The 70,090-nt window shown below is 47.9% G+C and overlaps 2 protein-coding genes across 4 annotated transcripts; both read left to right on the forward strand.

Annotated features, from left to right (window-relative positions):
* The first annotated feature begins 2,760 nt into the window (after window positions 1-2,760).
* On the forward strand, window positions 2,761-26,594 carry LOC127556808 (zinc finger protein 345-like). Of its 2 annotated transcripts, none has more exons than XM_051990254.1 (6): window positions 2,761-3,431; window positions 5,153-5,249; window positions 7,018-7,112; window positions 15,567-15,693; window positions 16,301-16,387; window positions 22,424-26,594. In XM_051990254.1, the coding sequence occupies exons 2-6, from the start codon at window positions 5,216-5,218 to the stop codon at window positions 24,160-24,162; spliced, it is 2,082 nt and encodes a 693-aa protein (XP_051846214.1). In that variant the 5' UTR covers window positions 2,761-3,431; window positions 5,153-5,215; the 3' UTR covers window positions 24,163-26,594. The 2 variants fall into 2 exon arrangements, with proteins under 2 accessions (XP_051846214.1, XP_051846213.1); XM_051990253.1 differs by lacking the exon at window positions 2,761-3,431 and adding an exon at window positions 3,443-3,812.
* Window positions 26,595-33,260: 6,666 nt separating this feature from the next.
* LOC127556802 (zinc finger protein 665-like) lies at window positions 33,261-49,730 on the forward strand. Of its 2 annotated transcripts, none has more exons than XM_051990243.1 (5): window positions 33,261-33,443; window positions 36,375-36,447; window positions 38,347-38,473; window positions 38,729-38,821; window positions 46,960-49,730. In XM_051990243.1, exons 2-5 carry the CDS (start codon window positions 36,415-36,417, stop codon window positions 49,188-49,190), a joined length of 2,484 nt encoding a protein of 827 aa, XP_051846203.1. In that variant the 5' UTR covers window positions 33,261-33,443; window positions 36,375-36,414; the 3' UTR covers window positions 49,191-49,730. The 2 variants fall into 2 exon arrangements, with proteins under 2 accessions (XP_051846203.1, XP_051846204.1); XM_051990244.1 differs by lacking the exon at window positions 33,261-33,443 and adding an exon at window positions 33,634-33,713.
* Window positions 49,731-70,090: the final 20,360 nt, after the last annotated feature.

Raw genomic sequence — 70,090 nt, forward strand, 5'->3', positions numbered from 1 at the left:
CTGTTTCTGTCTTTCTCTTTCCTTTCCTTGTCGCTATTTTTGTGTCTGTCTTACTCTGTTTCTATCTCTCTGGGTGTATTTCTTTCTGTCTCTCTGGATGTGTCTGTCTGTCCATATCCCTCTCTGTCCATCTCTCTCCTCTCCCCCCTCCTTTCTGTCTCAGTCTCTCTGGATGTGTCTGTCTGTCCGTATCCCTCTCTGTCCATCTCTCTCCTCTCCCCCTTCCTTTCTGTCTCTCAGTCTCTCTGGACGTGTCTGTCTGTCCGTATCCCTCTCTGTCCATCTCTCTCCTCTCCCCCTTCCTTTCTGTCTCTCAGTCTCTCTGGACGTGTCTGTCTGTCCGTATCCCTCTCTGTCCATCTCTCTCCTCTCCCCCTTCCTTTCTGTCTCTCAGTCTCTCTGGACGTGTCTGTCTGTCCGTATCCCTCTCTGTCCATCTCTCTCCTCTCCCCCCTCCTTTCTGTCTTAGTCTCTCTGGATGTGTCTGTCTGTCCGTATCCCTCTCTGTCCATCTCTCTCCTCTCCCCCTTCCTTTCTGTCTCTCAGTGTCTCTGGATGTGTCTGTCCGTCCGTATCCCTCTCTGTCCATCTCTCTCCTCTCCCCCCTTCCTTTCTGTCTCTCAGTCTCTCTGGATGTGTCTGTCCGTCCGTATCCCTCTCTGTCCATCTCTCTCCTCTCCCCCTTCCTTTCTGTCTCTCAGTCTCTCTGGATGTGTCTGTCCGTCCGTATCCCTCTCTGTCCATCTCTCTCCTCTCCCCCTTCCTTTCTGTCTCTCAGTCTCTCTGGATGTGTCTGTCCGTCCGTATCCCTCTCTGTCCATCTCCTCTCCCCCTTCCTTTCTGTCTCAGTCTCTCTGGATGTGTCTGTCCGTCCGTATCCCTCTCTGTCCATCTCCTCTCCCCCTTCCTTTCTGTCTCAGTCTCTCTGGATGTGTCTGTCCGTCCGTATCCCTCTCTGTCCATCTCTCTCCTCTCCCCCTTCCTTTCTGTCTCTCAGTCTCTCTGGATGTGTCTGTCCGTCCGTATCCCTCTCTGTCCATCTCTCTCCTCTCCCCCTTCCTTTCTGTTTCTCAGTCTCTCTGGATGTGTCTGTCCGTCCGTATCCCTCTCTGTCCATCTCTCTCCTCTCCCCCTTCCTTTCTGTCTCTCAGTCTCTCTGGATGTGTCTGTCCGTCCGTATCCCTCTCTGTCCATCTCTCTCCTCTTTCCTTTCTGTTTCTTTCTCTCTCACTCTTTTCTCTCATCTCCTTCTCGGTAGCTGTCCATTCACTTTCAGCAGGTTCAGGGCTCTCCCCTTTCCTTAAAAAACCCCTTCTCCATCCCCTGGGATCCCCTCACACCATGGTGCTCTAGCTCCCCGCCAAACCCTGGACGGAGATGTCCACGTGGTAGCCCTGCTCCCTCCTCTCCCTCAGCATCCTTTGCTATGCAGTTGGCGACTTCATCACCCCCCTCCCCAGTGCTCCTTTCTCGGTGCCCTCCCCCCTTATGCCCCTCTCGAGGTCCTCCCCCTTCCAGCACCCTCCACCTCCAGAGTTGGCTTCTCCTCCATATTAACTGCCCCTCCCCAGATGCCCAAGGCAGTGGCTCAGTTTCCTTCCTCCAGGAGCCTCATTTGTCGAACCAATCAGCTTCAATTCCGTGTAAATGGCCTCCAGATTTCCCGCAGAGAGTCTGGGTCTCCCGTGACGACCTCCCTGACGCTTCCCTCCTGCAGCATCTCAGCCTCCACAAGTTCTCCCTGCCCCCCCACCCTCCCACCGAGAACTCATTGGTGAGCTCTTTCTCCATGTCCGTAGCCAGTGTCCCTTCTGTCATTCTTCCACGCTCTGCCCCTTAGTCAACGCTGGGGCGACCCCCACTCCTCCCTCTCCTTTGCCCACGCAATCTCACCGTAGCTCCCTCAGCCCCTCTTCCCTCCGCTGGGGCCCCAGTTGCCCGGTTGGTCTGGGAGCCTCAGCGCTTCTCCCTGGGAGGGATCTGGCCAAAGGGACTTCCCTCAGCACAAATCTAAGCCCCCACTCGAGAAACCCCATTCGTAATGCAGCCCGGTGGCGATAGCGGGAGCTGTGGAAGGCTCAGAGATCTTCCAGTGCCGCCCGCCGTGAGCGAACTGAGGGCGCAGACTGAGCTTGCAGTGCACTTAGACCCCCGGGTTTTCTTCAGCCCCTGCTGTGCGCGGGAAGCTCCAGCCCGAACTGGGGGGGTGAGACCCGAGGCGGGAACAGAAAGGGATTTCAGAATAAAATAGAACTTCCGGCTTTTATACCAGCTTGACTGTCCCTGGGCCTCCCGTTGTGCGGTGACCCACTTTCGGAAAGGCCACAGGCCTCTTTGCCCACTTAGGACTAACAGATGCGGCCGGCCCGGGGCAGAGCGAGCCGGGCTGAGCAATTCCCCGCAGCTAGGGGGAGCCGGACCCCGACAGCCCGTCTCTGGCGCTGTAAGGAAAGCGCACTTGCGGGTGCAGAGCAGACTCTGGGAAAGAGACGCCCACGTGGAGTCCTACCCCCCGGGCTCCAACAATAAGGGACCTTTTCCCCCTCCCTTTTCTCCCCACCCCCCACCCCCCACCCCCGAGCTCCAACGATAAGGGACCTTCTCCCCCTCCCTTTTCTCCCCCCCCACCCCCCACCCCCAAGCTCCAACGATAAGGGACCTTCTCCCTCTCCCTCTTCCCCCCCCCCCCCCCCGGCTTGATTCCAGAACCCACGGAAACGACAATCCGCCTTTTTAACCAGGACGTGTGAAGCGGCTCGGCCCCGGAGCCTGGCGGCTGCCTGCCTCAGTTTCCCCATTTGTCAAAAGTGGGCCCCTGGGGCTCCTCCTTCCCAAGGCGCTCCTGGAAGGGAGGGGAGGAGTCCGTTTTTCGCAGCGTGCGAGGGAAGAAGTGCCCGCAGCCCAATTTCCTTTGAATTCTGAGAGTGACAGGCAGCCCGACCGTGAGCAGGCCGGAGCCGGGGTCGCCTCGCGCCCGCGCTGACAGTTCGGGCTGGAGCTTCCCGCGCGCTGGCGCGGCAGGAGGGTCTGAGGGCACTGCGAGCTCAGTTAGCGGCCCTGGAGGCCGAGTCCCGGAGCCCCAGTGCCGCGCGATGGGCCGCACTAGAAGCCTTCGGAGCCTTCCACAGCACCATCTAGTCCTGGGGCATCTGGCAGGGGGAGAATGGAGGAAAGGGAACGCTCCATGTGCGCAGGCGCGGCCGAGATCGGCACAGCCCCGGGCCTGTGAACTTGAACGGTGAGACCTGCTGGGAGTTGTAGTTTGACACCCTCCGCGCGCAAGCGCAGTGCGCCCCCGGGCTGGGCGTTCTGGCCTTTGTCCGCGGGGCTGCGGAAGGTGAAGCCGGACCCGGAGCACGCGTGGGCGTGGGAGCGGGGGCAGGTGCAGATGAGGCTCCTTCGAGTGCGGCCGCAGAACTACGGAGGCGTGGGTGAGTGGGCGCGCTGCGGGAGTGCGGCCGATGGATATGCGAGTGTCGGCGCGCAGGAGTGTGCATGCGCGTGATCGCCGCCGTGCGTGTCGTGCACACGTGCACTTGCCTGTCCGCCCTTGAGCACCTGCGTGAGTGAGCGTGGGCTGCCTTGATGAGACCCGCGCCTAGTGCGCGTGCGTGGCACCCACTGTGCAGGGAGGGCGAGCGGGAGCCAGCGTGCGGGGAGGCTCTGCCGTGAATGTGTGAGCCACGGAGGGAGCGCGAGCCTCCTTCGGGAGCAGCCCGGGCCGTGCCCTCCTGGGGGCTTAGAGTGAAACTTGTTCCAGCGCCGCCCTAGGAGGACCGGCCCCACCAAACAGCCCAGACCCCCGCCCGGGGGTGAGCCTTGTCCCCCCCCCCAGACCTTCTAAGGGCCGGGCAGGGAGGGGGCTCCTCTGTGCAGAGTCAGCTTCTGGCGGGGCCAGGAAGGCTCGGGGAGGGGTCGGAGCGAGAGAGCTGCACTGGGGGGAGGGGGAGGAATTGGGGCGGGGCAGCTCCGGGTGTGGGAAAGTCCGGCTTTCCGGGAGGGGGGCTGAGTGGTACCCGGGGAGAGCAGGGTTTGGAGCTGGGGGTGGGGCAGCTCGGAGAGGATGGAGGAGAGCCGGGGTCTGAGCCGGGGGAGAAAGGGGACTGGGAGGAAGTGGGAGGAGGGGGTAGCCCAGGCTGCTTGGCTGGGGGGCGGGTCTCGGCCCTTTCCTCTGTCCCCGGGGAGCTGGTGCCTCCTCCCCTCCCCCGTCTCCTCCTCCCCCAGCCCCCCCCTTCCCGCCCCTGACCTAGATTTTTCCTCCTTTTCTGGCTCCTCGGTTCTGGATGTTATTCTAGGGGCTGTGGCCCGGGCCCTTTTCCCAGAGCTGGGGGAAGCCTGGGAGTTGCTTGTTGTCCTTATCACCCCATTAAAGATGGGGAGCTGAGGCCCAGCCGTCCCCCCCATTCCTAGCCTGGTGCCGCCCCCTCAGCCCCGCGTCTGTGTCCTAGCAGCTCACGTGCCCCGGGTCATCGTCCCTAGGAGGGGGTCTCTTTGCCCAGACCCGCCCTGCACTCCCCCCATGTGTCTGAAGCCACCTGTCCCCTCCCTCCTCCCGTTACCTCCCTTAGATATTTACTGATGAATGGAGCTCCTCAGGCTGCTTGGCTGCCCCCCCCCCAGGGCCTCTGACTGGGCTGGGGGCTTCCTGCTGCCCCCCCCCACTGGGCTGGGGGCTTCCTGCTGCGCCCCCCCCCTGGGCTGGGGGCTTCCTGCTGCCCCCCCCTGGGCTGGGGGCTTCCTGCTGCCCCTCCCCCTGTAGAGGGCTGAGACTCCGCGCTGAGGGCACTGGGGGCTAATACGGCGGGTGCGCCCCTGGCTCTGTTAGCGCATTTAGCCCCGGTGGTGAGGATGGCTCTCCGCCTTTTTGCTCTTGTTGCGTGTGTAGTGGGGAGATAACGGGAGCCAAGGATGGGCGGGGGGAGGGGAGAAGTCGGAGTCACTTGGCGGCAGGACGAGGAGGAGAGAGGCTGGAGACTCCGGCACCCAGGATGCAGCTCTGGCAGCCTCGGGGCAGCCCCGGCCTCCTTGGCCTCCCCCTGCACACCAAGGACTTGGATTTATCCTGACCCTGGCTGACCCTGAGGCCCTCCCGGAGCTGGCCCTGGAATGGAGGAAGGCCCCGTCCCAAGTGACCTTGCTTTGGAACCCCCAGGTCCCCCTGTTACAGCAAGAGGGAAGTGAGGGCTGGCTGGGACCCCCGCCCAGGAGCCGGAGCATGGACCGCTTCTTCCTGATGCTGGAGGGGAGAGGTGAGAGTTCTGTCCATGAAGCATGGGGCCCGGGGGATGGGGGAGGAGGGGGGCACAGAGAACCTCCCCCTACAGCCAGTCCTGTCCCTCACGGGTTCCTGCCCCAGCCTCCGGTGCAGGAGGTTCCTCCTTTGTGCCTTGCCCAGGGCAGGGCAGCCCCTTAACATGGCGGCTATTGGAGGAGGGGATGTCCCCTGTGTCTTGGTGTGAGGCAGAAGCGCCTCCCAAGGAGGACCAGCCACCCAGGGAGCTGGGGGGCTCTCCCTGGCACTTGGTCTGTGGAGTTAGGGGCCACTCAGTGTGCAGAGGGGGGCTTCAGCCTGGCACTCAGCCCAGGGAGCTGAAGGGGAGGGGCTTGCCCAGCCTGGGGAGCTGGGGGGGCCTCACTCAGCCTGGGGAGCTGGGAGGGGGGCTTGCTCGAGCTGGGGGGGCCCTCCCTGGTGCTTGTTCTGCGGGGGACACCCTGTTCGGTTCCAGCTGGGTCACATACTCTTGTTGGGGTGCTGGGGCTGTAGGGGGCTGTAAGCCTGGCAAGGGCAGGGCCCCAAGTGTCCCCGAGGCAGGCTGACCACGCTTGGATAATGGCGTCGTGGCCGGCCTGGGGAGGAGGGGTATGTGACGGAGCTGGGAGAGGGGCAGCTGACACCAGACATTCATTAAGCCCCCACTGGGGGCCAGGTACTTCCTGGCTAAGCAGAGGGGGACAGACGGGGGCAACTCCTGCCCTCTGGGAGATCACTATCCGAAGGGGAGATAACAGACACCGGATAGGACACACAGGCGGCTCTGGGGAGGTAGTGAAGGCCTTTGAAGGCCAAGCAGGGTTTGTTTGACCGCCCCCCCCCCAGCCTCTGAAGGTATTGAGTGGTAGAGGAAGATGGAAGGCAGGAGGGAGGGGGGACCCCTGGGTGGAGGCAGTGGGGGCGCAGAGAAGGGAGAATTGCCTGAGTGGGGGGGAGGTGACCCCCTAGTGCAGGCCCGGGACGGCGGGTAAGGAAGAAGCAGTTTCAGGAGCTTCCGAGCCCCACATCGGCCTGGGAGTTGGTGTGGGATGGATCCAGCCTCAGGATCAGACTCTGCGGGTGAGGTCTCCAGGCGGGCGGGCACAGGTTTATTCTGCTCAGGATCCTGGCTTAAACAAGCTACGAGCAAAGGGCTTAAAGCAGTTAAGAACCTGGCAATCACCGTAACAGGGGGCACGCCCTCATGGGAAGCACCCACACCCCAAGGCTGGGGAGTCCAGGCGCAGCTAGCCAGAGGCTCCGGGGGCCTCAGTCTCCCAACGCTTTCCCAGCCTTGTCCCCTGCAGCGTGGGGACAGGGAGGGCCTTACTGGGGGCCAGAGCCAAGAGGAAGAGGAGGATGGGATCAGCCTATTTGGCGGGGGTCTGATGAGGCTGCGGGGGCTTCCGCTACCTCCTCTGCTAACCTCAGCCCGTCACCTCCCCTCTCGTAGACACGATTTGCTTTCTCCCAGCCTGCTGTCCCCCTCCTCCACCACCACCCCATTCCAGCAGTGGGGCAGCCGTGGCTGGATCAAGTCCCGGGTGGGAGCTGGATGGGCAGGGGCTTCCCCAGGGCAGCAAGCCACTTGCTCCCATTTACTGGGGGGGATGGGGGGGCTCGGATCTGCCTGTTCTCCTTGGCCGATGCAGGGGCCCGGCAGCGCTGGGGGCGCACGGGATCCCAGAGGTCGGCGGCCCGGAGCCGGGAGGGAGGTGGGGGCGGGCCGGGATGCTGCCTCTCACCACTGCGCTCTCCTTCCTCAGGCCTGCCTTCCGGGGAGTTTGCCCTTTCCAAGGCATGGAGGACGCAGGAGGAGGAGGAAGGAGTGGCTTCCAGGCTCCTGACGGCCCTGGCCCAGGTGAGGGAGAGACCAAGGACGGGCCTGCCCTGGGGAGCCTGGAGACGGCCACCGGCACAGATTCAGCCCCTTAGGTTAAAAAGTGCCGAGGGAAGGGGGGGGCGGGCCGTGGGTGGGCGCCTGGGCGTGGCTAGGGCGGAACACCGGGTCCGGAAGGGTCCGCGGGAAGGGGCCGGAGCCTTGCTGCCGTGTCGGTCTCTGCCGGCCAGAAACTGGGGCGCGCGTGGGTGCTCTGTGACTTTCTTAATAAAATGGGCAATGGCTGTGGGCACTTTATGGATCTGCTTTTCGGTCTCCGGGACTCCTTCGGGGGTTTTCTCGGCAGAGACGCAGGGGCGGTCAGCAGTTTGCTTCTCCGGCCCATTTGACAGATGAAGAGACTGAGGCAGACAGGCCCGCCCGGGCTCCCACAGCTGGGAAGTGTCCCCGGGGGGATTTGAGGCCCGATTTGAACTCGGGAAGATGAGGCTTCCCGCTGCGGCACTGTGTGTACTCTGGCGCCCCCTGGCGGCCATTTCCTCGGTGACAGTTAAGTGTCAGCACCGGGGACAGCGCAAAGTTGTTCAGGTCCCCAGCCGGAGCTTTTCCCCTGCTTCTTATTACTCCTCTTGTTCTTCCCAAATCTCCCGATATTCCTCAAAAAATACCTTCTGGTGTTATTCATTTTGAGCTTATTGGACAGTAACTGGGAGCCGCCAACAGTTACCATGCAGTTCAGCATCAAATTCTTGTTAAAGTTGCTGTTTCCCCCAACCTTTGCTCTTCAGTTTCGGGGTGGGGGCAGTAATTGAATCTGTTCGATAGAATCGAGCACTCCTATTTTTAATCATCTTATTGGCTGCATGGGAAAAAAAGCTCCTATCCAGATCAGGACAAAGCCATCATCCCCCGAGCTTCTTGCTTTTGGCCGTTTGGGGCTTGTCTGTCAGCCAGATGGAGGTCACCAGGAAACACGTGTTACATGAGGTCCCGAGTATCATCCCCTAAAAACTGGCCACCCAAGTTCCAACCGATGTTGTCTCAAGAAGCAAATCTTTCCCGCATCGTTCTCTTCTCTAGTTTTAACAAACTCCTCTTTTGCAGACATTTAATTGGCTATCTGGAGTGTGGATTCTCCCCTGGGGATCTGCCTCTTGGGTTTTTTTCTTTGTTTTTTTTTTTTTTTTTGCCCAGTCCCCATTTTTAGGGTTACAACCTTGTGATGTCATCCAAAATCTGGATGGGTAAGACCACCTATATTCCCTGTGCCTCTGGATATGTTTTGTTGTCATAACCTTGTGATGTCACCTAAAACTTGAGAGTTTAAGACCACCCATATTCCGAGTGCCTCTGGATATATTTTGTTGTTTTGTTTTATTTTTATTTTTTATTCTTTTTTTTAATTGATTTCTTTTTTCATATCACCTCCATTTCTATATATGTCTCCTTCCCCACCAGGGAGCCATTCCTTATAACAGATAATAGAAAATAGAAGGCTGTTCACCAAAAGTAGCCTATATAGCTCTCTGGTTACACAGCATTTGCTCCACACCTGTAACCCTGTATTTCTTCAAAAAATGAGGGTAGGCATCTTCTCTTGATGCTCAGTGGCAAAGCTTGTTCATAAGAACAGAACCTTGCCTTCCCATAGTAGCTAGTCGACATTTTGGTAGTTTTCTTGCTTCTGCTTACTTTTTTTTTTTTTTTTGCATTAGTACATATAAGTTATTCATGCTTCCATGGTCATTGTGCTTTTTTTTGGGGGGGGGTTCTTTATACACACACACACACATATATGTATATGTCATATATATAATACTTATGGCATATAAAGTATATATTATATATTAACATATGTTACATAAGCAGATACCTTCCATACTTGTCTGAATTTTTCTAGAAATCGGTTATTATGATAAAGTAAAACTCCATGACATTTATGAACCACAGTTCAGCCATTTGCCAGTCAATGACATCAAATGTAAAGCACATCACTATGATTATTTTTGTATATCTGGGGTCTTCCTGTATTTGACCTCAGAGTATGTGTCAAGAAGCACCTCTTGAATGAAAGGGGATGGAAACCATTCTGGTACTTTTTTTTTTAATATTTTATTTTATTTTATAATAACTTTATATTGACAGAATCCATGCCAGGATAATTTTTTTACAACATTATCCCTTGCACTCACTTCTGTTCCGATTTTTCCCCTCCCTCCCTCCACCCCCTCCCCTAGATGACAAGCAGTCCTATATATGTTAGATATGTTGCCGTATATCCTGGATACAATATATGTTTGCAGAACCGAGCAGTTCTCTTGTTGCACAGAGAGAATTGGATTCAGAAGGTAAAAACAACTTGGAAAGAAAAACAAAAATGCAAATAGTTCACATTCGTTTCCCAGTGTTCTTTCTTTGGGTGTAGCTGCTTCTGTCTGTCATTTATCAATTGAAACTGAGTCTTTGTCAAAGAAATCCACTTCCATCAGAATACATCTTCATACAATATCGTTGTCGAAGTGTAAAGTGATCTCCTGGTTCTGCTCGAAACTTAGCATCAGTTCATGTAAGTCTCTCCAAGCCTCTCTGTATTCATCCTGCTTCTGGTACATTCTTAATATAATTTCTGTGATGACATTTAAAAACTTTTTGGTCCACTTCTCAGATTCCCCCAGTAGTGCATGAATATACCTGTCTTTTTGTAGCACTCCCAACACTTACCATTTTCATCTTCTTACACAAAATAAAGATAAGGGACTGGGACAAAATTTACCATATATCAGGTAAATAATGAAAAGCAGGAACTTTCAGACAGACAATTCACAACAAAAAGATTGACAAGGAAACAGCATTTTACCCAAAATAACTATGATTGGCAAACCCATGTCATCATTAATCTCGTATGTTCCAGATACCTTCACATCAAGAATTCATACAAGGAACATTAACCGAATTATAAGAAGGTATAGATTGTCAAAACAGGAGTGACAGGAGATTTTAAAAATCTCTCTCTCAATTTTAGTAAGTCTAACAAAGTTAAAGAAGGGGGAAAACACAGAATTGAACAAATTGTTGGAGAAACTAGAGGTAAAAGAGTTAATGGCATCTCCTAAACAGGACTGCGAAGGAATATATGTATTTCCCAGCATCATTTTTCACCCCATGGAACTTTTTTTTTTTAACTGAACCTGTATTAGGGCAGAGAGATATTGAAGACAGATGTAAAGTGGCAAAAACAAAAACCACATCCTTTATAGACCACAATGCAATAAAGTTGATAATCTGTCCAGGTCCCAAACAAAAGACACACAGGGTCATGTGTAGACTTAACAAAATCCTGACTAATGAATGGGTCAAAGAACAAATCATTGAAATAACAATTATGTGAAAGAAAATAGTCATCATGAAACAAGAATTTTGGAATTCAGCTAAAACATCCTGGGGAAAATTCTCTCAAAAGCAGATGTCAACAAAATAGAAAAGGAAAGGATTAATAAACTGAATTTGAGTTTTAAAAAATTAGGAAGGTAACAAATTGGGCAGCAAACCCAAATTAACAGAGAAATTATTTTCATCTTTTGTCCTTGATCACTTTGCTGGATAGGAGGTAAACCTTGAGTTGTGTTGATTTTTTGTTGTTTAGTGAGTCAGATTAGGAGCAATCTTTTACAGGCTTTTTAATCCGTTGTAGTTCTTTTGCTGACCCTTATCTACTCCAGTGAGGAAGGAGCTGCTTGGTTTTTTTGAAACTCATTTCAATATCATGCTTTTGTCTAGTGCTAGAGACAGTGAAGAGAAAACTGGCCTTGGAGTTGGGATTTGGGGGTTTCTGATGCATACTGGCTCTCGGCCTCTATCAGTTGCAGAGAGCATCATCCCCCACCTCCGCCCCGCTGGCCGAAATAGTTTCCTTGACCTTCAGATTCACAGGCCCTGCCATGGATGTTGTTGTTGGCATTGCATTAAATCTACAATATTGTTTTGACAAATTGTAAGCAGAGTTTTTCTTAGAAAAATCTTTGTTGCTGTTCAATGAGAATTTGGGCAGTTTTTTTGGTTGGTCTTAAACCCAAAGTGGGCTGTTCGGTGTTACAGTGGACAGAACGTTGGTCCCGTAGTCAAGAAGATGAGTCTTTCTGAGTTCAAATTGGGCTGGGTGACCAGTCAAGTCATTTCACTCTGCCTCAGTTTCCTCATCTGTAAAATGAGCTGGAGAAGGCAATGGTCAACCATCTTTGCCAAGAAAAAGATCATGACAAGTAGGAAACGACTGAACAAAAGTGACAGATCAACACTAACATAGCATATTTTCCATGTTTAGCCTCCTAAGAGGCATGTCACCACAGGATAGGAAGTGGCATTGGGGTCAGGAGGGTTTGGGTTCCAGTCTTGCCTCTGACGCTTAGTGACCTCTCAGGGCCTTCAGGCCATTCTCTGAGACCAAAAGTCATGCAGAGGAGGAAGTTTCTCCACTGGGAGTTCCCTCTGGGGGTGAAATCATGGATCCAGATCAGAAGCAAAGTCTCCTGAACTTGGAACAAGACTTCCCCATTGATTCCGCTCTTATTCATGCTATTCAAGTTTTATTCTTTTTCTGTGTTTAATGAAGGGCCAAATACCGAGGGAGGGAACAGGAAGGAGCATTTATAGAGTGCCAGCTGTGTGCCCAGCACTGTGTTAAACACAATACAATTATTATTTCATTTGATCCTCCCACCCAGCCTGCGAGGGGTGCAGTTTTTGAAGATTATACAATTATATTAATATTGTTATTACGGTTGAGGAAACTAAGTCAGACAGAGGTTAAGTGAATCACACAGCTAGCAAGTGTTTGAGGCTGGATTTGAGAGAGCATTGCTAGTACTTTGTTGAACAGGACTGTAACAAATGGTCCTTATTGTTCTTGTGCCACTTTTAGTGAGATTGCCTCTGGTGTTTCTCAGAACACATAATGTTGACTTATTTTCAAGTGGATGTTCCTCATCAAGTTGAATCCCCTCTGGTGATTCCTTTTGTGTTTAAATATTTTGTTATTATAAATTTAGTAATATTCGTGAGAAATGTAAATAATTAGAATAGGGAATTTCACTTTTTAAAAAGCCACGCCTGTGACTTCATTTACATGAAGAACTTCCAGTATGGGAATGCCTTCTACCAATGCAGATCAGCAATTCACTCATCTGTAACTTGAGGGTTAGAGAGTTGGTAACTCCTTGGGGCATTGAGAGATGAAATGAAGGGATCTGTTCTGAGTCACTCTAGCAGCATGTGTCGGGGAAGTACTAGCCTTCCAGACTCCAAGACTGGCCCTCTGCTATCCATACGCCCACCCTCCTCCCACCCCACACAGACACACAGACGGAGGCTGTCGGATTTCTGAAACAAGATCTTAAAATGCAAACTGCCCTTTTATTAGAAAAATACGATATTGGGGAAAATGTGGAAATAGAGAATAGAAAAGAGAGAGCCAAGGACTGACAGCCTGATCCTTTGGCCTCGAGTGTAGGAAATACCCCTTTGGCTGGATTATTTTTAGGGAGACTTTAGGAGGTGCAATTTCAGAAGGCTTAGGTTGCAGTCTGCGCCACTGGAGTGAATGTCCTCAGGGTCGTACGTAAGTCCTGAAGAGCCAAGACCAGCGCACTTATTTCACACTGTTCCCTTCCGGCTCTCTGGGGTAATTATAAAGGTCTGTTTGTTTAGTGGGAGTCGGTGTGAAGTTTCCCCCAGCTCCTTGTATAGCCAGTTTTTGTAGCCGACCTTGATCCTTCTTGTGGTAAATGCCTCGAAGAAACATGGGTGTATCATGATATAAGCTGCAAGAAATGCCCTCCACCGAGCCTCTACTTGCCACTGGCTTGTTACCTTGTTGATTCTGTCAGCGGGTTATCAAGGTCTGTTGTGAGATCGAGTCATAAATTACTAAAATGGGAAAGCTGTGATTCCCGCCCTGGGAGCCAGGGAAATCTCCTTTCCCACAAACTGCCTGCCCTTTCTCCCTTTCAAAGCCTGCTCCCGCAGGCTTGGACAAACATCAGTGTTTATCAGCTGTCACAAACAGTATAACACACGGGGAAATATTCACTGGGCATCCACTCTTTAGAGCTGACTGCAATTATCCACAGTGTAAGGGTCAGGGGAGGTCACCCCGTGCTCTTGAGAAGCAGAGAAAGAAAGTGTTGTTGTCCACTAGAATGTTCTTACTGCTGCCCACGACTGCCCAGAACTTGTGGCCGCGCCCTTAGCAGTTCTGCACAGACCGGCTCCTCCGCAGAGTCTGTGTTAGGAACTCGGTTTTTGCGAAGTCCTTCGGACTCTCCAACAAGTGAGCCTCTGCCCACCGCCCACAGATGCTCTCAGAGATGTCCAGCCGCCCTCCAGTCCACGTGGTCTGCCATGGGGCTTCGTTGTGGACTCCACAAACCGTTCCTCTGGGACTGGAGGGTTCTCCTCCAGAGGTGCCGGGAACACTCGTCTCCTGGTTCTCTCAGAAGCTCAGTGAGCGCGTTTATTTATTTACTTAAATAAACTTATTAAATTTATTTCATCTGGGCAGGGAGAACGCTCCCTCCCCCTGAGCTGGCTGTCATGGGATGCTCCGAGCCTTGCTTGTGGTCACGTGGCCAGTCACAGGATGAACTTGACCTTGGACTGGAGTCCACTTTTTTCCTCATGGCACAAAAATTATGGCCATCACAGCCACGTGTCTCCCCCACCCCTGGGGAGGTCAGAGGCTCCAGAACCTGGTGAGGAGCAGCTGGACACAGGGAGGTTGGAGGCTCCAGAACCCGACGAGGAGCAGCTGGACATGGAGGAGGACACGGGGAGGTCGGAGGCTCCAGAACCTGTTGAGGAGCAGCTGGACACGGGGAGGTCAGAGCTCCAGAACCCGGCGAGGAGAAGCTGGACATGGAGGAGAACATGGGGAGGTTGGTGTCCCCAGAGGCCAGTGAGAGAAAGATGGTCATCAGACACAGTGCTGGGGCTGGTGCTGGAGAGACTCTGTACATCCTCTATGGCATCCTATAGCGTCCTGCTTTCCGAGGCCCCCTGCCCAGGGAATGGCCGCCATGATGCCGGTCGTTAGGATCGCGTGGCTGCTGACATTGCTGCTGATGTCACGGCTGTGCGTTTCATCACGCAGCAGAAGCTGGTTGGGGTTATTGGATAGTTTGGGCCAAACAAAGCCAAGGAGGCCCAGGTGAGAAGGGAAGCAGAAAGCGGGAAAGCTTTATTACAGCCGGCATTTCCGGTAAAGGCCTCATTCCAAAATCAAGAAAATTAACTCCAATTTATAAAAATCCGAGCTATTCTCCAATGGATAAATGGTCAAAGAGTATGAACAGACAGTTTGCAGGTGAAGAAATTAAAACTATTTCTAGTCATATGAAAAAATGCTCTAAATCACTATTGATCAGAGAAATGCAAATTAAGACAGCTCTGAGATACTATCATACACCTGTCAGATTGACTGAGATGACAAAGAAAAAATAATGATGAATGTTGGAGGGGATGCGGGAAACTGCAACACTGGTATATTGGTGGTAGATTTGTGAACAGATCCGACCATTCTGGAGAGCAGTTTGGAACTGTGCTCAAAGGGCTATCAAATTATATACTCTTTAATTCAGCAGGATCTCTCCTGGATCTGTATCCCAAAGAGACCTTAAAGGAGGGAAAGGGATCCACATGTGCCAAAATGTTTGGGGCAGCCCTCTTTGTAGTGGTAAGAAACTGGAAACTGAGTGGCTGCCCATCAGTTGGAGAATGGCCGAATAAGTTGTGGTATATGAATGTTATGGAACATCATTGTTCTGTAACAAACAACCAGCAGGACAATTTTAGAAAGACCTGGAGAGATTCACAGGAACTGATGCTTAATGAAATAAGCAGGACCAGGAGAGCATTCTACATGGCAGCAAGAAGATTATACCACAATCACAACCATAATTCTGACGGACGTGGCTCTTCTCAACAGTGAGACAATTCAGGCCGGTTCCGATGATCTTGTGATGAGGAGAGCCATCTGCACCCAGACAGGGCCCTGTGGGGACTGAGTATGAACCACAACATGGCATTTTCATCTTTGTCGTTCTTTGTTTGCTTTTTCTCTCATAGTTTTTCCCTTTGTGATTTTTTTCCCCTTGTGTAACATGACAAATATAGAAATGCATTTAGGAGGGTTGTACATGTTTATCCTATAACGGATTGTTTGCTGTCTCTGGGAGAGGGAAGGGAGGGAGAAGAGACGTGGAACACGATAGCTTCTGGAAATAAATGTGGAAAACAGTCATATGCTATTGAGGAAAAAGCCAGTAAAGTGTGCCACTTGCTGAGGGCATGCGTGGCAGGTAAGCCGGGCCGGACCCCGTGCCCAGGGAGGCCCTTTAACCAGGGCTGCCCTCTCGGAGCCCCCAGGCCCGCCCGTCGATGAGAGCCGGCCCTGGCTGAGCAGGAATGTGTCTGCCGTTCCAGCGGCCGGTGACGTTCCAGGACGTGGCCGTGCACTTCACCTGGGAGGAGTGGAGCCGCCTGGACTCGGCACAGAGGGCCCTGTACCGGGAGGTGATGCTGGAGACCTTTGAGAACATCGTCTCCCTGGGTAAGCAGCGTCTGGGCCACAAAGTGGGGTCTCGGGAGCTTTGGCGTTTGTCCCTCAGAACGGGGGATGGTGCAAGTATTCCCAAATCTCTTGGGCCACAGAACAACAGCAGCCACAGTAACAACAACCGGCAGCTAAAGGAGCTTTAGGCTTGGAGAAGCACAAATCCGGGGTCTCGGCCGATCCCCACAGCAGCCTCCTGAGGGCGCTGCGCCTGTTATCTCGGCCCTGCAAAAAGGGAGCTGAGGCAGGTCATGTGACTGGCCGAGGGCCCGCTGGCTAAGTAATAGCCAAGGAAAAATTTGAACTCGGGCCTTCTTGACTTGAGTCTGGCCCCCGCCCGCTGTGCTGCCTTTTCTGCCTCAGAAGATCCCTGCTCCCTGGTCCAGGGTGAAAGTCCTTGGGTGGGCCCCAAGCCCTTACGGCCTGCTGTGCCCCTTACCTGCCCCTTCCCCATCCTCAGCAGAGGTCTCTCCAAGGGCCCTGGTCTGCGGGCTGCCCATTCCCCAGTGAGACAGGAGGATTTAGGATTGACCCCTGGGTGGCCGTCCCCGGCATTGCTTTATCTCTCTCTCTCTCTCTCTCTCTCTCTCTCCCCCATGCCCAGGGCTTCCTGTTTCTAAGCCTCAGGTCATCTGCCTGCTGGAGAGAGGAGAAACTCCGTGTCTGCCCGAGACAGAAGGGCCGTGCCCAGGTGAGTGAGTGAGTGGCTCAGGGGGCATCCCTGGCCTGCAGCTGCTGCTCCGTGGTCCGACATAGGCAAGGACCCTCTTCGGCCCCTCCCCGCCGGGGTTCTGGGTCTCGCAAGCGGGGGTTTCCACACCAGAGACGCACAAGCACATTTCTGAGAGCTCCACCTCTGCTATCCGCCAAGCGGCGTACTTAGCCCTGGACAGAGAGTCACCAAGGCAGATTCCATCGGCTCCCAGTCTGCCGCTGCCCTAGCTGTCCTCTCGGCCTTCTGGCCTCCTGGTGCTTGGGGGCCCATCCCCGCTCCGCCCATCCCATTCAGTCCTTCCCCTCTGCGGTCTTGGTGCTTCCTGCTTCCCCGCTCCCCCATCCTGTCCCGGTGCTTCCCCGCTCCGCCTGGTCCACCCCGGTGCTTCCCGCTTCCCTGTTCCCCGGCCCATCTGGGTACCTCCTGCTTCCCCACTCCCCGACTCCGTCTGTGTACTTCCTCCTTCTCCTGACATTCGATGCACATGTCACAGGTCGCTTACCCCGTTCCCCCTCATCAGACCCATGGGGCATTCCCAGTTTTTGTAACAACAAAGAACGCCACTAGTTTGCCCCTCAGAAAGTGGGAGGAGATGGCCTTGGAGGAACCATTTGGCCCCAGAACTGGGGGGATTGCCATCAGCATATTTAGGATGGTAGGTTTGGAGCTGGAGGGGATGTGCCCCCTTGTCTTCTGATACAGCCCCACCCTGGTTCATCACTCAGCTGGACCCCGCAGTACCTGCTGGTCTCCCATGTCACCTACTCATCAGGCCCCAGTGGCTAGGTCACCTTTCCATATATCTGTTGGGGAATGGCTTTTGCAGGGCAAGGATGGGTCTGTATTGTTCTTTAAAAGTTGTTATTTGTTTATATATCTTGAATGTCAAACCTTTTATCAAAGAAATTTGATACAAAATTGTTGTCTTTTCCCCATTTGATCCTTTTCCTTCTTGTCATAAATGCATTAATTTTGCCTGCAGAATATTTTCAGTTTCAAGTAACAAAAGTTTTCTCTTTTGTCTTCTGAAATTGTCCTAATTCTTGTTTGGGTTAAGGAGACCTCTCCATCTATATCTCTGAGAGGTATTTTATCAACTTCTCTTTTCATTAAAGTCACGGATCCATTTAGAACATAGAATGGAGCATGGTACAAGGCATTAATCCAAGCCTTATTTCTGTCAGACCGTTCTTCAATTTCCCCAGCAGTTTTTATCTCATAGGGGATTCTTTCCTAGGTAACTGATGTCGATCTCTATTGAATACCAATATATTTCCACCATTTCTGATTCTTACTTGTGTAGTCCCTCCCGTTGATCTAAATCTATTTTTTTAACCAATCCCAGGTGGTTTTGATGACTGCTGCTTTATAAAACAGTTTGAGATCCAGAAGTGCTATTCTTCCTTCATCCCTACTTCTTTATATCATTTCTCTTGATATTCCAGATCTTTTGTTTTTCCAAATAAATGTTCTTATTGTTTTGTAAGTTCTATAAAGTGTCCCTTTGATAATTTGATGGGCATCTCATTAAAAGTATACATTTGATAGTATTGTCATTTTTATTATATTGGTACAGCCCAGCTGTAAATACTGAATACTCCTAATATTTAGATTGTTGTTTTTGTCTTTAAGCTTCATTTTATAATTTAATCTTTAATAGTCTTTTGTGTGCTTTGGTAGATCCCCAAATTCTTTATGTGTTTTGTAGTTGTTAGGATGGGATTTTCCTACCATTTTCTATTCTTCCCTCTTGGGTTTTGTTGTTACTGTGAAATGCAATTGAATTTTGAGAATTTATTTTGTGGCCTGAACTTTCTTACTTCATTGTGAAGGGGTGGGCATGTGATAGCAAAAAAATACTATATTTCTGGCTTCCAAATTATTCTGAGGTTCCTTATTTTCGATCTTGCCAATTTTGATATTTTATATTCTTAGACATATTAATCCACTTGAAAAATATTCTCAGTAGTATTGGGATTGAGAGTCTTATGATTTTTGTCATTTTTTCCTGAACTCATTCTCTTGTTTGCTTGTCTGATTTTCCTCTTCCTTGATTAAATTTGCTAGGAATAACTTAACATTTCTCTGTCTCCCTCTCTTTCTCAAAAAATCCAGCCATTTTATAGGATTCATTTTTTACTCTTTATTTGATCAATTTCTTCTTAATTTTGGTGATTCTTTTTTTTTCTCTCTCTTAATTTATTAGGTTTTTTTGAAAGGCAGCATGGTGGTTAGAGCCTGGGAGAGTTGAGTTTAAATTCCATCCAGGCTGTAATACTCTAGGCAGGTCACTTCCCCTCTGAATGTCCTAGACAACCAGTCTCTAACACAAAGTGCCAAAGTAAGCACCTAAAATGATGAAATCACTTTGTTGTTCAGCAGTTTCAGTCCTATCTGTCTCTCCGTGACCCCATTTGGGGTTTTCATAGAAGAGCTACTGGAGCAGTTTGTTCTCTCCTTTTCCATCTCATTTTACAGATGAAGAAACTGAGGCAGATAAAGTAAAGCTAGCTAGTAAATGCCAGATTTGACCTCAGGAAGATGAGTTCCACCTGCTGTACCCCGTCTAAGTTTTAATTACTATGAAAAAAAGCTGCTATAAATATTTTTGTTTATATGGATCTTTTTCTTCCTTTGATCTCGTAGCTAAAAGTAGTATAGCTGGTAGTATAATAAGTAGTGGGAAAGCTTATTTATTATTATTATTATGCTATATTATAAATATTAAAATTAACAGTTTAATATCTTTTGGAATGTAGTTCAAGTTTCTAAAACAGCTGGACCACAGCTCCACTATTTTGCATTTAGTGGTCTGTTTTCCCACAGCCCCTCCGCCATGTCATTTTCCTTTTTCATCAGCTCTGTCAGTGTTGTGGACATGAGATGGAATCTCACAATTGCTTTCGTGTGCATAGATGGTGTTTGTTTGATTCCGTATATTGTGCACCAGGTCTTTTCCACTAATCAACTTCTCTACTTCTTAAAGAGTACTGATCATTTCAATGATGGTAGCTTTGTAGTGTAGTCTGAGATCTGGTACTTCTAAGTCCCTTTTCTTTTGGCTTTTTTTTTTCATTATTTCCCAGGAAATTCTTGACCTTTTGTTTCTCTAAGTTTTCCTAGTTCTATTAAAAAATAGGGGGAAAATGAAATTCACTTTCCCCTTTTCCTCCCCTTCTATAAAATGGGGTAGTTAGATGGTGCAGTGAATGGAGCATGGATAAAGATTCATCTTTCCAAGTTCAAATCCAGCCTCAGACATTTAGAGGGCTTGGGCAGATCACCTAACCCTATTCCGCTCAGTTGCCTTCTCTGCAAAATGAGCTGGAGAAGGAAATGGCAAATCACCCCACTATTTCTGCCAAAAAAAAAACAAGTAGGGTCATGAAGAGTTGGAAATGATCATGGCAGTTCTATAAAATAATCCTTTGGTGCTTTGATTTAGTGTAGCACTATATAAGTAAGTTAATTTAGTTATCACCTTTTTTTATTATATTAGCTGAACTTATTGTATTACTACGTCTCCAGTTATTTAGATGATCTAAATTCCTAAATATTTTGTGTAATCTGGAGTTATTTTTAATGTAATTCCTCTTTCTAGCTCTTCCTGCGGGGTTGCTAATTTACATGAATGTTGTTGATACATATTTATTTTGTATCTAGCAACCTAGCTCAGTTTATTGTTTTAAATTTTAGTTGGGTAGGATTTTCTAAGGCAAAAGGCAACAAGTTTTTTTCTTTGCCTGTTATTATTCACATTGTCTGTCTGTCTCTCTCTCTCTCTTTTTTTTTTTTACTGCTACAACTGGCATTTCTGAGACTATGATAGTGATAATGGGCAACTTTGTTTTACTTCTGATCTTGTTGGCTACTAACTTCTCCAACATGCATAATGTTTACTCCTGGTTTTTGAAATTGTTATTATATATTGTATTACCACATCTATTCTTAAGAATTTTTAAAAATAAGTGTTAGGTTTATGGGATTTAAATAACAGGTTTAAAATAGGATGTTAGACGTCATCAAACTCTACAGATATCATGTCATTTTTATTATTTATATTATTAACATGGCTTAGTATGTTTACAGTATTCTTTATATTCAGCAACTCTGTATTCCTCATGTAAATTCTACATGGTTATAGTATATAATCTTATTATATTGTTGAGACCTATTTAAAATTTTTGCATCAATGCTCATTAAGTCGTCTATAGTTGTCTGTTTTTGCATTGTCTTTCCATTTTAACTCTCAAGATTATGTTTGTATCATAATCTCTGATTAAAAAGGGCACTTTTCCCACTACTTTTGTAAAGTTTATAAACTATTGGAATTAATTGTTTTTTGAATATTTGACAGTTGTGAATTCATCTGGTCTTAGAAGTTTTTTCATTGGAAATTCATTTATAGCTTGTCCAATTCCTTTGTCTTGTTTTGGGTTATTTGAAGAATCAATTTCTTCTTTTATTAATTTGAGCTTTTTTTGTAAATAATTATCCATTTCTTTGTTGATATCCCCATTTTGATTTTCTTCTTCCTCTCTTTATTCAATATTAGCTAACTCTTTATTAGTTTTTTTTTTACCAAGCCAGCTCCTAGTTTTATTTATTAATCTGTCTCTACCTTCCCACACCCATCTTTTTTTTTTTTTTTCTGAGACCCTAAGTATTTTCCACACAGTGATTCTTTGGTGACATCCCTCCATGTCTGCCGCACCCTGGAAGGCCATTCATGGAACAGTGAATTCTCTCTCTCTGCCTCCTTACTACTTCTTCCTTGTATATTCTTTCCCATTTGTTGTGCCTTTTCCATCTTGAGCATCCTTTTCCTTATCACAGAAGAAATTAACTCTAGAGCTCTCCGTTCAGCCTTTTCCTCTAGTATGTGTCAGTACTCTTTCCGTACTCCACCCTTTCAGTTTGCTCCTGTTTCCCAGGACCTCCCCCAGCCCACCTTGGTCCCCCCAAAGATCAGGCCAAAGATGGCTTGATCAGACTCAGGGGCAAGGGGCCAGAGCTCCAGTGTGGCTTTAATTGAGTGAGATAATTGCAGAGCATTTATAGCTCCTGGCTCATAGCAGATGTTTGTACAAAGTAGCTTTTTTTATTCCTTCCTCCCTTCCTGGCTGCTTCTTCCCAGGCTCTTTAGCTGGATGATACACAGGTTATAACTCCCCAGGTTTCTTCTCCCTTGGTGCTCCTTTATTTGGTGATCTCCTCAGATCCCAGGAAGCAATTGGCATTTCTGTGCTTATGAGTCCCAGATCGATATAGTCCATCCTTACTGCCCCCCACTCCCTCAACTCCAGTCTCTCATTTCCAACTTGGACATCCAAAACTGGGCTCATTACCTGACTTTCCTGGCTTCTTTCCATCCCTACTAAAATGTCATCTTCTCCAAGAAGCCTTTCTCAACGGCCTTTCCTCTGTTGATTATCTCCAGTTTATCCTGCATTTATTATGTTTCTATGTTGTCTCCCCCGTTAGATTGTGAGTTCCTTAAAGATGGGGACTGTCCTCTGCCTTTCTACCTCCCACAAGAGCGTTGCCCAGCATAGATGAGGTGCTTAATAAATGTGTGTTAACTTTTCTCTCTCTTTTTTAGTAACTTTATTTATTTTTAATATAACTTGCTGTATGATTCATGTTGGGAGAGAAAAATCAAAGCAAAAGGGGAAAACCATGAGAGAGATTAAAAAAAAAACCACAGAAAAAAGAAATGAATACATGTTGATTTGCATTCAGTATCCTTAGTTCTTTTTCTGGATGGAGATGACATTTTCTGTCCAAAGTCTGTTAGGATTGCTTTGGATCACAGAACCACTGAGAAGAACCAAGTTGATCATCGCACATTCTCAATACAATTCTGTATACAATGTTTTCCTGGTTCATGTAAATCTCTCCAGGCCTTTCTAAAATCAGCTTGTTCATCATTTTTTGCAGCGTTAACTTCTTTCAACTTCTTTCTTCATGATACAAAGTACAGTGGATGTTAACTCTTTCCATTTTTTTCAGATTCCCTCAATTCAGGGACCAAGTACGAAGCAAACGAGTGGATTCCAAAGCATGACCTTTTTATGGGAGCATCATTCAAGGAGAAACCAGCACCCCAAAATGGACCCTGGCGTTCCGAGGTGGTAGAAACTTGGAACTTGGATGCGATGAGAGAGGGCCATAAAGGCAACCAGGACATACAATCCAGACCAATTCCAGTTTCCTCCAGAAAATCTCTTAATAAAGTGAACATCCCTGAATGCAATACAGTGGACAGGAGTTTTAGTCTAGAGTCTATCTATGTTCCACCACAGAGAGTTTCTACGGAGAAAAGTCTTCATAAATATGACACTCTTGTTAAGAGCTTCAGGCAATTTTCAGACTTAATTGATTGTAATAGACTCTCCTTGGGAAAGAAGCTTTGTAAGTATAATAAATCTAGGAATCCTTTTAGTTACCATTCAGACCTTATTCAGTTCCATAGAATATATAATGATGAAAAGATATATGAATGTAATGAATGTGGCAAGACCTTTGGGAAAAAAGCCTATCTCACTCAACATCAGAGGATTCATACTGGGGAAAAGCCCCATAAATGTAATGTATGTGGGAAAGCCTTCAGTCACAGGGAAAATCTGACTCATCATAAGAGAATTCATACAGGAAAGAAACCTTATCAGTGTAATGAATGTGGAAAAGCCTTTAGTCAGTGGGGAACTCTAACTGCACATCAGAGAATTCATACTGGAGAGAAACCCTATATATGTAATGAATGTGGAAAAGCCTTCTGCCAAAGAGGAACCCTTAATGTACATAAAAGAATCCACACTGGAGAGAAACACTTTGAATGCAAAGAGTGTGGGAAAGCCTTCAGCAACAATTCATGCCTTAATCTACATCAGAGAATTCATACTGGAGAGAAACCCTATAAATGTAACGAATGTGGAAAGGACTTTAGACATCGAGCATCTTTTATTTATCATAAGAGAATTCATACTGGGGAGAAACCCTTTGAATGTAACGAATGCGGGAGAGCTTTCAGCAAGAAAGGGAATTTTATTGAACATCAGAGAATTCATACTGGAGAGAAGCCCTTTATATGCAGTGAATGTGGGAAAGGCTTCATCAACAATACGCGCCTTAATCTGCATCAGAGATTCCACACGGGAGAGAGACCCCATAAATGTAACGAATGTGGCAAAGCGTTCAGGCACAGGGGAAGCCTTAGTGCACATCGTAGGATTCATACGGGAGAGAGACCTCACAAGTGCACTGAATGTTTGAAAGCCTTTGGCCAGAGGGGACAGCTTATCAAACACCAGAGAGTCCACGCAAGGGCAAAAGCCCACGGGTTTGATGAGTTCGGAAGACCCTTCAGTCAGTGGGGCAGCCTTGCGGAGCAAAAGAGAATCCCCGTCAAGAAACCCTTTGTGTGCAATGAATGTGGGAAAGCCTTCAGCCAGAACTCCAACCTCGTTCTACATCAGAGAATTCATACTGGAGAGAAGCCCTTTGTGTGTGAAGAATGCGGGAAAGCCTTCAACCAGAAGGGAAACCTTAACGAACACAAGAGAATTCACACTGGGGAGAAGCCCTTTATCTGTAACGAGTGTGGGAGGGCCTTCAGCCGCAGAGGACACCTTACGGAGCATAAGATAATTCACACTGGAGAGAAACCCTTTGAGTGTAACGAGTGTAGGAGAGCCTTCAGACGGAAGAGACATCTGACTGAACACGTGAAAATCCACTCTCGAAAGTAACCTTGGGATATGACGACTATAGGAAAGCCATTAGCCAGAAGAAACATTATCATGGATATCAACGAATTCGCTTGGGGGAGAAATCTTTGTCATTAATGTGGAAAAGGCTCAGGACCCTTGTGAAGTGTTGGAGAACTGAAGAAGAACGCGATGGAGTAACCCTGGAAAATCGAGAGGACCTCGTTCATCTCCCAAGGTACCAGGAACTTAACCCTTGGCTACTGGCAGGCAGAAAGGGCTTTTAGTGATGATCTGATCCAATAGCCTCGTTTTCAGATTCAGGAAATGGCAGCAAAGGCGAAGTTCCCCTGGACCCAAAGGACCTGGGCTCTGATCCTGCACCTGCTTGCTCCCTCTGGGACTTTGGATGAGGCTCACGGCCTCTGTTTTCTCTTCTGTAAAACTATCATCAACCTTTCTGACCTCTGCTGTGATACTGTGGCCCAGACCCGGAGTCTCTGATTCCATATTCAGGTTGCACCATCTCTGATGCTTTGGGGTTACGCCATTTTTGTGGGAAAGCTTTTCTAACCCCTCGGTATGGGTTAAATGCTCGAGAGTGAGGCTGCAGTTGGTCACCAGCCCTCTCCTGACTTGGTGCTTTGAGAGGCAGAAACACCTCTGGCCTCTGTCCCTGTCCCTCTCTATTCCAGAACGTGTTGGCTGCCTTCCCATGGCCTTCATCAGGGCAGCCAGAGGGGTCCGTGTGAAATGGACTGGAAAGCTAAAGAAATAGATATATTTTCAATCAAAACCACCAAAATGTTATTTATTTAGTTATTTGTACAGGATTTGCTTTCTGTTTTCCTTTTTATGCTAAAGTTATTAACCATCCACAACCAAAAAAAATCAAATTAATTAAGTGTAAAAGATTGTTGTACATTAACTGTATATCACCTTATTGACTGTTAAATAAAGCAAGCTGCACTCTCGCCCACGTCCACAAAATGGCAACAAGAAGACTGTTTCTCTGTCCCCTTGTGGCCCGTGGTTCTTTGTGAATCTTTCCGGATGTTGCTGTCATGTACTTGGTTGTAGTCTTTGAATATATATTATTGTTCCGGATGCTTTCTTTATCTGTGTCGGTTCATGTGCCTTCCCATCTTCCTCTGTCGTCTTTATATTTGTGATTTGTTGTGGGGTTTTAATATTCAGTTTAATTCTGATGGTATACAGCAGAGCTTTTTAAGCTTTTTCCAGTACCACCCCTTTTTGCCTAAGAAATTATTACATGGGGGCAGCTAAGTGGTGCAGTGGATAGATCACCAGCCCTGATGTCAAGAGGACCTGAGCTCAAATCTGGCCTCAGACACTTAACACTTCCTAGCTGTGTGACCCTGGGCAAGTCACTTTAACACCAATTACCTCATCAAAAAATAAATAAAAATAAAAATTATTGCATGACCGTGGGTATATAGGTATATAGAGTAAGTACATAAATGAAATATTTACTGACAATAAAAATTTCACATGGCCCCCTCATTCAGTTACAAGACCCTATATGGAGTTGAGAATGACGGATTAAGAAGCTAGGGAATAGAGGATAAAGTTCTAGACACAGAGTCAGGAAGACCTGATTAGACAAGGAACAAGAAGCTTGACTCTGAGCAAGTCATTTAATCAGTCTGTCTCAGTTTCCTCAGCTGTAAAATGGGAATAATAGCACCTACCTCCTAGGGTTATTGTAAGGATGAGATAAGGTTTGTGAAGGCACACAGGAGGTGCAATAGAAATGCTTGTTCCCAGCTTAAAACCTTTTGGAGAGCAGCATAGTGGGAGGACAGAGAATCGGTCTGAGACCTGACTAGGGATTCCAGTCCCACCGCTCAAATCCCATCCTAGGGCCCATCTGGGCCCACAGCACATCTCTGAGGACAGAAGTCGCAAAGCAGGCCTTGAATTTCCTTCCTACACCAACTTTTCTCAAGCTTTAAGACCCCTCCATGTTTTAAGAACCCCAACAACTTTTGTTTCTGTGGTTTATGTTCACTAAGGTGCTTAAGTCAGCTTCTACCAACTCAGTGTAGCTGATCATTAAATTTTCAGGAATTCTTGTGAGCTGGTTGTTAAACCACCCTTATTAACAATTATCTAAGCATGCATATGTTAAAATAAAGGTAACAAATAAACCTCATCCTAATCATTTGCTGCATTTTACTACTGCCTATGAGGTTATTTTCATCTGTTTGCTTGGTGAAGCTAGCACAGATAGCAGAGATGTATTACGTAAGATTCATCTCTTCCCAGTTACATGTTTGGTGATGTATGTATATGTGTGCATGCGTTCTGCCTCCCTTCTGTGGAGAGCTGGTTGTTAAACATTTACCAGCGTACCACTGGTTTTATTGATGAATGTGTTAAAAATTAAAACGGATACAATTTGAAAATAGTTTTCCATTTTAAAATAGCAATAAATCAATTACATAAGATGAGTTTTTTTATGAAAATAATATTTTATGTTTTCTAATTATATGTAAAGATAGTTTTCAGAACATTCATTTTTCAAATAAGATTAAATTCCAAGTTTTTCTTTCTTCCTTCCTTTTGGAGACATCAAGCAATCCGATCCCAGTTGTAGATGAGCAATCCCTTATGGCATTGTTTGTTTTACATGTTCTCTCCAGGTCTCTGATATTAAATAGAAGATTTAGCCGGGTTCTCCTAGCTGCTTCTGCATTCCACCTTTTATAATGCATCGTTTTGGGCAGAAAATCTGATGTGGTATTGGAAGGAGGGGGCTCCTTTAATAAACTGCAGAAATGAAGCGGGTTGTGGTCCCTTTAAGAATTCCTTTCAGATTCCCAGCCTCTCATGGCTTGAGGCATATCCTCCCCAGACAAGGTGTCTTTCCAGGATGCCGGGGCCTTTGATTCAACTACAAATCCTGGTCAAAAAGCAATCCTTCAAATTCCAATAGGAGATCCCGGCTGGCTCCAGCCCCCATTCTGACTTGCTTGGGCTGCCCAGCCCTCACTGAGTCTGACCTGCTCACTGTCCCAGCCCCCACTAAGGCATTCAATATAAAAGAGCCACACTAAAACCCTCTCTTTGTAGAGGTTGCAAACATGCCAGCTCCATGCTTGGGATGCCAAGGGCCTCTGTCCACTGGAATATTCTTTTCCAGTGCCATCCTCTCTTTATCCTCACCTGTTTCCCTAACCAGACTTTATGCCTTCCTATCAGGATTTCTAACCTTACTTCCAATCCCCATAATAAACCTTTTATCAATCTAAGTTTTCGGGTCTGTAAATTCCTTTACAGAGAACCTCTGCACCACCAGAAGGGAGTCCCCAAAACTCCCTATACTTGCACCGAATCCCAAGGGGGTGCAGGGAAGCCAAACCTCTCCATTGGTTCCCTGAATCCCGAACCTGCCACTAGACTTTATCATTTAACTCCCTGACCACCAGAAACCCTAATCTCATTTTGGTTCCCTAAATCTAAACCTTATCAGAAGGAAATGGGGGAGATAATGAACTTTTGAAGGAAACGTGGGGAATAAACTTCAGAAGGAAATGGGGAGCTAATGAACTGAAGGAAACAAGGAAGCATAAACTTCAGAAGGAAAAGGGGAGCATAAACTTCAGAAGGAAATGAGGGAGCTAATGAACTTCTGAAGGAAACGGAGCTAATGAACTTCTGAAAGAAACAGGGAGTATAAACTTCAGAAGGAAAAGGGGGAATAAACTTCAGAAGGAAATGGGGAGCTAATGAACTTCTGAAGGAAACAGGGGAACATAAACTTCAGAAGGAAACGGGGGAGCTAAATGAACTTCAGAAGGAAACAAAGTTCCTAAGGGATAAAATGGGAAGGTGAGGCTGGTGAGTATGAGGGAGATCGGTCCATCTGGAATAGCCCCAAGAGGTAGGGAGGGTGGGTTTAGAACTGGAGAGAAGTGTCCAACTTGAATTGTCCATTTTGTGGAACATGCGGGTCCTGAGAGGTTGCCAGGATCCCCACATCATTAGTATGGACTTGCATGCTCGGACCCGTGCCTTGGAAGCATCACTTGGTCAACTGCCAGTGGTGGGGATTGCAGAACAGACTGAGCTGGGAGACCAATAAAGAGGCTACTGAAAGAAGCTGATGGGGGTTGTAGAACCCAAAGGGAGTTTTTTTGGGGGGAAATGGGACAGAGCCACTGCTCAGGGGAAGTGAAAGAGGCAAGGGTCAGGGAAGCAAGAAATGGAGTGATCAGAGGAGGAGGATGGCTTCCGGGGGGCTGATGGGTTCTGTCTGCTTGTGTTGAACGAGACATACCTTGAGGATACCCAAGATGTTCCTGCAGTCAGCTGGTGACTGGGCTCAAGAAGAACATTTAGGGTCGGAGATGGATGTGGGAGCCATTTGGGTAGAGAGCAGGGGGCCCCATGTGCCATCTTGAGATTGGCACAGCACGGATGAGTCAAAGGGTCCTGCCCAAGAGCAAGGAGCTCCACAGAAGCCGAGAGAGACCAGAAAAGGGCAGGGATGTCAACGTGTGATGTCCAGTAGAATGAGAACTGAAGAAAGCCGCGGGGATCCTTTCATTCTGGAGGTGGAACAAGAAGGAGAAAATCTGAATTCAGGCCAGGATGGAGCTGCTCCGTCCACTGCGGGGCCACCTGTCCAAGGATGAAACGGGAGCAAAAGCCATTTATGACAAGACCAGAACAAGCCCCATGTTTGACAGGGACATTTCTACCTCGCAGGGGAGTTTTAGGGTTTCGGCCGGTTTCCCGTGCAACTTACCAGCCTCCAGCAAAGTCATCAAGCTGCGTAGTTTTAGAGAAAAGGCAATGGAGGAATGGCCTCAGTGAGCAGCCCATCTGCGACTTCGGAGATGCGTTCGTCGTGTCTGGGCTCGATGGGGCTGAAGGCAGAAGGGAGAAGGAAGCTTGAGCACCCCTACCTTCAGCCAAGCTGGAGGAAGGGGGGACCAGGGAAACATTCTTAGATCCTGGTTTCCTTTGAGGGACAGTCGGACATGACAGCTGGAAGGGCAGGGTGGAGTGGGACCGTCGCTTACGGCTGACTGTGGGGCTCGCTCCCCTGGGGTTCCGGGATTTGTACGGAGGAAGGTACCCCAGTCTTACAGCAGGGTCTGCCTAATTAGGCAGAGCAGAGGGGACAAGGCAGGAGACATCCATGATGCTCGTCTCCCTGGAGCCCCAGATTCCTAGCTCTGAGGCAGCAAGGGGGTCTACACCTTCCCGGGCAGCCGGAGCCTCAGACACCGCCTGCGAGCTTGTGGCAGGCTTGTAGACCTATGGAGTAAACGTTTTAGGTGAACCTCGCCAAGAGACCCCGGCGTTGCTACCCCATCCATCTCATATTGGGAACATATTGAGGGCTTGCTTGTTATTGTGGAGGGCACTCCCATCCCCCTGGACTAGGGATCACTAGGAGTCACCCTGCACCTCTTACCCCCATGTCCAAGTCATCGCCAAGGCCCGCCAGATTCTCCTCTGGGACATCTCCCAGATGTCACCTCCCATAAACCCAGACTCCCTATCATTCCCCAGGGCTGGGGGAATGGAGATGGGACGAACGAAGCCGGAGAAGACGAGGAGGGCACTTCGGGCATTAGGGAGAGCCTGAGAAAAAGGTCAGGGCCCTGAGTGATTCCCACAGCCCCGTGCTCAGGCTTCAGCATCAGCTGCCTCTGACCCCTGAGCTCTGACCTCCGCACTGACCAATAGAGCTTCTTGAGTGATCCGAGCATTTGTTAATCATGTGCCAGAGATGGAATTACACAAAGTGAGCTCTGAAGCTGCCATCGATTGAGGGAGACAAGAGGGACGGGGTGAAAGATTTCATTAGCGCAGGCATGGACCTGGTAGGGAGCCAGGTATTAAAATAAATTAGATAAACACTATATCCACAGCATAACAAAGGTCTTCTGTACGAATATGTAGTGTTTATATAGCAATCCAAGGCTCCTAAAGTGCTTTACAGAGATCTCATTTGATCTTCACAGACACCATGAGAGGTAGATACTATCGTTTCTTTTATGAATGAGGAAACTGAGGCAGACAGGTGAAATGTGAGCCGGTGAGAGTCTGAGGCCAGAATGAAATTCAGGTCTGCGTGACAGGCCTAGTGCTGTATCCACTGCATCACTCAGCGGCTTTAATACACAATGGGTGCAAAATAAAGACAATAGTTTAGGGGCCGAGGTTGGGGGGGTTAGGGGTTGGGGGCCAGGGTCATGAGGTGTCTCAAAAGAATTTGTAGGCTCAGACCTTCTCCTGTAGTAGGAGGTGGAGAATGGGCTAAATCCATAAGGGGGCTGGCAGTTAACAAGGGGTCTCAAACACCCTAAAGGGGGAAGACGCCATAGGAGAAGGTGAAAGACGTGGCATGCGAGTGGGGAATGAAACCACTGAACAGTGGGCTAATCCTAAAAAGGACTTGGTGCCCCAAAAAGAGTCAGCAGGAGCAGAGGGTTGGTGTCCTAACTTGGCTGATTGGACACGGTAACTAGGGTTGAGATGATTTTGTCAAGGCAAAAACTTTACTAGAGACTTCCTCCTGGTGGAGCTGTAATGAAGATATGTTTGTATGAAAGGCCTCATCAAACCCCATCAGTGCTCCTCCCAGCCTGCCTCAGGGAGTGTTGTAATCCTGTCAGTGCTCCTCCCAGCCTGCCTCAGGGAGTGTTGTAATCCTGTCAGTGCTCCTCCCAGCCTGCCTCAGGGAGTGTTGTAATCCTGTCATGCTCCTCCCTGCCTGCCTCAGGGAGTGTTATAATCCTGTGAGTGCTCCTCCCAGCCTGCCTCAGGGGGCGTTGTAATCCTGTCAGTGCTCCTCCCAGCCTGCCTCAGTGGGTGTTATAATCCTGTCAGTGCTCCTCCCAGCCTGCCTCAGGGGGTGTTGTAATCCTGTCAGTGCTCCTCCCAGCCTGCCTCAGGGGGTGTTATAATCCTGTCAGTGCTCCTCCCAGCCTGCCTCAGTGGGTGTTGTAATCCTGTCAGTGCTCCTCCCAGCCTGCCTCAGTGGGTGTTATAATCATGTCAGTGTTCCTCCTAGCCTGCCTCAGGGGGTGTTATAATCCTGTGAGTGCTCCTCCCAGCCTGCCTCAGGGGGTGTTGTAATCCTGTGAGTGCTCCTCCCAGCCTGCCTCAGTGGGTGTTATAATCCTGTCAGTGCTCCTCCCAGCCTGCCTCAGGGGGTGTTATAATCCTGTCAGTGCTCCTCCCAGCCTGCCTCAGGAGTGTTGTAATCTTGTGAGTGCTCCTCCCAGCCTGCCTCAGGGGGTGTTATAATCCTGCCAGTGCTCCTCCCAGCCTGCCTCAGTGAGTGTTGTAATCCTGTCATGCTCCTCCCTGCTTGCCTCAGGGGGTGTTATAATCCTGTCAGTGCTCCTCCCAGCCTGCCGCAGTGGGTGTTATAATCCTGTCAGTGCTCCTCCCAGCCTGCCTCAGGGGGTGTTATAATCCTGTCAGTGCTCCTCCCAGCCTGCCTCAGTGAGTGTTGTAATCCTGTCAGTGCTCCTCCCAGCCTGCCTCAGTGGGTGTTATAATCATGTCAGTGCTCCTCCCAGCCTGCCTCAGGGGGTGTTATAATCCTGTCAGTGCTCCTCCCAGCCTGCCTCAGGGGGTGTTATAATCCTGTCAGTGCTCCTCCCTGCTTGCCTCAGGGGGTGTTATAATCCTGTCAGTGCTCCTCCCAGCCTGCCTCAGGGGGTGTTATAATCCTGTCAGTGCTCCTCCCTGCTTGCCTCAGTAGCTTGGCTTCCGGCTTGCTTACACTGATCGGGGCCCTAACGCTGCTCCCAGATCACGGATCCAGGGGTGTTTCCCCCCTCCCCTCCCCTCAGGGAAGGAGGAGGGCAGAAGGCGGGAGGAGAAGGAAAGGTTTCTGCTGCAATGCAGGGATGCTGCTGGATCCGCACAGAAGGGAGGGATTGTGGGAGGGCCGGCGGCCGCTTGAGGAAGCCCCCACCCCAGGCTTCCCTCCAAGGCCTTCGGCCTCCTGTGTGTCCACTGGGGACAGTGTCGGCTTCCTGCCGGCGGGCGACCCGCTTGGTGTGGACCCATCTCCGCGCTCAAGCTCCGCAGTGAGCGCCCCCCCGTGGAGGGAGCAGCCCGGGGAGACAGGTTGATTCTCGGTGGGCTTGTGGGCCAGCACGAGGGCGGTCACGTGCTGTCTGAGCTCCGAGAGCCGCTGCTGCGGGTCCCTGTCTCTCCCTGAGAAGCCTTTGTAGGCAAACCGAGGGCACTTAATAAGTGCGCCATTCAGTAACACTTGTTCCTTTTCAGAGGAGGAATCGGAGCTCGTCTCTGCTCCTGGCTTCCTCGGTTTTTGAGCTCCTCTCTCCGCTCGCTTTTCTCAGTGCATTATTTCGGTTTTTCTTGTGTGTAGCTCGTTTGTCAATAGCCCTTTGTACGCTGGCTCCCCCAGGAGACCGGGAGCTCCTGAAAAGCCTCATCTTGTCCCTCCAGTGCTTAAGGCAGGGCCTAACACACAGTAGGTGCATAATAAATGCTTGCCGACCGGTCCCAGTTTTCCCATCATGCACAAGCAATGGCTTGGGGAACTGGCCTGGAAGGCGGGAAGGCGCGCCACTCCCTTTCCTAGTCCATCTCTGCAGGGCAGGTGTGGACCTGAGGAGGACTAGATGACGGCCCCTGTCCGCAAAGCAGACGGGAGCTGGGGGAGGGAGCCCTCCGGGCAGGTCAGGTATACGCGTGACGCCCGGGGGTCGGAGCCCTCCCTGGGTTGCAGAACAGGAGGCACATGGAGAGCCCCATCGAAGCCCCGAAGAGCGGGGGATGGGAAGGCTGTGGGGGATGAGGAGGGGATTCTTTTTCGCCCCGCAGATTGCAGGGCTCCCCATTATCCGGGCCCATTGCACCTGGGGGCACTACAAGGATCAGTGTGATTCCCGTGAGAAAGTGAAGAAACTAGACTGGCTCAGCTCGGGCGAAAGGCCGCTCCTGCCCCTAGGAGAGGGCGGTCCCAATGCTCTCCGAGACTAGCACACCTGGGAGCTGCGAATTCTAGGCAATCCGCGCCTACTTTTACGGACTCCATTTCCCACAATCCCCAAGAGCTCTCCGGCGCTGCGTTGCGGCGTTCTGGCCGTGCGTGCTCTGCGCTTCTCTCCATTCCCCGTAGGGCCCCATGAATTATGGGAGGCGTAGTTCCAGGGGTCGGAGCGCGCAAGCGCAGTAGCTGTACGGATAGTCGGCCCTTTGTTCTTGGTGGGGTCCCCGCAGCGGCGCGGAAACTAGGACCGAGAGCCCGGGGGGACGCTGGCGCACAGAGCTGGGTCCGAGGGACGCCGCGGACTGAGGTGAGCGCCCGGCCGCAATGGGGACCGAAGGCGCATGTGTGGAGAGTGCGCGTACCCGCACGCGCGCGGGACAACGGGGGGCTTACTTCGTACGCCAGGTTGGGGACGGCGCCGGGGTGGAGCGGGCGGGGCTGCGGCAGGGGCCGGGCCGAGCGGGGCGGGGCAACGTGCGCAGGCGTGCGGCGGGGCGGGGCGGGGGCCCCTGCGCAGGCGCGCAACTGGGCTGCCGGATGGGCTTGTGGAGCCGCCAGAGCCGGGAGCCGGCAACCGGTGAGTGAGAGAAGCGGAGCGCCGCCGGGCGGTGCGGGGGCCGTCATCCCCATGCCCCCGAGGAGGAAACGGAGGCCCGGGAGGGGGGTCGTCCTGGGTCACCGGTGGCTCCGGGGCGCGGGGGTAGGATTCGAACTCGGGCCTTCCGTGGGTTTGTGAGAAGCCCCAGCCGTGGCGGAGGTGGCGGAGGTGGCGGCCGGGGCTCCGGGGGTGCCGTGGGACAGAGCCCACGCTTGTGCATGGAGGGTGAGCGTGTGTGCTCCTCTGTGTGCGAAAGAGAGAGTGTGAGTGTGTGTGTGTGTGTGAGTGTGTGTGAGGGAGAGACAGACAGACAGACAGGGGGGAGGGGCGGGGAGAGGAAGAGGAGCGTGAGGAGGAAACTGAGGCAGGCAGAGACCGGGCCGCTGTCCCGTCTTCTGGGTGATGTCCGTGGATAAACTCTCCAGTGCCTCCTCCGTACTTACATAGACTGCAGACCCTCAAGTCCCCCGCCCAGGACTGTAGCCCCTGCCCCCCAGAACCCTCAGGACTGCAGACCTTCAAGCCCCCCAGATCCCCTAGGACTGCAGACCCTGCCCCTCAGGTCCCTTAGGACTCCGCCTCCCTCCTTTCTCCTAAGACTGCAGACCCCGCCCCCTCAGACCCACCCCCAAGAGCAGGCCCCGCCCCCCAGAGCCCCAGGACTATAGACTCCGCCCCTGCCAGTCACGTGGTCTCTGCCCCCTGGCCCCCACCTATGTGAGTGTCTGTGCCTTCCCTGCCGCAGACCCCCCTCAGGGCAGGCTGGCACCTCTCTTGGCATCGCCCTAGACCCTGGCTTGGGCTCCAGATGGGACCCCCGTTCTGGAGCAGTGTGTAGATGCCATCTCACCAGGCCCCCTCCCCCCAAGCGTGGTCTCCAGGGGCAGATGCGCGAGGGCCCCCCCAGCGAGCGGGGAGTGCGGGAGGGGAGGGTAGGACTGGAAGGGGGGGTTTGTCTGCCCCTGCCCCCATATGGGAAGCCGGCCTTGGCCCTGTTACCCAGTTCCCTTGGGCTCCTGCCCTCCAGGAGCTACCTCTGCCTCCAGGCTGGAGGGGGGGGGGCCCCCCTGGCCCGGCACCCCTCCCTCCCTCTCTTCTGGGTGCCCAGAATTTGGAGAGAGTGGCCCCCTGGGGGGGTCAGAGGTCAGGAGCTGGCCGTGTGTTTGGGCTGACCCTGTCCGACCTTGTGACCCCTCGCTGCTTGGCTGGGCCTGGGCCTGAGGGTGACTGGGCTCCGCCTCCCCCAGCCCTGGCACCGTGTCGCCCATCAGCGCCCCGTGGGCCCCCAGCTTTGGGGCTGTCGAGGCACAACCGTGCCCTGCCAGGACCCAGAGGCCAAAACCAAGGCCGGCCTCACCGGGGTAAGGATCCTGAGGTTCCGGAGGCGTCTCCTCAGGGGGTCCTCTGACCCCCAAACCAGGAGCTCTGTCCCCTGGAGCATTCATCCGGTGAATAAGCATTTATTAAGTGCCTACTGTGGGCCCCCCATAAATATTGGCTGCCCCAGGAGGGAGAGCCTTCCCGGCACGGGACGGTCACTCCACAGGGGGGAGAAACCTCCTGGAGGCCCGAGCCTCCCTTCCCAGCCCGGGCTGGTAGTGCCCCTCTCCCTCTCCCCTCCCCCATTCACTTGTTCAGAAACCTCAACGGCCGGCCCCCTCCTGGCCCCGCGGCGCACATTGGGGTGTCTCAGGTGGCGCCATTTGTGGCTTCCTGGAGCATTTTCCTTAACGGAAAGAACACACCCCTCTTACCCCCACCCCCACCCCCCGGCGCCTCCTCTCCCTCTGTCCCAGGGGGAGTAATCAGTTTACTGGAGGATAGATCCAGTCAAGGAAGGGGCCACGCTGGGGGGAGGGGCCCTGCTTTGTGCCCGCCAGGATCGTCTAAAAGGAGCCGTGGGCATGAGAGCTGAGAGGAGGACCCAGCAACCTGGGGAGGGGCTGGTGGGGGCCCCATTTTAGAGGAGGGGGCTAGCTCGGGGTCACGCCGCTAACGAGCTAGAGGCGACCCTGGGTCCTCCCGCTGTCAGTGCGCTCCCCCTGAGCTGCCAGTCTCACCCGCCCAGAAGGGGTCCCTTGGGGAGCCCCCCGCCGGGAGCCAGCTCAGCAGCCATTGCATGCCGGCTCACCCACCCCCTGGGCCCGAAGGGGTTGTGAAGCAGGGGCACTGGGACGAGGGGGACACCATCTGCAGTGAGCTTTCTGCTGTCTCCTGGGCCAGGTCAAGGGGTGTGAGGGCGGCTAGAGAGGGGAGGCGGAGGTAGGTGGAGGCTGGAGCCGGAAAGGTGTCGAGGCAGGCTGGTCAGGAGAGGGAGAAGGGGTGAGCGGGAGGATCGTCACTGGCCACTGGTGGGGGCCGAGGGGAGGATGATGCACCTGGTCTGCTCCCTAGAAAGGCCGGGACCCAGAGGGCTTCAGCCCGGCAGGCCCCTTCCAGCCCAGGGCTCGGCCCCCAGAATCTGTGCCATGGGGGAGTTGGGGGTCTTGGGCTATTCGGGGCTCTTCTGGCTTTCGTCTGACCTCTTGCTTGGGGCTGGGGCTGTTTGACCTCCTGTCCCCCCTGGAGTCCGTGTCCTGGCTGGCCCGGGTCCGGCAAGGCCAGTGTCCTCCCCATCATGGTTTCTTTTTCCTTCTGCAGCTCCACTCCTCCCACCGCAAGGACCCTCAGGGAGGCGACCATGATGTCCAGAGCCCCCCTGGCCAAACCTCAGGTGAGTTTGACCCTTCCCCCTTCCCTGGTCTCCCCTGGGCTCCCCTCCCCAGAACCCTCCAGCTCTTTCTCTTGGTACCAGACAGGCGGAGCCCTGGTGCCGTCTGAGGGCATTGCCCGGGTGGGCTTGTTCCCCTCGGCTTTGAGGCAGCCTCCTTACCGGGGGTATAAGACCCCCTTCTGTGCCCCTAACAGCCCTGCCTCCTCCCCACCCCAAAGGTTCCAGAGAACGGGGGCCATGACGGAGCTGACCGAGCTGGGGCCCTGGAGGCTTTGGGGACGGGTTCCTGCCTTGGTGCCATATCTCGGCCGGGTTATATCCGGCTTTCGTGGGGGATCCCTTTGTGCCCGTGGACTGGGAGGGATCGGGGCTGGGCTGAGGGAGCCTCGGTCACAGGACGGGAGGCCTGGCGGTTTCCCGGCCTGGCGGTAGGTCCGTATGTCACAGATCGCTTGGTCACTGTGATTACGCCGGCCAGGAGGAGCTCGTGGTGTTCTAGTGCGAGTCCTGTCTGTGTCTGGGTGGGGGGATCCCCGGACTCCAGCAGCCTTGGGCTAATTTTCAGTGGATTTTCTTTTTCGGTCTCTCGCTGCTGGGTTTTGTTAATAAGTAAACAGATGCTGATTTCTGTGGGGTCACTTGTAGCCTGTGGCGTGCTGAGACCGTCACTCCCCTTAGATCGTTTTTAACTGAGCCTCTGGGGTTCCCCGAGTTTCCTGACTGTCGGCCTCTGGGATTTGCTTCCCCATTTTGGTGGCTGCTCATTGTGTGAAGCCCCGGTTGCTCCCCTGAGACCAGCGCTGTGTCCTGGGGATGGAGTCGGTCTCTGGCGACCGCTGCCATGGATGCAGAAGGAGCTGATCCCGGCCCCAGGCAGAACCTTCTGTTCTGATCCTGCGTCCCTCCTGTCCCAGAACCCGGCCAGGAATCAGCAGGGGAAGCCCCCTCCCTTGAGGCGCTCTCACGTGCCCCCCCTTGGGGAGGACTTGCCAGAGCCAGGGCCGTTTGTGCCCCCCTCGCCTCCCTCTGTGCCTGGGGCAGCGCAGGGGCTTGCTGTCGGCTGAGTGGTCTCCCACTGGATTGGGGGCCCTGTCTGCCCACCCCGAGGAGTGTGCCAGTGACGGGGGTGGGGGAGATTGGGGGGAGGGAAGAAGGGCTTGTCCCTGCCAGGCTTCTGGGCCCCGGCTCTCTCAGGCCATCCCCTGGAGCGACAGGTCAGAGAAGCGGACTGCTCGTGAGGGATGAGCGGGTGGGCAGGGACGTGCCGGGCTCCCCTGGATGAGCGGGCGGACTCTCTGGGGTCCTGGGCACCTTCCTCAGGCTCAGCTGAGATCCGCCCTGCGGAGGGCCAACCTGAGGGACGTCAGAGCTGGCAGTGGGGCCAGTGAGGGACCGGAGGGGGCGTCAGGGTGGGGGCCACGGGTCAGGGAGAACTCACGCCATTGGATAAGGTCACTTTCGACTCTGTGACCCGTTTGGGATGTTCTTGGCAAAGGTTGGCCCTTTCCTCAGCTCACCTTACAGCTGAGGAAACTGAGGCAGTCAGAGTCACATCGGAGCTCAGCTGAGGCATTCTCCCCTAGAGTGGCCCGGCATCTCCACGGTCTAAGGGCAGGCTGTGTTGGGGGGTGGGGGGTCATATCAGACCTCGGCCAAGGGCACTCCCATCTCCCCTAAAGAGCCCTTCAGGACCCCCAGATTCGGGCAGCCCAGCATCTCCACGGTCTAAGGGCAGGCTGTGTTGGGGGGTTACATTGGCCTTGGCTGGGGATTCGTGCTGGGCCCCCCCATTCTCCCCTAGAGAGCCCTTCAGGACCCCCAGATTTGGGCGGCGCGACATCTCCGCGGCCTGCGGGCAGGGCGAGGGCAGGCTGAGTGGGGGCGCGTCTCCTCTTTCAGGCACCACTGGCGTTCCAGGACGTGGCCGTGGACTTCACCCGGGAGGAGTGGAGGCGCCTGAACCCGGCCCAGAGGGACCTGTACCGGGAGGTGACGCTGGAGACCTACGAGAACCTGGTGTTCCTGGGTAAGCGCGGATCCCCACGGAGCGGGCCCCCTCAGAGTGACTGTGAGGCTGCTTGGGAAGTGCGGGAGGAGGGGTCCAGAGGCCACAGACGGTTCTGCTGCCCTTGTCTGAACAGTGGCGGGCCGGGGCCGATGGGGGAAGACACGCCCAGAGAGGCAGGGAGGGGTCGGGGCCCCTTCCCTCAGAGACCCCTGGGCCCTTCTGGGCGAGGCTCCCACACTGAGCTGAGGCTCTCCGATTCTCTGCCCTGAGCAGGATTTCCAGTTTCTAAGCCGGAGGTGATCTGGCGCCTGGAGAGGGGAGAAGCCCCCTGGCCGCCTCGGCGAGGGTCAAGGGCCGCCTGTCCAGGTGAGGGTCGCGAAGGTCACGGGGGAGGGATCATTCTGCTTCTGAGAAGGGCCCTGAGGACTCATTTGTACTTTGAGGACATCAGATTTCCATCAGAAACACTTTTTTCCCCAAACTGCTCTTTCCCTTTTGTTTGGAAGGTTTGCCTTTCGTGGTGGAAGCCGTTCTCCGTAGGCTCAGAGCTGGCCGTCTCCTCCATTCTTTTTTCCTTTGGCTTGTTTTGCCTCCCTGACCTCTTAGTTAGGTCTCTGCTTTTGCTTGATCTGAGGTCAGGAGCGCTACCCCTGCTTTTTTTTGCTTCAGCTGAACCCTAATAAATTCCGCTCCACCTTACTGCTTCAAATGTGTTTCTTGTAAACAGCATCGTGTGGGAGTCTGGCCTTTTCTCTCCTCCGCGGGAGAGTTCGTCCCATTATATTCCCAGCATGCCTTTCCCTCGACCCTATTCTCTCCCCTGCATATACTTTTGTTCTTATTTTCCATCCTGTCCCTCTTCAGTAGTTTTGGTTTCTGACCCATCCTGCCCTCAAGCTCCCCTCCCTTCACTTTCCCCTTGCTCCTCCTACTTCCTTATAAGATAAGACAAATTTCTGTACCAACCAAGTGAATATATCATGCCCTCTTTGAGCCATATTGGTGAACAATGCTCCTCCTCCTCCCTTCTTTCCCTCTGTTGTAATAGGTCTTCCTCATGTGATCTGATTCATCCTGTTTTACTTGCCCTTTGCTCCTCTCCCAGTACAATCCTTTTTTTCCACCCCTTAATGTCTTTTTCTTTAATATTATCACAGCCGTGGATTTATAGCCACACCTGTCTGTGGATGCCCCTAACTGCCCTCAGGCAGTTCCACTTCTCAAGAGTCAGATCATTTTCCCACCTAGTGATATAAACAGTTTAACCTTTAAGTAACTTGGTTTGGCTTTGGTTTGTTTTTTCTTTCTTTCTTGTTTACTTTTCTGTGCTTCTCTTGAGTCCTCGGGTGAAGGTCAAATGTTCTGTTTGGTTCTGGTCTCTTCAGTAGGAATGCTTGAAAGTCTTATTTCATGGAGAATTCATCTCCTCCCCTGACAGACGATCCTCAGTCTCTCTAGGTAGTTAATTCTTGGTTGTAATCCCCGATCCTTTGCTTCTGGAATATGGTATTCTGGGCCCTCTGATGCTTTATTTTAGAAGCTGCCAGATTCTGGATAATCCTGACTGTGGCTCCTCGATACTTGAATTGTTTTTTCTGGCAGCTTGCAGTGTTTTTTTCCTTGAGATTTTAGTTCTGCAGTTTTGCATCAATGTTCCTTGGGATTTTCCTTGTGGGATTTCTTTCCGGAAGTGATCGGTGGATTCTTTCAATGACTGTTTGCCCCTCTGGTTCTAGGGCAGTTTTCCTTGATGACCTTTTGAGGAATGCTCTCCAGGCTCTTTTTTGGTCATGGCCTTCAAGTAGACAAATAATTTTTAAATCGTCTCTTCTGTATCTGTTTTCAAGGTTGGCTATTTTTCCAATGAGGTATTTTACATTTTCTTCCATTTTTTTTTTCATTCTTTTTAGTTTCTTTGACTGATTCTCATTAGCTTCCGTTTGCCCAGTTCTGGTTTTTAACATGCAGTTTTCTTCAGTTAGCTTTTGTATCTCTTTTTCTATTTAATTAATTCTACTTTTCAAGATAATATTTTCTTCAGTAGATTTTTTTTGGGGGGGGGCACATTTGGCCAATTTTGTTTTTTAAGGAATTGTTTTCTTCAATTAATTTTTTCCCTTCCTTTTCTAAGCTGTTGACTCTGTCTTGTATACATCTCATTTCTTTTCCCAATTTTTCTTCTATCTCTCTTGTTTGCTTTTTAAAGTCTTCTATGAGCATTTGGTCTTTTTTTTTTTTAATTCTTATTTAATAATTACTTTATATTGACACTCGTTTCTGTTCCAATTTTTTTTCCCTCCCTCCTTCCACCCCCTCCCCTAGATGGCAAGCAGTCCTTTATATGTTGGATATGTTGCAGTATATCCTAGATACAATATATGTTTGCAGAACCGAACAGTTCTCTTGTTGCACAGGGAGAATTGGATTCAGAAGGTAGAAATAACCCGGGAAGAAAAACAAAAATGCAGATAGTTCACATTCGTTTCCCAGTGTTCTTTCTTTGGGTGTAGCTGCTTTTGTCCGTCATTTATCAATTGAAACTCAGATCTCTTTGTCAAAGAAATCCCCTTCCATCAAAATATGTCCTCATACAATATCGTTGTCGAAGTGTATAATGATCTCCTGGTTCTGCTCATTTCACTTAGCTTCAGTTCATGTAAGTCTCGCCAGTCCTCTCTGTATTCATCCTGCTGGTCATTTCTTACAGAACAATAATATTCCATAACATTCATATACCATAATTTACCCAGCCATTCTCCAATTGATGGGCATCCATTCATTTTCCAGTTTCTAGCCACTACAAACAGGGCGAGCATTTGGTCTTGAGACCAATTCATATCCCCTTTGAGATTCCCCACATGGACATTTTATTCTCTCCTGAGTTGGTGTTTTGGTCTTCCCTGTCACCCTAGTACCTCTCTGTGGTTAAGGTTCTTTTCTTTCTTGCTCATTTTCTTTTTCTTTGTTCCTATTTTGTGATTTTTAAGATCGTGCTCTTCTCCTGGGGACAGGGGCACCTTCCCAGGCTTCTTGTGCTGCTCTGAGCCTTGCCTTTGAACACAGGAACCCCTTGTTTAGTGACTTGCTCACAGCAGCGGGAGCCGGCTGGCAGTTTGCCTTCTGTATGGGGACTGGAGGCTGCCCCCCGTCTGCTCTGCCACTGAGCCAGGACCAAGATTTCCATGGCTGATCTGCTGTAATTAAGACCCTCTCACTGACTTTCCCAGACACCATCTGAGCGGGTGGAACTCTGCTGAGCCTAACCTTGAAGTTCTTCTGATCTCTCTACTGGAGAGTGATTTTATCCCAATGTTCTCTTCTCGGCTGATTCCTGTTTGTGCAGCAGACAAGAATTTCTTCTTCTGCGATTGCCACGAGCACATCCTTTAATTCCTTGCAATTGTTACAATTTCAGATCATTGATTAATTGATTAGTGAGATCCATTAAGGGAGATGGTTCTGATTGCATTTTTTTTTTTTTTTTGGCCACACTGTATTCTGTGGTTCTCCACCAAGGACCCGTAGTTGGAATTGATTTCAAAAATCCTGCTGTCCAAGCTGCCTTTGGCCATGATCCCCTGGACAACGTCCTCAGCAAGTGGAAGGGAAACCACTCCATCTGAAGGCACCACATTCTCCTTGTCCTTGCCTCCTTTGTGACCCAGAACTTGCTTCTGGGCTTTCTCTGCCCCGGTGCTGTCCAGACCTTCTGACCTTTCCTCCGTATGGTGGTGCTTCAGTCACCCCAGTTCTGATAGTATACCCACCCCTCAATTTGTACTTGTTAGAACAAAAGACTCTAGACAGCCCTGTTTCTCTCATCCGATATTTGTACAGTAAAATCTCAGGAGTGCTTTGCTGACCCGGTCACCTCCCTCTGACTTTTCTATTCATCCTGTCCCTTTTCCACTGTCCCGGCGTGGCCAGAGTGCAGCAGGTTCTGCCCTTGCCAATGTCTCCTCAAAGGTCACTTTTGGGCTCAGCAACATGAAATCCACTAAGTTCCTCAGGCCTTTTTCCATTGAACTGATGAAGGCCGGGATTATTGTTTTCTTTATCACATTGGCCCATTTGACCATTTCAGGATTTCTTTGGCTTTTGACTGGTCATCCATCATTGAAGGATCTCCAAGAAAAAACATTCAAAGCACCTCTGAAGGGCTCTTATTCTCATCCCCACTGTTGGGTCAGCTTAGATTTATCCAATTTTGTTGTATTTTGTGACTTCAGCTCTTATTTTATAATTCTTGGATATTGATGACTGTCTGCCTTCACATAAGTTTATGTTCTCACTTTATGTAATTCTCTAAAGTAGCATCCACATACACAGTGGGAAGGAGAAAGAGGAAAAAGGGAGGGAGAGACAGGGTAGAGAGAAATGCCAATTATTTTGGGGTGTATCTTATGTCATGTAATTAGATAAGATCTTGCTGGGCTGTTTATCATATTAATGTTTTGTTGTTGAATCTCTTGGACTTTTTTAGACTTATTGGTTTTACCTTCTAAGCCATCATTTTGGCTTTGATTTTCAATAATTTTTTCCTTTCATTTTTGAACTCATTTTCCATTTCTTCTGGGAAATTATTTTCCCTCTCATTTTTGATCATTTTTGTGTCATCAAGAAAAATAATTTCAGTTTTTCATTGTCTGATATTTTCTTCGTGTTTTGTAGGTCAATTTTTAACCGCTATTTCTGTCTTCATCTTGTCCTAAGATTTCTTTTTTTTTTCTTTTGATAATTTAATTCCTTCTGTAAAAGGCATGGCTTAATGAATAGAAGCCTGGCCTTAGAATCAGGAAGTCCTCAGTTCAAATTCTACCTCTGCTGCCTTCTGCCTTGGCAGTCCTGGGTGAATTGAATTTCTCAAAGCATGCCCAGTGACTACTTCCTATGACTTGACAATGAAAAGAAAGTTTCAAGTTCCTCACAAGAAGTTCCCTACTCCCCCAGTGAGTGCATTTTTGTTGTGCTTTTTAGAAAATTATAACTTTGTTTCTGGTGTTACTGTTGGTGTATCAATATATAATCTTTTCTTTTGGGCATTTTTGCCTCAGGTCTTTGATCCATATCTTTTAAAAATTGAGTCAGATTTAGTTTTCTCATTTTAAAAAATAAACCAAATGTTCAAAGATAACATTGTTCTTTTTTAAATACAATTTTTTGAGTTCCAAGTTGTTTCTTCCTCCTCCCATCTAAGATGATAAGCAATTTGATCTAGGTTACATATATGTAGTCATGTAAAATCTATTTCCATATTAGTTGTGTTGTGGAAGAATAAACAGTCTGCAAAAAAAAAAAAATTACACTTTACAAAAGGAGGAAAAAACACAAAAAAATACAGTGAAAACAGTATGCTTTGATCAGCTTTCATATTGTATCAGTTCTTTCTCTGGATTTTTCCAGTTACATGTCAAGATGGTTTTCAACTTTCATTTGTGTAAGATTTTCTATCCTGTGTCTTTTGGAATTGTGTTGGATCATTGTATGACTGAGAAGATCCAAGTCAATCATAGTTAATCATTTTACAGTGTTACTATATACAACATTCTCTTGGTTCTGCTCACTTCAGTTCATGTAAGTCTCTTTGGGTCTTTCTGAAATATTGTCATTTCTTATAGCACAGTAGTATTCCATTACATTCATATACCACAGCTTGTTCAGCTCTTTCCCAGTTGATGGGCATCCCCACAATTTCCAGTTCTTTGCTACTGCAAATATGGTTGTACATATGGGTCCTTTTCTCATATTTCGGATGTCTGTGGGATACAGAGCCAGTAGTGATATCCCTGGATCAAAGCATATGCACAGTTTGATAGTCCTTTAGGCATTGTTGCTCTCTCAATGACAACTCCCAACAACAGTGCATCAGTGTCCCAGTTTTCTCACATCCTCTCCAACATTTACTGTTATTCCTTCCATATCATGGTTTCATAGTGTCATATTATTTTTCCTTTTATGTTAGAGTAACCAATCCAGTAGATGTGAAGTGGTACCTCAAAGTTGTTTTTATTTTCATTTCTGTAATTAATAGTGATTTAGGGCATTTTTTAAGTGACTATAAATAGCTTTGATTTCTTCATCTGAAAACTATCTGTGCATATTTTTGGCCATTTATCAATTGGGGAAAGTCTTGTATTCTTATAAATTTGATTAAAATCTACGTATTTGAGAAATGAGGCCTTTATTGGAGACATTTGCTGTAAAAGTTGCTTTCCAGCTCTCTGCTTTGATTCTAATCATGCTTACATTGTTTTGTGTGTGTGTGTGTGTGTGTGTGTGTGTGTGTGTGTGTGTGTGAATCTATAGATTATATATTTTAGTTTAATACAATCAAGGCAGCTTTGCTCTTTTGAGGTGGTTATTAAGGAAACAGGTTATCTTGTAGCCCCTTACTTCTCTCATCTTCCCCAAAGTATCTGATTTTAGAGTCAGGAAAAATACCTGAGTCCATGGCTAGCATTATTTTTATCCTCCCTTGCTGTCTATTTTGTTGTAGTGTGTGACTTAAGACTGCTTACCCACGTTGACATTTATCCACTCATTGTGACTCTGTCCAGGCAAAGTTCACCTATCATCCAGACCACACTTTTACCATTTGGTCCAGAGATAAATTGGTAGATTTTGTGAAATATCTTGCTGAACTAAATGCTCAGTATCTATGGCATTGTTTTCCCTAACCATTTGGCTCATCTTTATCAGGAAAGAAAATGAGATTGGTTGTATATGATTTGTCCTTTTTGAACTGATAATGAGTCTTAGAGATCAACTCTTTTTTAATGTGCTGACAAATAATCTCTCTGACATTGGTTCTGAATTTTGTCGTGTACAAGTCTTTATCAGTCTGTGCCCTTCCTGAACATTTAGACATTTCCCCAAAGATAGTGACATTAGTTCTCAGAGGATATCTCAGAGTACTTTCAGTACGCCGGAATAGAATAAGCTTAGCCTTAGCTTCTTTATTAATAACAAGTCTTGTGGTTGAAATTGCAACCCACTTTCATTTTGGATTAGGACATGTCACAGTTGATCTTTATTGACTGGCAATTGTTTGGGGAACTTATTGGATAAAGCATCTCTGTCTTCATCAAGAACTTTGACTTATAGCTCTTTGCATTAAGCTTTCAGAACAGAAAAAGCAGTGACTCTTTCACAGCTCATTCAGTAGTAAATTATGGATCTATTTAACATTTTATAAGAGGCAAAATCTTATCAAGATTCAATAGTTATTCAGATTCAGGTTTATAATGCAGTTTGGTGACATTGTAACATATCAATTTCTAAAATATATGAAATTTGTTGGGCCAAAGTGTAATATTCTTCTCTAAAACATAGTATTTTCTGGAAGCAGGTTTTCTTGGGGTCTCTAGAGGCAGCCTTAGTTTCAGATCAGAGTAATCACCCCAAATGCAGCCAGGTATTAAAGTCCAAATCCTTTATTGTCTCCTTCAAAGTCTTATCTCCTTTACGTGGGGCTCGGCTAGTTTTTCTTTTTCTTAGAGGACTCCTGTAATTTGGTGCCGAAAGCTTAAGCTGTCTTCTCAGGCTTCTGAATCTGCTCGACCGAATCCTGGCTGAGGCTCCGAAGCTTCTAGTGGGCTTGTCCTTTCTGGCCCTGACAGCTCCTCTTATATGTGCCACACTGAGTATACACCAATATCACTAGGAAACCATTAGTTGTTTTAGGGTTAAATCAATGCTAAACTAGATTTAACCATTGTCTCCTCAATTCCATTTATTTGGCGTCTTGTAAGAATCCTAACACCAAAGTGCATTGTGTATTGTTAGTACACACTTGATTAGTAGTGGGGTTCTCAGTAAGCCTGCCTAGATCTCAATTTCTCTTTTTTAAAAATTTATTTATTTATTATTATTATTTTTAATAGCTTTTTATTTACAAGTTATATGGATGGGTAATTTTACATCATTGATAATTGCAAACCTTTTGTTCCAATTTTTCCCCTCCTTCCCCCCGTTCCCTCCCCGCAGATGGCAGGTTGACCAATACATGTTAAATATGTTAAAGTATAAATTAAATACAATATAAATACAATATAAAAAAATACAAAAAAGCAAAATAAATACAAATACAAAAATAAAATGTAAAAATACAATACAAAATAAATGTCCAAACAGTTATTTTGCTGTACAAAAAGAATTGGACTTTGAAATGGTGTACTATTAGCCTGTGAAGGAAATCAAAAATGCAGGTGGGCAAAAATATAGGGATTGGGAATTCTGTGTAATGGTTCATAGTCATCTCCCAGAGTTCTTTCATAGATCTCAATTTCTAACTGCCTCTGTGTCTATAAGTACAAGCAGATCCCAGCACCTTAAGGTCACCCCCCCCCCTTTGCATATTCATTCTCCTCTTAAATTTCTTCTTTTGTTCTTTACAGATCACTTTATTTTCTCTTTCATTTTGTTAAAATGGAATCTAGATCTTGTTTCAATTTCACATAGAACCAAAGGACAGAGGGTGATTGATAATGTCTGGTCTCTTTCAGGTTCCCATGGTCAGGAGACTTGCTATGACAGCAACAACTTGACTTCAAAGCAGGACATTTTTATAGGAACACCTTCTAAGGAAAGACTGGCAAAGAATGGTTATTCCAAGGTGGGAGAAACTTTGGAGTGTGATGTCAGATTAGGGAAACAGAAGTGCAACCAGGAGAGACAGTCCAAACAAGTAACGGGCACTAATGGGAAGCCATTTAACAAGGTGAGTGTGCCTGAAAATAATACATTTGGAAGAAGTTTGAATCTTGGGTCTGTCTTTGTTACTCAACAGAAAACTCTTACAGAAAAAAGTCTCCCAAATCATACAGTTGCAAAGAACGTGAAACAGTTTTCAGAACTATTTAAATGCAATAGAATCCCCCTTGGGAAAATGCTTTGTAAGTATAATAAATATGGAAAGTCCTTCAGTTATCACTCTGATCTCCTTCAGTTTCATAGACAGCATACTGGAGAAAAGCTGCATGAACGTAATGACCATGGGAAAGCCTTCGGCAAAAGATCATACCGTACTCAACGTAAGAAAATTCGTAATAGAGAGAAACGCTATATATGTAATGAATGTGGGAAAGCCTTTAGTCAGTGGGGAAGCCTTATTGATCATCTGAGAATTCATACTGGAGAGAAACCTTTTCAGTGTAATGAATGTAAGAAAACCTTTAGCCAGAGAGGAACCCTCATCAGGCACCATAGAATCCATACCGGAGAGAAGCCCTTTGAATGTAACGAATGTGGGAAAGCCTTTGGCAACAATTCCTGTCTTACTCTGCACCAGAGAATTCATACTGGAGAGAAGCCTTATGTATGCAGTGAATGTGGGAAAGCCTTCAGTGGGCGGCAAAACATGATTCATCATCAGAGAATTCACACAGGAAAGAAACCTTATCAGTGTAAAGAATGTGGCAAAGCCTTTCGACACAGGGCATCCTTCGTCTGTCATCAGAGAATGCATACTGGAGAGAAACCTTTTCACTGTAATGAATGTGGGAAAGCGTTTAGACGGAAGGAAAACCTTACCGCACATAGGAGAATTCATACTGGAGAGAAACCCTTCGAATGTAATGAATGTGGGAAAACTTTCAGCAACAATTCTTGCCTTACTTTACATCAAAGAATTCATACTGGAGAGAAACCCTATAAATGTAATGATTGTGGAAAAGACTTTAGGCACAGGGCATCCTTCACTTATCATCAAAGGGTTCATTCTGGAAATAAACCATATGATTGTAAGGAGTGTGGGAAAGCTTTCAGTCAGAGAGCTAATCTTATCGAACATATGAGAATTCACACCGGAGAAAAACCTTTTGAATGTTACCAGTGTGGGAAAGCCTTCATCAATAACGCTCGGCTCACGGTGCATCAGAGATTTCATACCGGTGTGAAACCTCACGAGTGTAAGGAGTGTGGGAAAGCGTTCATGCATAAGGCCAGCCTCACCGCACATCAGAGAATTCATACTGGGGAGAAGCCCTATAAGTGCGCTGAGTGTGGGAGAGCCTTCAACCAGAGCGCACACCTTATGAGACACCAGAGAATTCACACTGGTGAGAAACCCCGGAAGCCAGCGGAAAGCAAGAAGCCAGCCAGCCAGCTGGGGATCCTCACTGCCAACACGCGAGAGAATCTTTACCATTGCGATGAGTGTGGGAAAGGATTTAGGCAGAAATCCTACCTTTCTCTCCATCAGAGAATTCACACTGGAGAAAAGCCTTATCATTGTAATGAATGCGGAAAAGCTTTCATTGGGAGGGGACAGCTCAATACACATAAAAGAATTCACACTGGAGAGAAACCCTTTGAATGCAATGACTGTGGGAAGGCCTTTAGCCGAAAAGAACACCTTACTGCCCATGAGAGAACGCACACTGGAGAGAAACCCTATCAGTGTAAAGAATGTGGAAAGACATTTAGTCAGAACTCACACCTGACAGTACATCAGAAAACTCACACTGGAGAGAAACCATTTTTGTGTAATGATTGTGGAAAAGGATTCAGCTATAGGACCTCACTTATTTCACATCAGAGAATTCATACTGGAGAGAAGCCCTTTGAGTGTAGTGTATGTGGAAAAAACTTTAGTCATAGACCGTCACTTATTAAACATCAAATAATTCATACTGGAGAGAAACCTTTTGAATGTCTTAAATGTGGGAAGAGCTTTACCCATAGATCATCATTTATTAAACATCAAAGAATTCATAATGGAGAGAAAGCCTACTAGTGAAATGAATGAACAAAAACCTTTAGCCAGGGAGGAAAACTAATAAGAAATCAATTCTGTAGAATAAGCCTTTGATTATTGAATATGGAAGCTTTTATCATGGTTTTCATTGACTTGATTTCAGAGACCTCATGGTTTGGGGTTACCTGATTCAAGTACTGGTCTAGAATCAAGAAGACCTCAGTTCGAATCCTCTCTTGACACTTTCTAGCCATGTGGCCCTGGGCAAATCAAAATCTCTTTAAGCCTCAGTTTCCAAGTCTGTAAAATGGAGATGATTGCACCTACCTCACTAGACTGTTGTGAGGATAAAAATGAGATGATGTATGGAAAGCACTTTGCAACATTAGAGCATTAGAAAATTGTGGGCTCATGACAAACTACAGAAAAGCCAGGACTGTAGGATAGCCTTCTTCCTGAAGTGATAGCCTATTATATATCAGAGAATTTATACTGGTGAAAAAAAAATTCCATAAGTTTACTGAATGAGGTAAAGTCTTTTTTTTTTAATTAAAGCTTTATTTTTTTAATTAACAGAAATATGTTTTATTTCCCTCTTATCCCCCCATTTTATCAGAGAAAAAAGGGGGGGAAATTCCTTGAAACAGCTACAGAAAATCATACAAAAGAAATCTCTTCATTGGTTGTGTTAAAAACTAAATATCTTTTTCTGCACCTGAATCCATCCCTTCTCTGATACGAGGTGAATATCATGTTTTATCATCAGAATCTTAGTAGACCTTGGATTAGTCAGCAGTCTTACTGCTTTCAAAGGCTATGTTGTTATGTATAAATTTGTCCTAGTTTTGCACATTTCATTCTTCATCAGTTTATGAAAATCTCCAAAATCATCCTTTTTCTATCATTGATGTTATGTGGTAAATTATTATGACTGCTCACTCTGCTCTGTATCAGTTCACATCAGGCTTTCTTTCTCTGAAATCTTCTGTTTCCTCATTTCTTATAATACATATTCTTAGAATTCCATCACATTCATATGGAGCTGTTCTTCATTTGACCGGCATCCTTTTAGTTTCCACATTTTTTTGGCCACTACAGAAAGTTACAAATATTTACTAAATAAGACTCTTTTCCATTCTCTTTGATCTCTTTGACATAGATCGTAGTAAAGCTGAGCCAAAGGATATCATCTCTGTTTGGTGGTATAATTCTGAATTGCTTTCCAGAAAGGTTGGGCTCATTCATTGAACTACCAAGAGAGAATCAGTATACCTGTTTGCTCACGGCACTTCCAACATTTGTCTTTTTCCTTTTTTGTCATCTTATGTCAGGGAAAAACCTCAATTTGCTTTCATTTGTATTTCTTTAATCATTAGTGATTTAGATTTTTTTTTAATATGACTGAAGTTCTCCTGAGAATTGCCTATCCATATCCTTAGATTATTTATTAATTGAGGAATGGTTCTTACTCTTATAAACTTGGATTAGTTCATTATGTAGCTTGGAAGTGAGACCTACAAAGAAATCTACAAAGATTTTTTTTTCTCAGTTGTTTCCTGGTTCATTTAATCTTTGTTAAATTTGTGTAAAATTATATTTTCTAAATTGTTATCCAGTTCATCCATTTTGTCTTCTGTGATCCTCTCTATCTCATGTTTGGCTATGAACTTTTCTTCTATTCGTAGATCTGATTGGTCATTCCCACCCCCACCCCCCAGATTTCTCTATTTATGGGATGTTCTTTTAGATCTAAGTCTTGTATCTATTTGAAGCATACCTTAATAGAAAATATGATTAGTTGGTCCAAATCCCAGCATTGTTATCAAATAATTCTTATCCCATTAGGTTTTTGTTTTTACCAAACACCGGGTTCGCAAAAAATTTAACTCCAGTTTTGTTTATAAACATATCTTTAACACAGTGGAGAAAATGATGGGCCTATAGTCGAGAAGACTTGAGTTCACCTCTGGTCTCTTTGTGACCCTGACCAAGTTACTTAACTTCTCTTTGCCTCAGTTTCCTCATCTGTAAGATGGAGATAATAGTATCTATCATCATGCTGGGAAAAGCAAATAAAACATTTGTAAAAAGGTCTCAGCACAATGTCTTACATGTCGGTGCTATATATAATGCTTATTTCCTTTCCTGGTTCTATCAGACATTCAAAAAACAATTAATTCCAGTATATTGCAAGCCTGGAAATAAGATGGATCTGACCAAATATCTTCTATGACACAGATGTTGATATATCCATAGAAGCAGGAAAGTTTTTGACAAAATAACACAACACCCATCTTGATTTAAAACAAAACAAAATTTAAAACCTCCACACCGCCAGAAAATGGGAGTAAATGGATCTTTTCTTAAAAATGATAATATATATCCAAAGTTAAGAGCTACCTTTATATGTATATAATAGAATAAATTGGGTGAAACAAGGATGCCCTTGTCCCACTCCTGATTGACACCCCCTGGAGATCATGGCTATGTCAGTAAGAAAAAAGTTGAAGGAATGTGATCACATGGTAGGTTAACAGTTGATTTGAAGGCTGGTTGATCTGAGTTCATGTCATGACTAACATCTTCATCTATAATTAGATTATTTACTGTTTCAGTACCTCCAGCAACTGCAGTTCTATAAATTACAGATGAATTTCCTATCTGCATTGATGGGGACAAATTCTGAGACGTCACCCAACAGTGCTGAAATTATAGGTCTGGACCTAAAGAAAAACATGTATTTTCTTTTCTTTGTTTTATTGATTCCTTGTTTTATACCACGTTTTTCTCCTATCCCTCCATGTCTCCAGGCATACAGTTTATAAACTCTTTCTAACCAGCTCATTGGCCTGGCCCTGACAGCCATCATCATATTCTCCAGCATCAATATAACTTTTTGGGAAGTGGTAGAAAGATGAGGATGTTTATCTAGTGTTCTAGTTATTTAGTTTATTCTATTAGTTTATTCCAATTTATTCTCTGTGTTTATTCTAGTTACTTTCTAGGATTAACTGAAAACACTTGGTCATATTCTGCTTTTTAGCTAGTAGCTGTTGAGGCAGAAAGAACCTTCAGGGTGAGGATTAGTTCAACCTACATCCATCATTTCACTTTTAGCAGCAGTTACTGTCTGAATTAGGGATGATTTTATGGCAAGCTGCCCATCACAGCAATGTAGAAAGAAACTTTATATAGAGAGCATATGTGTCCTAATGAGGTTTGTAAAGGATATTCTTTCTAGCTATTAGAGGCCTGGAGAATGCTGGAGATGGGAGTGGGCGAGGATTATGGCTTCTCTAGTCTTCCCCATATTATTGGAGCCTCGGGTCTTCATTCATCTCAGGGGTGCTGGCAGTTCAGCTGGGGAGTACTTATGTCGCCACTGACAGACTCCACAGCTTTCCCTTTCCATTCAGAAGATGCTCCATCTCAGATTTTATCGGTGACGTGTCTGGATTCTGGGGCAGTGAATAGGATGGGAGATGATGTCAACTATGAAATCAGTTGTTGGAGGTGGCAGTCCCATGACTTTAGAGCTATAAAACTAAAGTAGTGATAAGAGGTAGGCAGGAAAATGGTCCTGGTAGAACCCCAGTATTCTAGTGGAGTTTTCTTTGTGTTTAAATAACTTGACCATTGGTGAGGGAAATGGCTTTGAGAAAAATCTCTTTAGTGAAAAACTAATACCAGAAATTATAGCTTCTGCTTTATATGTTTTCTAGTCATCTAGTTATCAAGTCATAAGAAGGCTAAATATATCCTGGTATATTTTATGAAAACGAGTATTTTAAAAGCCAAGTACAACATTGAGGCATCCTAATCTAGCTGGCCCCAATGTTGAAAATACACCCTCCCAGGCCCAATTTTTCTTTTTCCCCAAGGCTGATGGTGGGTTCCTTCTAAGCAATTGTGCCTCCTTCCTCCTAAGTCCCCAGCACACGGTTGAACCCAAGTTTGGGCCCACTGGTGATTCTGGAAGATTTTGATTAAGATGCTGCTTTTTACCATCTATAAAAGTCCATAGTTTGGAAGTGACCTCAGGTCTTGCGGTCTGACACACTACATGACCAATCAGCCTTAGCTTGAATACTTTCAGTGAGAGAAAACCCACTATTTCTTTTTTTTTTTTATTTTAATGTTTTATTTTTCCAAACACATGCAAAGATAGTTTTCAACTTTCACTTGTACAAAATTTTGTGCTCCTAATTTTTCTCCCTGTATTGCCCCCCACTCAAGACAGCAAGCAATCTGATATATGTTAAACATATGCAGTTCTTCTAAACATTTCCATATATGTCATACTACCTAAGAAAATATATCAAAATGGAAAAAAAATCATGAGAAAGAAAAATAAACAACAAATAAATGAACAATAGCTAAAAGATGAAAATACTACGCTTTGATCTACATTCAATATCCATAGCTCTCTTTCTGGATGTGAATGGCCCTTTCCATCACAAGTCTATTAGAATTACCTTGAATTACCTCATAGTTAGAAAGCGCCAACTCTGCCACACTTTATCATCATATAGTCTTATCGCTGTGTGCGGTGTTCTCTGGGTTTTTCACTCAGCATAAATTCATATAAGTCTTTCCAAGTCTTTCTGAAATCAGCCTATCCATCATTTCTTGTAGAACAATAATTCTTCCTTACTTTCATGCAGCATAACTCATTCAGCCGTTCCCCAACTGATGGGCAGCCACTCGATCCTTGCCAGTACAAACAGGGCTGCTACAAATGGTTTTGCACATGTGGGTCCTTTTCCTTCTTTTTTTTTTTAAATTTATTTTATAATAACTTTTTATTGACAGAGCCCATGCCTGGGTAATTTTTTTTACAACATTATCCCTTGCACTCACTTCTGTTCCAATTTTCCCCCCCTCCCTCCACCCCCTCCCCTAGATGGCAAGCAGTCCTATATATGTTAGATATGTTGCAGTATATCCTAGATACAATATATGTTTGCAGAACCGAACAGTTCTCTTGTTGCACAGGGAAAATTGGATTCAGAAGGTAAAAATAACCCGGGAAGAAAAACAAAGATGCAGATAGTTCACATTCATTTCCCAGTGTTCTTTCTTTGGGTGTAGCTGCTTCTGTCCATCATTGATCATTTGAAACTGAGTTAGGTCTCTTTGTCAAAGATATCCATTTCCATTAGAATATATCTTCATACAGTATCATTGTCGAAGTGTATAATGATCTCCTGGTTCTGCTCATTTCACTCAGCATCAGTTTATGTAAGTCTCTCCAGTCCTCTCTGCATTCATCCTGCTGGTCATTTCTTACAGAACAATAATATTCCATAACATTCATATACCACAATTTACCCAGCCATTCTCCAATTGATGGGCATCCATTCAATTTCCAGTGTCTAGCCACTACAAACAGGGCTGCCACAAACATTTTGGCACATACAGGTCCCTTGCCCTTCTTTAGTATCTCTTTGGGAGATAAGCCCAGTAGTAACACTGCTGGATCAAAGGGTATGCACAGTTTGATAACTTTTGGGGCATAATTCCAGAATGCTCTCCAGAATGGCTGGATTCGTTCACAACTCCACCAACAATGCATCAGTGTCCCCGTTTTCCCGCATCCCCTCCAACATTCATCATTATTTTTTCCTGTCATCTTAGCCAATCTGACATAGTGGTATCTCAGAGTTGTCTTAATTTGCATTTCTCTGATCTATAATGATTTGGAACACTCTTTCGTATGAGTGGTAATAGTTTCAATTTTTTTATCTGAAAATTGTCTGTTCATATCCTTTGACCATTTATCAACTGGAGAATGGCTTGATTTCTTATAAATTAGAGTCAATTCTCTATATATTTTGGAAATTAGGCCTTTATCAGAACCTTTAACTGTGAAGATGTTTTCCCAGTTTGTTGCTTCCCTTCTGATCTTGTTTGCATTAGTTTTGTTTGTACAAAGGCTTTTTAATTTGATATCATCAAAATTTTCTATTTTATGATCAGTAATGGTCTCTAGTTCATCTTTGTTCACAAATTTCTTTCTCCTCCACAAGTCTGAGAGGTAAACTATCCTATGTTGTCTAATATATTTATAATCTTGTTCTTTATGCCTAAATCATGGGCCCATTTTGATCTTATCTTGGTATACGGTGTTAAGTGTGGGTCCATGCCTAATTTCTGCCACACTAATTTCCAGTTATTCCAGCAGTTTTTATCAAATAATGAATTCTTATCCCAAAAGTTAGGATCTTTGGGTTTGTCAAATATTAGATTGCTATAGTTGAATAGGTTAGGTTCACAAGACAGAATAGTCAACTATAGCAATCTAGTGTTTGACAAACTCAAAGGTCCTTTTCCTTCTTGTAAGATCTCTTTGGGATATGGACCTAGGAGATGCTGCTGGGTCAAAGGGTATGCAGTTTTATAGTCCTATGGGTTCCAATTCTTTTTTTTTTCCTTCCTTCCTTCCTTCCTTCCTTCCTTCTTTCTTTCCTTCCTTCCTTCCTTCCTTTCTCCCTCCCTCTCTCTTTCTTCTTGCTGAGACAATTGGGGTTAAGTGACTTGTCCAAGGTCACAAAGCTAGGAAGTATTAAGTGTCTGAGGGAAGATTTGAACTTAGGTTCAATTAGAATTAGAGCGAGCCTGATTCTTCCTCGTCGACAGCCCTTCCAGTAGTGCAACTGAAAGCCATGTTGGGGTTTGGGCATGCTGAGCCACCATGTTGATTCATCGAGTTTGCAGCCCACTGGAACTTCCAGATGGTCTACACCCTGCTTCTCCCATGTGGATGATTTTGAATCTAAGCATAAAGACCTCACATCTATCCTCACTACCTTTCATATCACTAGGTTTATCCCATCAGAATCTTAGAGCCTGTCACCCAGCATATTAACAGCTTTGCTCTCCCAGTTGTCACCCATCTGCACAGGTAGCATTGATGTTTGTATCCAACGTTGGGGATTGTGGTTCTGGAGCAGATGTCTCCATGGTTTTCACAGAGTAGTAGAATGAGAGACCTTACAGATGCTAGGCTCTTCCCCACAGAAGTAATAGGATTCGCCTCTTCAATAACTGCCAGAAAAGGAAAGAGAATCTGGTATGGCTTATTCTCTAGAGTCATGCAGGTTCTTGTGATCACCTGAAGAACAGGACTGCTGAGCTCACCTGACACCAGCATCCCTGCTCCAGCACAGGACAGGGATCTGCATGAGATCTCCATCGAGGGAACTGGCTGGGCGAGATGTACTTCTCCTTGGGACAGTTCTACTTCTTCAGGATATTATTCTTTACACGAAGCCTGTGTTTACCACTTTTCAACTTTTGGTTATTGCTCCTAATTCTCCCATCTGGGCCCAAATAACTCTAGTCCCTCTTGATTTTCTAGACAATTGAGCCATCCTGTTAATACATTTTAGAATTTTGCCAGGAATTGAAATTACCTTCAGAGGCCTGCAGTTTGTATACTGCCTTTTTCAGGGTTCTGTCCACCTGGGAGACCAGTAGGGAGAAAGAGAAACGATTTGTCCCATTGGTCCTCTGGGGGGTAGGAGATCCCAGCCTCATTCACAGCCTAATCAAAGATCTGTTTCCTCAGCACCCCAGGCTTGCTACTCTGAGCAGATCAGTTATTTTCACCCCTCGTTGTTTCCTCCTCTGCCTCCTGTTGTTTCTTTGTTCTTTTCCTCTCTGCAGTCCTAGAGCACCCTTAGCACCCTGCCCAGTGCTGGCCCCTCCTCATGTGTCCTACAGCTCCCAGGGCAGTAGAAAGTGTCTCATGGTCCTTGCTCCCAGTGCCCCTCCTGGCTGCTAATCTCACTCTATAGCTGTCCCTGATTTTCTCTTTCCTGGTTATTGAATTGCTGTCGACTGACCTATAGATCACCCAGACTGTTCCCTCTCCTGACTTCTGCGCCCTTGTGCTAGTTACTTCTCATGCCTCGAGTGCTCTCCTGTTGAAATCTCTCCCATGTGCCCCAACTCCAGCTCACAACTGGAAACGACTTCATTCTGCTTGGTCCCTTTGCATTGGAATTCTCCCTGGTGTTTCGGGATGTGTCTGATCACCTCCCCAACTGAAGGCTTCTAAAGAGTAGGGAGTAGAATTTCAGTCTCCCCCACCATCTCGGAGGAGCCAGGCAATGAATATGTTCTGTTGACCCGCTGCTTGCCCTTTGCTCATGACTGCTTCCCCCCAAGAAAAGAATCAGGATCACAAATCAAGAGCTATTTTCTTCATAGGAATGATGGGAGCCATTCACCAGGAAGTCCCTCTTTGCTCCTCCAACATCCTCCTCCACTGTCTTCTTTAGTCTCTAAAAAAGCTCCTTCTTTGCCGAGGCAAACTTCTCTTTCTCTCTCCTCAATCCCATGTTCTCCATCTCTCCCGCTCTGACCTCCCTCCATTCTCTCCATCGACCACCCCACTTCAGACAAAGCCAGGAGATTCCCTCCCTCGGTCCTACCCCTGTAGCTGTCTTCCATGCTTCTTCCTCTCCTCAGATAAGTTCCTTTAAGAAATCACCATATCCAGGGTCCTCTTCCTCTTTTACACCCTCTGACCTTGCGGTTCAGCCAGAAGGCCAGGCTGAGACCTCATTGGCTGCCAGATCGAATAGTCTTTTGCTCATTCTTCATCCTTGGAGACCTGGGCATTTGGGGTTCCTCCATGCTATTTCCTGGGTTTCCCTGACTTCTCTGTCAGACCATTTTTCTCGGCCGCCTTCTAGCATTGCTAACCCAGGAGGAAGCCCTCAGCTCCTGTCACTCTCTTCAGCAGATTGTTATTCTCATCCCCAGTCTACCCGCTTCTCTGCCTCTTCTTCCTTGTGCCCCTTCCCTCCGTCTCTGCCCAATTAGTTCTATAGCCAGTGATTGGGTATACCCAAAGGCTCCTTCCTGAGCAGGCGCCCATGGGTCATCTCAGCAGCTTCATTGCCATCTCTGCCCAGTAATTCCCAGGTTGATTGCCCCAGCTGCATGTCACCAACTCCCTTTTGGACATTAGGTCCGGATGATGTCCAGAGACCTCTCACACTCAGCTGTCCAAGGCAGCACTCCTGAACTTCTCCCTGTGAATGTCCTCCCTGAGGATGCCCCCGTCATCCTCTCATTCACGTGGGCTCACGACCATCCTGGATGCTTGACCCATTGATCCCTCAGTTGCAGACTCACGTGTGTCTCCATGCCATTTTTCTATAGGTCGTTTCACTGCCCAGATGATTGCACTTGGTCCGCCTGTCCGTCCCCCAGGACAGCCTCCTCACCCTTCTCAATGTGCCCGCGCTTGTGGCATCATATAGGAATATAGAATAATATGAATAATAGGAAGCATAAGGTTTTCATGGGGGAGAACCATGATTTACTGAGTCAAAATCAATTATCTTAATTAGATTAAAGACCTATTCAGTTCATTCAAGATCTTTTTGGAACCATTTGTATGCTAGGCTGCCTATTAGTAGGATAATGAGGGAGTATGATAGGGCAAGGATAGTATTGGTTGTTTGCAGTTGGATGGCTCAGGGTAGTGGTATAAGGAGGGCATTTTCTAGGTCGAATAGGAGAAATGTAATAGCAACTAGGAAGAATTTTATTGACAATGGGAGTCAGGCAGAGCCTAGAGGGTCAAATCCCCATTCGTAAGGGCTAGATTTTTCTAGGTACAGGTAGAGTTGTGGTAATCAAAAGGCAATGAGAACCATGATTGCTGATCAGGAGAGTGAGGACTAGGTAAATTATTTTTCTCTGATTTTACGCAGACATTAATGATTGGAAATCAGCAGTACTAATTATACTAGAAAAATACGAGCCTCATCAGTAAATAGACACATATAGGAATAGTCACACTACATCTACAAAGTGTCAGTATCAGGCAGCGACTTTGAAGCCAAAGTGGTGGGTGTATGTGAAGTGATAAAAGAGTTGTCGGAGTAGACATGAGATTAGGAACAGGGATCCGACATTACGAGGAAGCCTGTTGCTACAAAGAATGTTGAGCTATAAATGCCATCTGAGATAGTAAATGGTGCTTCTTAGTATTCTATGGCTTGAAGGGTAGTGAAATATAGGCCCAGGGCAATGGTGATTGATAGGGCTTAATCATTTGTTTGCGGCTTCCTTCTATAAGACTGTGGTGGGCTCATGTGATGGAGATGCCTGAAGCAAGTAGGATGGCCGTGTTTAGTAGTGGTACTTCTAAAGGGGTTAGATTCCCACAGGAGGTCAGCAGCCTCCTAACTCTAAGGCAGGAGAAAGACTTGAGTGGTAAAAAGCTCAGAAGAAGCCTACAAAAAAGAAGACTTCTGACGTGATGAAAAGGATTATGCCGTAGCGTAGACCTTTGGGGGCTACAGGAGCGTGATGGCCTTGGTGGGTTCCTTCTCGTACAACATCTCGCCGTCATTGGAATATTGTTACACGTATTGATGTTACACCGATAGAGAAGGAGGATAGAATGGAAGTGGAATCACATGGTTAGACCAGAGGTGAGAAGGAGTGCTGAGAAGGCTCCCGTGTGCGACCATGGGCTGGGGTTTACTATGTGGTAAGCATGAGTTTGGTGGGTCATTAAGGTTTCATCATATAGTTAGGCGATGATAGTGCAACTAAGAGTTGTCACATAAGTACAGGCTTACTAGTAATGTGAAAACATAGACCTGGATTATAGCTAGGGCCAGTTCTAGGATTGTGAGAAGAAAGAGGACGATGACTAATTGTTGACAGTGCGATGCTGATGGATAAGAGTGCTGAGGCGGCTGAACCAATTAGGTGAGTTAGGAGGTGAGCTGTTAGTCCTACTGCTAAAACTAGTGGTTGAATAAGCAGGCTAATTGTTTCAATGATAATTAGTATAGGGATTAGGGGTGTTGGGTTACCTTGTGAGACTTTTGTGAAAGCCTATTACTACTGTTCCTATTCAGAGGGGGGTGGCTATGCTAATATTTATTGAGAGTTGTGTAGTAGGGATAAATGAGTAGGGAAGAAGGCCAAGAAGTTTTGTTGTTGCAATAAATAGAACTAGGGACGTAAGAATTAGGGCTCATGATCGACCAAGATTATTATGTATAGATATTATTTGCTTGGTGATAAGGCAAAGTCAAATTTGTAGAATTTGGATTCGGTTTGGGAGTCAACGCTTAGGCGTTGTGAAGATCAGACATGGAAATAGGATAATAATAGGTAGAGTGGAGATGCCTGTGATAGTAGGGCAGATAAAAAGGGCAAATAGATTTTTGTTCATTTTTTCTCTCAGGGGAATGGAATTTCTGGAAGTTTGAGTATTTCTTCTGGGGGATAAATATAAATTATTTTGATACCGATGATTTAAAGTTGGAATGCGCAGAAAACACTGAATAGGGTAAAGCCCACTATGTAGAATTAAGTTGATGTATCTAATTGTGGCATAGACTTTGAGGAGATATTGAGCTCTAGCAATACTTAAGTATTATGTGATTTCTCAAAGATGTCTGCATCATATGTGATCAGTTTTCAAAATATTTTAGGGTGGACATTTCTAGTACAATAGACATGAAGCTGTGGTTGGAACCACAAATTTCTGAGCATTGACCATAATAAATTCCAGGACGAGTGGAGGTCAGGGTGGCCTGGTTTAGTCATCCTAGAATAGAGTCCACTTTTAATCCTAGAGAGGGGACAGCTCAGGCGGGAAGTACATCCTCCCATGAGATTAGTATTCGAATTGGAAGTTCTATGGGTAGAACTACTCATTGTCTATCTCTAATAGTCAGAATTGGCCAGGATTTAAGTCTTGGGTGGGTAGGAATAATAGGGTCGTGCAATCAGCCTAGCTCTGTTTACCATTAACTTCAAGATGATTCTTTAGTCTCCACACATTTAAAGGGCTCTCCTGTGCTGAGCTGCTTTGTGAATATACAGAGAAAAGCCAGTATCCTGGGGGAGGAGGGGTCACATGCTATTGGGGAGATCTGATATGAGCTGTCATTCTGGCCATTGTGTCCCCTCTCAGGGCGCCCCCCTCCTGTCTGCGGCCCTTTACCTCAGCTCTCTCGCCACCCTGTCATGGGTTTTCCTGCTCTTAGGGTCCCTTGGTCTTTCCTAGCTACCCCTGCCCCCCATGCCGCTTCTGACACTTAGCACAGGGCCTGGCATGTGTTGGGGGCTTAAAAAAATGCCAGTTACGTGAAGGGACCTCAGTTCTGTTCAACATTTCTCACCCTTTCATTCTTCACTCATGTCCTATTCTTTGTGACCCCAGGGACCCTGGCACACCAATACCATCCTGCGGTTCTCTTGGCAAAGGTACCAGTGGATTAAGGCAAACTGGCCTTAAGTGAGGATCACACAGCTAATAAGTATCTGAGGCTAGATTTGAACTCAGTTCCTTCTGACTCCGTACCCAGCGCTCTAATCACAGGGCCATCTGCGCCCTTATCTGAGCCTATGGGGCCCCAAACTTTGCTTCTTGTCCGTCGTGATTCACTCCAGCTGATCACACTGTGGTTGCTGGTAGTAGGTACCCCCTCTCGTTCCCATGTCTGCCTTTTGTCCAGAGGCAAAATCAAAACTAGGAATAATAAAGCAGCAGTTACAGGACAGAACCCAGAGCAAATGGGGCTCAGCCTTCTAGGGGTCTGGCAGCATGGAGCCTGGCTGGGGTCCCAGATCACTCGGGCTATCAACCTGCAGCTGCGGAAGCTTCCTTGGAATCAGAGGCCAGGCCTGGGGGATCCTCTTGATCAGAATGGATCTGGCCCAGGAGAAGCGCTTCGCTTCTACCGATAAAGCTTCTGTCCAGACCCGGAGGTGCCCTCCTTGCCCCCGAGGCCTTCTTTTTCTTGTTTTGCATCAGATTCTTATTTTAAAACTGAGAGCCATCTGTCCAGAGAGATACGTCAGAGTCCAGCAACAAGGTGAGATGTGCTGGAAAGAGCCAATAATCTCAAAATCATCCTTGATACCTCCTTCTCCTTCAACCTCATATCCAGTCAGTTCCCAAATACTCTCAAATTCATCTTTTCGGTCACACAACCACCATGTTACTTAAGGCCTCTATCATCCTGGATGATGAATTGTACTTCTGAGTCCGTCTTTCTCTTCTCCTGTCTGTCTTCCACTCAGTGGCCAAAATCATCTTTTTAAGGCACAAATATGACTATTGCTCTGCGTGCAAACCCCCACTGGATTATTGGATATAATTAATATATGTATATAGTATATATAATACTTTAATATATAATGTATATTAAATCCCATGGCTTGTAGAATAAAGGATAAATCAAGCCTTAGCTGGGCACTTAAGAACTTCACGTCCTTCTTCCTTTTCAGTCTTATTACCACACGCCTTCTCATCCGGTCAAACTGGCCACTCCAAGCATTTGCCCAAGCTGTTCCCCATGGCTATAAGGCTCTCTGTCTTCCTTCAAGACTCAGCTAACATGCTATCTCCATGAAGACGTCCCCTGATTCTCTCCATTTATTGATGGGGGTCTCCTGCCTTAATCTTCCTTGTGTCCCAGGCCCTTAAAAGAATAAAGCTCCTTTAGGAAAAGAGTATTTCATTATTGTTATCATATTCTAAGTAAGACATGATGAAAAGTTCGGTTTCAGAAAAACCCGGGAAGACCTACGAACTGATGTAGGGAGAAGTGAGCAGAAGCAGAACAAAATAAATAATGTTAAATTATCTCCTATGATCCTCACAACTACCAGGATGTATATGCTATTATCATCACCCCTGTTTTACAGTGGGGGAGCAGGGCTTTCAGAGGTGGTGAGGTGATTTGCTCAGGATCACATACCTATTAAGTATCTGAGGCTGAATTTGAACTCAGGTGTTCCACATTCCCCATCCCAGCATTCTACACATTGCACTAGCTAGCTGCCCCTCTTTGCTCTTAGTTTAATACCTCATTACCTTGAGAAAATCTTTGGAAGGGTCAGCGTAGCAAATTACTGTTTCCCACTGTGTCCTTTCCTTTCCCACCTCTGAATTTCTGCTGGCTGTTCCTCCCCTCCCTCCCCTCTCCACCTTCTCCCACCTCCATTCCCACATCTTGCTCGTTGAAATCTATTTCTCCAAGGACCAACTTCAATGCTACCTCCTTTAAAAAACAAACTTTTCCTTATTCCAGTCTTCGTATGGATTCTTGGGTTCTTCATTTTTTATGAGTTCTCTGTGTTGTGGCTGCCCCCACTCCCTAGTATTTATAATCTAGGTTCACCTCACACTATGTAGATGGGCAAAGATGACAATGGGAAGTATCCTGCTGCACTGTCAGTATTTCTGTGAAGTCCTTTTGGATTTCAATTCCAATTTTGGAATTATGCTTTCTCCCCTCCCCCAAAGAAAAAACCCGATGAAATTATTGATGCCCTATGATCCAGGAATACCACTTTTGGCCATTTGCCCCAGGAAGTAAAAGACATAAGCAAAGGTCCAGTGGAGGCAAGAATATTCAGCACTGCAGCCTGTGTGGTCTAAACGCCCAATGATTCGGAAATGCCCCTAAAACAATGGCATTTGAATTGATGAATTGGACGGTATGTTGTTATGTAGTGTGCAAGGAAAAAACGAGGAGTTTCAAGAAGCATGAGAAAGTTTCAATGAAATGACTCGGAGAAAAATAAGCAAAACGAAGAGAACCATATGCATATTGACTACAACGCTATAAATGAGAAGATCATTAAGTTAAACTCTGAATAATGGAAAAAACAATGAAAATCTTGGTTAAAAAAGAAACCCTCAATGTTACTCAGTTGGATATACCCTTTAACTCAGATATACTATTACTAAGCCTTTATTTTGAAGAGATTAGAGAAAGAGGGGAAATATGTACAAAATATAATATCTTTCATATTAGCCAAAAATCGGAAATTGAGCAGATCCTCTTTGTATGATTGGTGAACAAATTGCAGTATATGAATATGATGGGATACAATTGCAACCTAAGCAACGGCAGCATGGACAGCTTCAGAGCAATCTGAAAAGACCTTTCTTTACCAATGCAAATAATATGACAGAACTCCAGAGGATAATCTATACAATGACAATGTCATTGTTGAGAGAACAAATTTAGAAAGAGTTTGGAACTTTGATGGCTACAGCAAGTAACCATGAATCGAGAAGATAAAGCGTACCATGTGCCTCCTATGAGAGAGGCTGGCAAACTCGACATTCAGGGACACACACGTTTTTAGGCTTGGACAATATGGAAACGTGTTTTGCTATATTATGCATATTTATGATGAGGGTTCTACTTGGGTTTGGGTTTTTGTTTTGTTTTGTTTTTTTGGTTCAGTGTGATGAGGGCAGGAGGAGGGACAGATTATAAATGCATGTGATATAAATAAAGTTTTTTTTTAATGTCTTGTTCAATAGATAATGAAATATACCCTCTTCGTGGTAAAGAAAAGGGTGACAGGGTTACTCAGATGGAGTCTCAATATTGGTTATTTTTGCTTGTTATTAGGCAGCTGGGTAGTATAGTGAATAAAGTACTGGGCTTGTGGGCAAGAAGACCAAGGTCCAAATCCAACCTCAGACGTTTACTAGTTGGGTGACTCTGAACATTCATCTGTTTAAAAAAGGGAGGGAGGTAATAACAAGGAGCTCCCTCCTAGGGTTGTTGTAAGGATAAGATTTGTGCACCTTAAAGAGCAGACTTTGTCACTCAGGAGAGAATTCATGCTCGAATGAAATCCTTTGAAAGTGCTAAGTGTGGAAAAGGCTCCATTTGAAGAGGATACCTCACTACACACCAGAAAATCCACATTGGAATGAAACTGGTTTTAATGAGTGGGAAGGCTTTTCGTGAGACATGGAAACTTAGGCTACATGAGAACACGCCTCCTGGGGGGAAACCCTTTGCGTTTGTGGAAATGTGGGAGAAACTTCAGCCCGGGATCATCGCTAATTTCCCTTCAGGATTCGTGGTGGAGAAGAGCCCTTCGGTGGGAAACCCTTCCGCAGCAGACGCCAAGTTGTTTATTGAGGATTCCTAGCGGAGGGAAGCCCTTGAAAGGCAGCGCCCGTGGGAAAGTCTTCCGGACAGCAGAGAGCTCCTACTGGGGAGAAGCCTTTGCAGTGTAGAGACCGTCGGAGAAACTTCAGCCGGATCATCTGGCTTCCCATCAGAGAGGAGAAAAGCCCTTCGGCCCCAGCGAGTGACTGTGGGAACACTTTCAGCGCCCGGTCATCCCTTGTGGAAGGCAGAACTTAGCCAGTCACAGAATGACGGAAGGTTGGAAAGCCGCCCCAGGCCCCCGGGGACCCCACTGGGGGCTCTCTTGGCAGATACTGGAGCCGTTGGCCACCCCCTCCTCCAGCTCATTTTACAGATGGAGAAACCGAGGCCCAGGGTGAAGGGACTCGGCCGGTGTCCGAGGCTGGATTTGAACCCAGGTCCTCCTGACTGCAGGCCCGGCGCCTTTGACTGACGCCACACCCCCTGCCGTGCACTTGGGAGCCTTGTTTCGGGGCAGGGCAGACCCTGCGAGCAGCTGTACCCCCTGCTGGACAAGTCTCCAAAGGAGGCCACGGTGGAGAAAGAGCAGCGGGGGCCTCCAGTCCTGGAGCCCTGGGTGCAAATCCGGCCCCGGAGACTGCTGGAAGTCACTAATAGATGTTTCCTCCTCTGCAAAACGGAGGCAGTAACAGCCCCTCGGGGAAGGGCAGTTGGGAGGATCCAACCATATAGGATGTTGGTAAAATGTCGAGCACACAGTAGGCGGTCTACAAATGCACGTTCTCTCTCCCGATTGCACCACCACCTCAGCTGCGGGACGCCTGGGGTACTACAGCGCCTTCTGGGAAAGGTAGTCCGAACGTGAGCAGACGCGAGCGCAGCCGGCACCGCGACCTACTTCATTTCCCAGAAGCCCACGGAGTGTTCCCCGGAATCCGCAGCTCCCTATGCATTGTGGGTATGGTAGTTCTGTGTCTCCGAGGACGTCAGCACGCTGCCCTCAGGGGCTGGGGGTGGAGGTAGGAGGCAGGAATTTTGTCCCAATCTTTGTTAGTGGGGCTTCTGAGTATGGGAGGGAGGGGCGGTGCCTGAAAGACAGGGAAGGGGGAGGTACCCCAGGGGTTCGGAGCTGGGAGGAGGGGGAAGAGGAGGAGATGCGGTGCTGAAGCCCACCTGCCGGAAGCCTTTCTGGGGTACGGGGGTACACTATTGTGTCCTGAGGATCTAATGAATTGGGGCAGGAGCCAAACCCAAGCTTTGGGGAGGGGTCTTTCTTAGGTGGGGTGTAGAGAGCCAGGGAGGACACGAACCATAGCTCCAGGGGCCCCATTCCTCAGCCCCAGAGCACTTACTAAGCGCCTGACCGAACCCCGCCTGCAGCAGGAGCCAGGACAGCCACTGGCCAGCGATGGGAGGCGGGCTGTGTAGACAGGATAGACAGGAGCAACGAAGCGAGGCGAGACGAACGAGACAAAAGCGGGCTGTTGTGTAGACACAGGAGCAATTACCAGCCCAGGCACTCTATGAAGGGGGTGGGAGGCCTGTGGTTAGAGCAGCGCTCCAGGGGCCTGGGGAGGTCCGAGAGAGGCCCTGGAACCGGGGGCTGCAGGGGCTTGTTTGCAGGACAGCCTCGAAGCCGGGGGCCCTGGAGGGAGAGTGAGGAGCCTGGCAAAGCTCGGAGGACCCGGCTTACTGAGGGGGGGAGGGGGGCGGAAGAGGGGGGAGGGCCTTGGCCAGGCGGCCTTGGGTCCGAGTCTGGAGGTGACCGGGCAGGGAGGGCGTACAGTGGTCACTTTGGGAAAATCGCTCTGGGGGCTGGATGGAGGATGGGCTCCGAGCGTGTGGCCGCTCCGGCCCCAGCAGCTGTCAGGGTCCTCCTGCCCAGGGCGTGGCTGCAGCCTCAGGCGGCACAGTCAGGGGTGGGAGCCGGCACCAGGTGGGACCCCCAGGCTCCTGGGCCGGAGGGAGCCAGAAGAGGGCGTTGCCCTTGATGGGGAGGGGGAGAAGGGGCGGGGCTTAGGGGAAAGGCGGTGCTCTGGGACCGAGGAAGCTTCAGGGGTCTACAGAGCAGCAGGAGATGGGGGCTCAGGTCAGGCCGGGGCGGTGGGAGACAGCAGCAATCCTAGCGAGGGGAGGCCCGGACCGAGCCCGCAGGGCCCGCTATGGGTGGGGAGTGTCCCGAAACAGTGAGAAGGGAGGAGGAGGGGGCCAGCGGGGGTCGGGACCTCAGAGGTCTAGAAGCCGAGGAAAGAGGCTGCAGCGTTTGACACCTTGATAACTGGAAAGAGCAGCTTCGGCATCCAGCCCCCCCCCCCCCCCCCCCCCCGTCAGTCATTACCGCCCTGTTCTCTTCCATGAAGGGAGATGAGCCGGGCTGGACTCCCCCATTCCCCGGGAACCACGGACCTGCCTCCAGGCCTTGGGTCTTACTGGCCCATCCCACCCCGCTCTCTGCTCCTGCAGATGGCGCCGAGGAGCCTGTGGTCAGCCTGGCCGTGTGCTGCCCTGGGGGTCCCGGCATTAACAAGCAGCGGTGCACAGAACCAGGGAACAGGGGGTTCTAGGTCAGTCACGGTAGGGGCTGCCTCGGTTTGTACCCAGCGAGGCAATGGCCTCCACTAGCGCAGGCTGGCCACCCTTCCCCCACAGGGAGCTGCCCGGACCCCCAGAGCCTGGCCGCCCGTCGCCCACACCCCGAGTCTTCCCGGCTCCGAGGGCAGCCCCTCACTCTCCCGTGTTGGCCCCCGGAGAGCTGGGTCTCGGCCCTCAGCCCTGGGGGTCAGCAATGGGTCACATGTGACACGCACTGAGCACATGTGCGGGGCAGGGAAGTGTGTGAGCCTGGGGGGCCCTGCCTGGGGGGTGGGGTCAGAACCCGAGCCCGGGAAGAAAAATGATTTCGAACTTAGGAGACCAGAATGCTGGGGGGGGGATAAGCCTTTAGATTCTGAGCCGGAGCCGGAAGGGATCTTGGAGGCTGCTGGACAGAGGGCGCCCAGGGGACTTTGCCCGTGTGCCCGCAGGCTCTGGCCCCGGCTCCTTGGTTTCCATGAGCGCCTCGAGAGCAGCCCTGGCGTTTGCCTCCCTTTGTGTCGCTGGCACACAGAAGGTGCTTAATAAGTGCACCCAGCGCCCTCTCTCCTGTGTCGCTCTCAAAGCTCCAGAGCCGGGACAAACCCTTAGCGCAGTTCCATGGGGGCAGCCTTGGAAGGTGGTGAGCTCCCCATCCTGGGAGGTCTTCAAGCAGAGGCTGCACAAGCCATCCCTTGGGGGGGGGTAGGAGTGATTCCTTGCGTGGGGGCCGGACTAGGTGGTCACTCTCACACACAGAATTCCAGGTGTCCTCCGGGCCCACGTGGGCGATGGCCCTGGAGAGGCAGGAGGTGGCTGTGGGGAGAGAAGGCCGGACCCTTCCTGCAGAGACCTTCCCAAGCACTGGCCCAACTCAAAATACATGGATGGTAAGGACCAGAGACGGGGTCAAGTCCAGGGTCTTCAGAGCAGCGAGCATCCCACCCCAGAGATCGCAGGGAAACCGGGAAACCTCGCTGGAGATCTCTCACACCTGTTGGGGGCTCGGCCAGAAAAACCTGGATTTCCTCCGCATTGTGGTACCCGCTGGCTGCCATCAGAGGGCAGCAGAATTGCACAGCTGGGCATCAAGGGTGGGGAGAGATGATCTATACGTGAAAAGTACTTTTAAGTCAGTGTTATAAATTAAAGTTTAATTTAGATTAATCCTACGTATAGATGTTTGGATACATAAATAAGAATAGAAAGAAAAAACCCGGATAAAAATATACTACCCCAAAACGGTAAACGATTGTATATTTCCATGTTTATACAGGATTAATATACATCCAAATTATATGTATATATTTGTATAATTTTATTTAAAATCCATTGATTTCCTTTGTTTTTTACCCTGTGGTTATTTCTGATTTATCCCCTCCTACTCTTTAATGCCCCAAGTCACAGTGCTAGTATCCTCCTCCAAAGTTGACTTTGTGACATTTTTGCCAACTTGCTGAGAATGAAATGAAACTGGTTTTGATGCATTTTGCTAATTATTAGTGACTTGGGATAGTCCTCCATTTGAGAACTGCTTAGTCATATCCTTTATTTGGGGGGACCTTTTATAATTCCATCTGCATGTTGGGTATTAGAGACTTTTTGGAGCGATCTGATGGAAGACTGAATTTGGTGTAGGGTCACTGATAGAAAGCCCGCTCCATGCCCTGGTCAGGCCTTACCTCTGGTACAAACTGGCTTCAGGAACTCACTCTCCTGGCTCGAGATGCAGCTGCAAAAAAGGCGCCAATCTGCATTGGTAGATGAATTTCTCACCTGAGACTTCCCTTCGTGAGTAAAATCAAAGGTCCAGTGGCTGTCTTATTGGATACATAGATTTTCCCCATTTTTCCTTCTTATCCAAACTATTTATTTGTTTTCTACATACGTTTTTCAATTTCATGTAGTCAAGTGTCGACTTTTTATTTGTTGATTCCATCTCATGTTTAATTGAGAAATCTCCCCGAGTTATGGTTAAGATACCTATTTCTACTTTATTTCTCTCGGAGGTGATATTTAGGTTGCATCTCCATGTTGAACTTCCTGTGGGATATGGCTTAAGATGCTGGTTTTCACAGGAATCATATTTGCCCCTGTAGGGCAGTTGAGCTTTTCCTTAAAAGGTACTGGAACTAGTTGGAGTTGAGGTCCAGGCCATTGTTGTCCCTTCCCGATTGTTCAGGTACAAATCAGTTTGATTTCGACTTTTGACCGGGCTGACAACATAGTTGATGAAGAGGCAGGTAAGATCATCCCTCCTGCTCAGTAAGCTCTGGTGGCTTCCTATTGCCACCAGGAGCAAATACAAAATGCTTTGTTTGGCACTGGAGGCCCGTCATAATCTAGCCCCTGGGACTCTTGGAGTTAATGCCTTGGCCCCCTGGCCGGACCATGAGCAAGACCCTCCATGTCTCAGTTCCCAGTGTCTCCCTGGCTGCCCTGAACACCTGG

The sequence above is a fragment of the Antechinus flavipes genome, chromosome 3 (genome assembly GCF_016432865.1).
Source record: "Antechinus flavipes isolate AdamAnt ecotype Samford, QLD, Australia chromosome 3, AdamAnt_v2, whole genome shotgun sequence".
Lineage (NCBI taxonomy): Eukaryota > Metazoa > Chordata > Mammalia > Dasyuromorphia > Dasyuridae > Antechinus > Antechinus flavipes.

Excerpts from the sequence above, each read along its gene's own strand:
- LOC127556802 (XM_051990243.1), top strand. The coding sequence starts at position 36,415 with ATGATGTCCAGAGCCCCCCTGGCCAAACCTCAG. Across the intron at positions 38,474-38,728 it reads CGAGAACCTGGTGTTCCTGG|GATTTCCAGTTTCTAAGCCG; the intron begins GTAAGCGCGGAT and ends TGCCCTGAGCAG. Across the intron at positions 38,822-46,959 it reads GTCAAGGGCCGCCTGTCCAG|GTTCCCATGGTCAGGAGACT; the intron begins GTGAGGGTCGCG and ends GGTCTCTTTCAG.
- LOC127556808 (XM_051990254.1), top strand. The coding sequence starts at position 5,216 with ATGGACCGCTTCTTCCTGATGCTGGAGGGGAGAG. Across the intron at positions 15,694-16,300 it reads TGAGAACATCGTCTCCCTGG|GGCTTCCTGTTTCTAAGCCT; the intron begins GTAAGCAGCGTC and ends CCCCATGCCCAG. Across the intron at positions 16,388-22,423 it reads GACAGAAGGGCCGTGCCCAG|ATTCCCTCAATTCAGGGACC; the intron begins GTGAGTGAGTGA and ends CATTTTTTTCAG.